Source organism: Grampus griseus (assembly GCF_964374135.1).
Source record: "Grampus griseus genome assembly, chromosome: 15".
In the NCBI taxonomy this organism is placed as follows: Eukaryota; Metazoa; Chordata; class Mammalia; order Artiodactyla; family Delphinidae; genus Grampus; species Grampus griseus.
In genome coordinates this window covers 13,314,746-13,386,834 of record NC_139009.1, presented here as the reverse complement: position 1 = coordinate 13,386,834, position 72,089 = coordinate 13,314,746, and the positions used below count along the sequence as shown (strand labels likewise).

Here is a 72,089-nt window from a genome sequence, read left to right as displayed (position 1 = left end):
CTACACTGTTGGTGGGAATGCAAATTGGTGTAGCCACTATGGAGAACAGTATGGAGGTTCCTTAAAAAACTAAAAATAGTTACCATATGATCCAGCAATCCCACTCTTGGGCACATATCTGGAGAAAACTATAATTTGAAAAGATGCATGACTCCCAGTGTTCACAGCAGCACTGTTTATAATAGCCAAGACATGGAAGCAACTTAAGTGTCCATCAACAGATGAATGCTTAAAAAAAATTGTGGTATATATATACAATGGAATACTACTCGGCCATAAAAAAGTATGAAATACCTTCTGCAGCAACATGGACAGACCTTGAGATGATCATGCTAAGTGAAGTAAGTCAGACAGAGAAAGACAAATATCATATAATATCACTTATATGTGGAATCTAAAAAAAAAAATGATACAAATGAACTTATTTACAATACAGAAACAGATTCATGGACATAGAAAATACACTTCTGGTTACCAAAGGGGAAAGCGGGTGGTCGGGGGGGATGGGGCAGGGAATAAATTAGAAGTTTGGGATTAGCAGATATACACTACTATATATAAAACAGATAAACAACAAGGTCCTACTGCGTGGCACAGGGAGCTATATTCAATATCTTATAATAAACTATAATGGAAAAGAATCTGAAAAAGAATATATATACATATAGATAGATAGATAACTGAATCACTTTGTTGTACACCAGAAACTAATACAACATTGTAAATCAACTGTTTCAAAAAAAAAGAAAAAACCCCAAAAACAGAAAATGTCTGTGAGAAAAAACCTACTTGATTCAAACAGTGTAATATTGGGTTGGCCAAAAAGTTCGTTTGGGTTTTTCCATAACATCTTACGGAAAAACTCAAACAAACTTTTTGGATAACCCAATACAATTTATATAATTAACAACATGCAAGAAAAATTCTACATCTTGTTTAGCAATACATATATTGCAAAAATATAAACACATTCATGGAAATGACATTCCTTAAATTGAAAATAGTGGTTATCTGTGAGGACAGAGGAGAAAGAAATAATAGCCAGGGGATTCAGGAGATTTCATTGTTTTTCGTTGTTTATTCCTAAAACTGTGTGATAGATACATATATCTTCATTACATTATTCTCCATAACTTTTGTATGTTCAAAATATTTCCTAATACTCTTCTTGCCATGTGGAGAATATGTGCGGATATAGGTGAAAGCAGGGAGCCCACGAGAGGCCTTAGCAGTGGTTCAGAAGAGATGCAATGGAGGTCCAGGATCCAGGAAGCAGTATGCAAGATGGAGAGAAAAGGAGATACTGGGTACAATTTGGTAGAGTGAAATTGGTAGGTAGAGTGAAAGGACCTCGTCATGAACTATATGGGGAAAGAGAATGGTGAGAAAAAGATAAAAGTCAAGAATGACTCCTGGTTTTCACCTTGAGTAGCTGTTGGGATAGTATTATTGACACAGGAAATATGGGGGGGAGAAGTATATTTGGAGGGAAAAATCAAAGGCTTCAGTTTTGGGTTTATTCAATTTGAATTGTCTAGTCAGCACCAAGTGGAGATATATAAGTTTGGAAGTCAGGACTGAAAAACATAGATTTGGAAGTCACAGGCGTGTCAACAAGACACTGCTCCTTACCATGCATCAGCATCCTGATGTACCACGTTCTTCTAGTCATCACAAGAAGACATTTCATGTGCTTTGCATATTTGTTTTTGCCTTGAGCCTTAAGATTAAGTATTGCTTTTTATCTTCAGTCTTTGATCTTGAAGCTTCCAAACATACTTTAAGAACTCATCTGCTCATAATCTTTCTCCTTCTCAAGGAGTTCAGCAGCCAGCAGCAGCACTATTCTAACACTACTGGGCCCCTATTGATTGCTGTAAACGCTTGCGGAGCAAGAGCACATTCTAAGTGAAAAGTGCTCCACAAGATGTCTTTGGGAATGGAGCTCTCTCCCATACTATCACCGCCTCAGGGCATGACATATAATGGGAAAGAGAAGATACACCTAACAATAATCCTACAACATTGGACTCTTGTTAAGTATTTTGGAGTGCCTAGTGTATATCAGGTACCCTCTTAGATCTGGGGATACAACAGTGAGCTCAAAGCTTATTCTGTTTAGAGCCAGAAAGCAACTGAAAATAAAGTTACAACTCTGACAGCAAATAGAAAATGACTGAAAATAAGGAGTCTAATCATTAAAATAGTAGAATATCCTCTAGATCAAGGTTAGCACACGTTTTCTAGGAATGTTCAGGTAGTGAACATTTTAGGCTTTACAGGCCATAAGATTTCTACTGCAATTACTCCATTATGGCATAGCACCACAAAAGCAGCCACAGACAACACAAACACAAAAAGCACCGCTGTACGGAAATAAAATATTTTTACAGATACTGAAATTTGTATTTCATGTAATTTTCATATTATGAAATACTGCTCTTCTTTTGATTTTTTTCAACCATTTAAAATGTAAAAAATATTCATAGCTCAAAGACCATACAAAAAATAGAATGTCAGCTGGATTGGGTCCATGGGATGTTGTTTGCATATCCCTGCTCTAGATCAACTTCACAATTCCATCTCACTATAAGGATAAGTTACATGATTTGCAAGAGCTATTGCAAAACGAAAATGTGGGATGTTCAAAAATTAAGAATTTCAAGACAGCTACAGCTGAGCATTAAACTAAGTGTAGGGCCCGCCTGGGCACAAGATCCTGTGGGACTGCACAGCTCACATGACCATGAAGCCAGCCAGTTGTGTATTTCTATCTTAATTGCATTTCTAGGTTCCTGGATCTAAATTGACAGATGTGGATAATATTTAATTATGTGCTTCTAACACCAAGGATTTATTTTAATTCTGCACTACTAGAACCTAACATAGTACCTGGCACCTAGCAGGTGTTCAAACCAAAATTAGTAGGATGAACATAAAATGAATAAATGACTGCATTTGAAAGTTTTGTATATTTTGTTTCCTGAATCACACAGAAAAAATGATAGGCTCCTGTCACCTAGTTATAGTTCCCTTGAAAACTCACCCAGAGGTATAGAGATATGCATTTCTGGAATTTGCTTTTTAAAATAAGCTTAGGGCTTCCCTGGTGGCGCAGTGGTTGGGAGTCCGCCTGCCGATGCAGGGGACGCGGGTTCATGCCCCGGTCCGGGAGGATCCCATGTGCCGCTGAGTGGCTGGGCCCGTGAGCCATGGCCGCTGAGCCTGCACGTCCGGAGCCTGTGCTCTGCGACGGGAGAGGCCAAAACAGTGAGAGACCCACGTACCACAGAAAAATAATTAATTAATTAATCAAATAAAATAAAACAAGCTTAACTTTTTTATACATCATTAAGCGCTCTTTCTCCAGCCTCACCTCTTTCTTCTCCCACCTGGTAGCTCACTCTCCAGGCAAAATAATCTGCTCAAGTTTCAGCTGTGCAAGTCCTCTCAGCTCCCGACCTTTTTGCATGCCGTCTCCCTTTTCCTGGAAAGACTTCCACCATCTCCACCTGGAAAAGCCTTAGTTTTCTTCAAAGCTCTGTTTATCTGCCTTCTTGTCTGAGAAGCCTGTTCTCTAAAACTGCTCCCTACATGCTCCATGTTTTGGACGCCCCTACTGCATCTCCACAACCTCTTGTCCCTGTGACAGATCTCTTATGAGGAAGGACTGTGACCTTTTCTTCCCTTGCCTCCTCCAATACCGCTGGGTCAGCTCCTTGGGAGCAGGGACCCTAGCACATTCATCTCTATCGCTTAAGCACTTGGCATACAATAAGTGCTCAGCGGATAAATCAACAAGTGAATGAGTGCGGATTGCAAAGCAGCCTGGTAAAAAATTTCTGACGGGGTCTTTTAAATGCTCACTTCCCTTAGACAATCAGAACCAAGACAAACAGCCTGCAGCCCTCGCCTCAGAAGAACGACAGCATACAAAGCTCTCTGGCATGGTATACTCAGCAAGGAGTGTGGCCCATGTGGATGGTGAAGGTAGCTGTGGCCACCCAGTGGTCATTGTTACCATTCTCAGTAAAGCCTGAGCAAGTACAGTGGAAATGTTCTGCATTTGTGTTCCTCTCCTTTCATCACTTATTCATTCATTCAACAAATATTTATTAAATCCCAGGCACTATTCTAGCATGGGAATATGTCAGTGAGTCAAAAATGTCCCCTTTTTCATCAAGCCCACTCTCTAGTGGTGGAAATACACAATAAGCGAGTAAGCACACAGTATATGTCAGATGAAAATAAGGACTATGAAGCACAAAAAAGCACAGTGAGGGTGAGTGGGGACAGTCCAAATGTGGGTGGTCAGAGAAGGCTGCTCTGATTGGTGACAACTGAGCAGAGACCTGAAGGAAGTGTGAGAATGAGTCAGCAGCACTATCCCTGGGCAAAGGGAAAGACACCAGAGCCCCGGGGTATCTGGAAGATACTAGTGATCAGTGTGGCTGGAGAACTGGAAGAAGGAGACTAGAGAGAGTGACAGAAAAGAGGTCAAAATCTAGTCAAGGCAGATCAGACCTAGGTGGTATTACGCTAAATGCAGTAAGTCAGACAGAGAAAGACAAAAAACGTGTGATTCTACTTATACGTGAAATCTATAAAACAAAACAAATGAACAGACGTAACAAAACAGAAACAGACTCATTGATACAGAAAAGAATCTGGTGGTCGCCAGAAGGGATAGGCGTGGTGAGATGAGTGAAATAGTTGAGGGGAATGAAGAGGCACAAACCTCCAGTCACAAAATAAATGAGTCACAGGGATGAAATGTACAGCACGGGGAGTACAGTCAATAACACTAATAACTTTGCACGGCGACAGACGGTAACTAGACTTATCATGGTAATCACTGTGTGATGTACAGAAATAGCCAATCAGTATTTTGTGCAGCAGGAACTAACACAGTGTTGAGGGTCAATTATATTTCAATAAAAACAAACAAACAAACAAAAACTTATTTCCATGAAGTATAATTCAGGTATCAATGGCTATTCTGTGACTGGCATTAAGGAAATCTCCTAGAAAAATCCTAGTATACATTGATTGTTATTGCCTAAAATAGACTATCATTAATATTGATAGTCTATTTATATTTAAGCAATTCTGCATTCAAATGTTAATCCTGCTGAGGGTCTGATCGCTGTCTCATTGTGTAGTCATAAGAACGGAAGGAGATAATAATTTTGTACATCATAGAGGAAATCTCACTCTGTAAGCAGAACACCTGAATTCAAATCCCACCTCTGTGACCTCCTTGCTTCATATTCTTAGGTAAGCTTCACATTCTTTCTTCTTTAGTTGTGTCATCTGTAGAAAGGGAATACTGCACTGGGTGACTTGGGAGGTTTAATAAGCCTGGATCATAGTAGGCATTACATACATGTCTGGTATTATTAATTTTTATAATAATATATGATTGTATATTGAATTCTAAAAGTAGTACTTTATAAAAATTAAAAATAATCTAGTCATTTATTTTCAAATTGAAACTAATTCCATTTTACCTACTTCTACCTTTCCTAACCCCAAAACTAAATACAATCATCATCTCTTCTAGGAGACTGTTTCTCTACCCATAAATGAATAGTTTGAATGAATAAAATCTAAGTACTCTTAAGTCAACAATTTTATAATTTCAGTGACCAATCAAGATATCCCTCTCCCCTTTATTCGTATGATTTGGGGGATTGAGGGAGTCTGTGGAGAGTTTAGGCTATTCCTATATGTCCACATGCCCCATGTATCTTTGAGGAGGAGAATTAAGGGAAGGGCTGAGTTTTGTGGTCTTAAAAGATCCAGCACAGTTTGAAAATGAGACAGTTTACAAAATTTGAGATCCCACGGTTACCCTTGTTCCTACAGATTTCAAACTCATAGAAAGCTCAATAGCAGATTATGCTGTAAAAATACAGTTTGAAAGTTAATTTTAATCCATTTTCTATTTCTTCCTTACATAGTGACCCCAGTAGCTGTTGGATCAAGGGCACAGACAATCCCTTGTGCCTTTCTGCTAAGACTTTTTGAACCTGTGCAGGAGACATTGAGGGCAACTCTCAAAAGTCTAGCACTGACAACCTTACTCTGTTCCCAGAGTCCCAGAACTGAGGCAGAGTCAGAATTCACCTTAAAGCTAATGAATACCACTGCCTACTTGAAATTTTGTAAAACAATAATATAAATGACCCTCAACAGATTAGCATTTAGTAGTATGTTTGGCCTCAGAATCTTGTTGAGACACAATTTATAAGTGAGAATTTATAAATTCACTCAGTGTCTTCTGTTGATTACCAACCATGTTTTCAACACTGAAGAAAACATAGTAACAGAAAACAGAGAACAAGTAGAAAATATTTCTGCGTATGTAACTCAACAAGCAGTCATCAAGCTCCTACTCATTAGCATGCACTGAAAGACACAGCACTCATTTCCACAGGTGATTAGAGAAAGGTTATCTGCATTATCTTGCTTTTTTTGTTTTCTTTTGATTTGCCTATATTGCCCACTAGAATAAAACCACCACAAGATCAAAGACCATGTTTAATCCATAACAGGCAGGAGTAGGAGTAATAAAGTTATGAAGGAATAAATTTGTATCATAACACAAGAAAATCTATTTGTTTATGAATTCTTTTTGGCTGTTTTCACTCTACAACAACTGAGTTTTGTAGTTGCAATGAACACCACATAGCCCACAGATAGTAAGTAAAATACTTACTATCTGGCCCTTTGCAAACAGTTTTTCAGTATTATGCCTAGCAAAAGATAGGTGCTTAAGAACTTTGTTGGATGGATGAATGAATGACTTTATTTAATCTTCATGACATCTCAATTCCATATAATTTTTAAGTTGTAGAGCTGAGATCTGAACTGAGTTTAACAACTCCAAATCCATGCCCATTCACTCTACCGTATTTCCTTTCTAAAATAACTCCCATAAGTTTAACACTTTACCATTTATAAGATGTTGTTATTCTATTCTTACTTGGACTTACTGACAACTTTCTGAGAGGTTTTGCTTGTTTGTTTGTTTGTTTATTTTTGGATGAGAGGAGTTTTTAAGTTTTGCCATTGTCATCCCCAATTTTTAGCTGAAGAAAAAAGGCTCTGAAAGGCATAGTACTTTTTGTCCAGCGTCACTCAGCTGGAGTCTGGACAGAGAAGAAGTAGTCTGGACTGGCCCCCCAGAGCTGCCCTTTGCCTTTACCATGTTTAGAACCCTGTTTATCTTCATTTATCATCTGTGCTCCTGAAGGGTGTGAATTTATCTTATTTGTATTTATATCCTCAATGCCTAACATAGTTTGTGACTCATGGTAGACATCCCATAAATGGTTGGTGAATGAATGTAATTCATCTTCCTCCTTCACAGAAGATATCTGAATCACGCAACATTAACTTGTGCAAGATTGATGTAAGGGCAATCAGTATAAGGCTCAAAACCTGGCTGTATTCTAGTTCAGATTCCAACCTACACAGACTCTTATCCTTAATTCCATGCTTATTATTTATGTAAGACAAGGCACATATCTAAGTAGATTATTTTCTGGTCCCAAAATACTCAAACCTTATATAGATCTCCCTACTAATGTCAAATGATTTCCCTTTGAGTTTCACATGCAACTTCTACTTCCTTTCTAAAAACTACCCACTAATAATAGATCTACATTGTTCTTAAATTATGCCACACCTTCCCTGAAGAATCATGAGACATTCTTCAAAAATTAAGATGATATTAATGGATAAAATGTTTGCACAATTTTCCTTTTTTGACACTTACCATAGAGCTTGCAGGAAACATATGATTAATAGCATAAAAATTACTTCTATCTTTGGCTAACTAGTATCCAGTAATGAATCAACTCATCATAACTGAAGATAACGTGTACTCTTAGCATGTTCACATTTCTTAAAGATGACATGATTGCAAGTGGCAATATTCCAAATCATGCAATATTTACACAGCAATGAAAACAGTTAAGACACAACAGGCAAGTAGGGACAGCATTGCTCTGGACAGAAAAACAGACATGAGAAATGTGTGCTCAAAGATGAACAGATATATGGGTCCTTCATAAGAGCCTAAGACATCAAGTCTTCTACAGGAGTGACTGATTTAGAGCCCTTTCCTATTTCTGCGATGCAGCTGTCAAATGATATTTCCTCTCAGTTTTGGATTATAGGATAAAAGCTAAAGTGAGAAATAGCTGCTCTGGACATTGGCCAAGTTTCACTTAATGCATTTCTCTTTCCCTCCCCCTCCCTCCTTTCCTGCATCCTCCTCTTACCCCCTCCTCCTCTTCTCCTCTACCTTCTTCTTCCTCTCTCTTTCATTATCTCTACCTCTATCTCTCTTCTACTTTCTGTCCATCTGTCTGCCTCTTTAGGTGTTTCATGAACTTGTAGCTTTCATGATTCAAGGATGAAACATTATATTATTAGTATATATTCAGGGATTCCTTTAAAATACTGTCAAGCATAGCAGTAATAAATAGTCAAATCCATGCCAATGTGTACATAACCATTATTATATTTGAACAATGCATTGTTGCAGTGTCTAATCAATTTAGACTCTAGGAACTGGTTCCAAGGTTCCACATCGAATTAATTTACAAAATTTGCACTGACTCAACTTCCTCTTCCTTCTAGATTCCATTATCACTGGACTTAACTACTATTTTGTAATAATAATCCTAATTTCTGACCAACACAGTTATTATAAGTAAACAGAAAGAGAACATTTGCAAACAGATGTCAGGAGACTGTTATTTGTATAAAATCTAGCCCAGAAGATACTGGATTTTCTTTGGTGTAAGATGAACTGTGGAATTTATTATTTTAAAAACGCTTCCAATTTGAAATAGCGTAGCCTACATTTCTAGGATGCCAGGTATCAATTGCCTTGAATTCAATAAAAATGGATTATTTAATATTTCTCCCACAGTTCTATGATTTAAGAAATTATTAATAAGAGAAAAAAATGTACTACTGCATTTTATTATTCAAGCAAAAGATAGAAAAATAAGAGAGCATTTCTCTTAATAGTGTTTATCATTCCACAAAACCAGCTCATTCAGACATACTCTTTCTTAAAAACAATGGACACTCTTGCATATATATTCTCCTATCTCCATCAGTCAGAGTTTCACAGTAGACCCCTTTAAATAGAAGAATTAACAAACAGGAATTGCATCTAGTTTTAGGTTTATTTAAACATTTAGAGTATTGCTCTTACTGACATCTATCTCTTCCTGGAAGTCTCCAGTGTCCATAACTAACTGTATAATGTATTTACTCATATTTACTTACCCAAAGGCAAGGGAAATATAAATGGCTTTTTCGTGACAGTAAGCAGCTCTTCTCAGTAAAAGCTCATGCACTAGAACTTTATGGACTGGTTCACTACTAAGCACCATGTCGGTGCTTCAGGAGAATTCCCTAAATCAGTCAGTGGTGTGAGCAGCCTGTAGTCAAGGGACATCTTGGCTAACTATTTGGTCCTGACATTTATTGATTTTCACTAGAAATCAGGCATATTTGGTTCCACTGGCAATTCACCTGTGGATGGTGTAGTTGTAGTGGTAACTGAAGTTGTGCCCACTAACTCTGTGGGCATATTGTTATCATTAAGTGCTACCATTTATGAAATGATGACTCCACTAAGCACCTCACATATACTATCTCACTTAATCCTTCCAACCACTAGAAAATTATAATCATTATCCCCATTTTACTGATAAGGAAACAGAGTTTTAAGCTTCAAGGTCAAATACCTAATAAGTAACAGAGCTGCATCTTAAATCCACGTCTATTGAATTCTACAGTCTAAATTTCCCCCTAGTTCTTTACTGTAAATAAGATTTACTACATAAACAATTATTAACATAGAAATAGAAATAAATTGGATATAACAGTTTCATTTTATAATATATTTAAAATAGTTTTCCCTCTAACCCCATCCTTCATCTTGAGTTTATTAGAATTCTGCAGCAAAAACACTGTGCCTGGAATCAGATGTAATAAGTTCTGGCTTTGAAATTACCACCAACTTAGTGTATGATTTGGGGAAACCCATTTAACCTCTGGGTTTCAGTGCCGAGATCTACAAAATAATGGAATTGGATTATATCATCTTTAGGGTCACTTACTATTTTGAGTTTCTATAGCTGTCCATTGGTTGTTAAAGCCTTGTCTTTGTGAAAAGATGCACTTTATCTCAACTGCAATGACCATGCTTTTTCTAATTAATGGGATCTTAAGAAGTGAGCTTCATCCTAAAAAATTGTTACTGCTGAGAAAATTAACCATCTGAACAGTCGAGCTATAAAGATGTGAAACTCTAGACGTTGGGCTCAATGCTTTCACAAATGCCGTATCAATTCTGAGATATGTCACTTTATTCTTATTTTACAGAAAAAGAAAACTGAGGCCCTGAGAAGTAATGCTTCTTGTCTCAGGTTATGTAGTTAGCAACAGTGACTCAGACCCAGATCCCTCTCTGGAATCACAGACTGACAGGAGTTAAAGGGGTTTTGGAGGTCACACAGCCTAATGTTCTGTCTAAAATTAAGTTAACATTGGGCCGCTGATTCCTGTGAAGTAATTTAGAATCTTTTTTACTCGACATAGGTTTGAAAGGTACACTAAGTCTCCCATGGTTTGGATGAAAAGAGAGAAGGGCGTAAAGCACACTAGAAGATAAAAAAAGAAAGAAAAGAAAAGAAAACAGGTAAGATCCACCACAATGAAGGAAAACCCAAGTTTAACAGTTTAACACAGTGATTAGGAGCTGAAGCCTTGAAAACTGACTGGCCTGGGTTCAATCCTGACTCTGACACTTAATGGATATATGACAAGGCAAGGTACTTGAAACTCAATAAGCCTCAGTCTCCACATCCATGAATTAGGAATACAGTATCTACTTCATCATGGTACTATAAAGATGAAATGGGATAATCCGTGTTAAACTGCTTAGCACAGTACCAGACACATATATTAAAGTGGGCTATTATTATTTCTCAATGAACTATAGGGAAGAACATAAAACTACAGCTATTACTTAACTCTGATCTTCAAAGCTCCCAGCCTTTCTTCCCCACCCCCACTGCCATTGTAAAGAACTTGCATTTCACTAAAGACAAATTGTGTGCCTGGTTCAAAATCAGCCATTCTTGGTCTGAGTATCATTTGCCTTAACAGCAAAATCTTTAAGAAAAGACCAGCAAATATACGAGTACCAAGCCCCTATTGCAGAGCTTCAGTATTCAATATAAATCTCAGCCTGACTAACGACATCATCACAGACCAGCCAGTAACCTATGCAACCTCTAATCAAAAATAAATATTTGGCAAGAACTGGAAATGTCAGAAAATCAGGAGGGAAGGAAGACCATGAGGTAAGAAAAGTGCTTCAGCCTCAAATATGATCAAGATGGATGGTTAGCGATAGGGTTGTGCCAGAAACTAGTAGCATGGATGATTTGTCTTGGAAGAGCTTGTCTAAAACAATAATTCTTGTTTATGTGCAAGTTTTACAGTACTTTCCTTGGGAAACAGGAAGGTTCTCAGCACAGTACCTCAAGTTCTTCCAAGGAACAATTATAATAAATATTTGTAATGCTCCCACAAGTTTGGCGAGAAGGGGAACAATCAGAGAACAACAAGGACAATGTGCGGCAAAGGGAGAATTGCATGGGAGCAACAAACGCAGAGGTGTGGAGGCAGAACAAGGAAGAGAAATCAGTCCAGTGGTACTGACTTTTCCTCTCATTCCAGAAAGGGCCTGGTTATTTCCACATTGTCCCTTCCAACCTTCTTCCTGTCACCTTTCCTTTTGTACCCCAAATTATAAGTGTCTGGAGGGTGGGGAACACCTGTCTAACCACAGAAACTCAGTAAACTCTTGTTCCATGAATGATTGAAATCTCAGTAATCTCTGAAGTGTAGAAGTACCTATATATCTACAACTCTATATTTTCTTCCTCCTTAAACTTCATAATTGTCATGTTCTACAAGTTAACATGGCTAAGCCTTATTGTCTTTTTTTTTTTTTCCCTAGGAGTGTAAATAACTAAACAATGTGGTCATGAATCTTTTCCACTTGTGCAGGGTGGGAGGCTGTAGAACCCAGTTCTGTGCTGCTAATGGTCTCAGTGCCCTTGGGCTCAATATTTAATCCTTATCATCACTACAAAGCAACCTGATTAAAGTTTGACAGGGAATACATGATCTTATGCCCTTTTCAGTCTAAAGATTCTGCTAAGCCCTTTGCATTATTTGGTTGACTATTTTTTATCTGTGAAGTTTGCATAAAACTATAGCTAAGACACTTTTTTAGAAAGTAATCCAGCCCAGAGTCTAAAATGAAAACAAATACTACAGGCAAGATGTTGCAAAAGGGTCACTAAACAAGGAGTTAAGACACCAGAGTTCTGGTTATGTCTCACCTTTAACTTGTCATGCGATATTGGACACACTATTCACCTTTTCTGGGCCTCTTTTTCCCCATTGGTAGGTTGAAAGGGTTAGTATAGGATAACCTCAAAAAGTTATTCACAGCCCTAGCAGTGAAAAAAGTCTGGTAATAATTTAATATGGGACCAAATTTATACAATGAACAAATACTATGTTCCTGAATATAAAAGCACAGAATGTGTGCTGTTTAAAATGAACCACTACAAAAAAGATTTAATTTTTATAAGCTAGGCAAAGAGATGCCTAATGAAGTAACTTTACCAGGGAAGAAAATGAAAATGAATTTGGAGCTGAAGAAATAAATGAGGAAGGAAAAGATTTTGGTGACTTTCCAAAACTAAACCTAAGCCAAGTTGTTCAATGAAAATTTAGCAATATTTATTCAAGAAAAAACTACAGGATTTGAACAAGTTGTTCTAATTTTAATATCAAATGGAGGCTTAAAATGGAAATTAATGTACTTACTCCCACAAGATGAAGAAATTTAAAAAATTATAATTTCAAGCAAAACAGTAGTAAGTAAATTACAGAAGTATTTTTGTCATTTATGACTAAGAAACTGGTAAGCATAATACATATATTAGAATTTCATATTACATATATTAGAATTAGAATTTTATATTTTCTTACAAAGCAATCTGAAAATATAACATATGTTTGATTTCCCAAAAAACGAACCATTTAAGCATTTCTATAACGTTCTTAGTAAAATGCACATTAAATAGTGTTCTTGGATTGTCTTGAAAATCTAATCAACCTTCATGTAACACTGAATTCATGGGAAAACATTTTAGTTTCTAAATAAAACAGAACTTAAAGCAAATTATCTGCTTATGGCCCATTTTTAAGTTGAACGCTCTAAATATCAGAGAATAGTGGTATCCTATAAGTCCACAGAAAGGATTCACCTAGGGCATAAAAAACTCCCTTATCCTGTGTAATTCCTTAGATTACCAGTCTCACACTTACCCCTTCACCTACCGGCACACCAGGTACAACATAAAACAGGAGAGCCTGCACTTCGGTTTTGTTCACTGTTTTAGTTCTAAATCACTCTCTCAGTCCTTTTCTTGCAGCTGATTTCATACTGCCTTCCGACATCTGTCCACTAAACTTGCTGCCCATTTTCATCATCCTTACCTTACCTGCTGAATCTGTCACTTACCACCACTTTCCTAGCTTCAACCTTGGTTTCTTTCAACACTGCTCTCTTTATATGATTCCTCTGGCCACCTTGAACAAGCATCCATAAGAAGTCCACTTGGCCCCAAGACCTCCTGCTCCAGTGTATGCCACAGACAGGGCCACCATTAGCTCTGCCCAGCCCATCAGAGGAAAACAAGACCAACATTTCTATAATATTCTAATAGGTGACTGAGCATATAGAAATAAGAGCTTATTCATTTGGAAGAATCAGAAATGATTGTTCACTTGATCAATAAATAATTATTAAGCACCTGTTATATATCAAGCACTGTGCCAGGCATTGGAACCCAATGGTAAACGAGATATATTCCATGACCATGGATACTTTAAAATCTAGTGGGGATAAACTTGTGACAAGTAATTTTAAGGGAGATGAAAGTAATAAAGTAGAGGTGCTACTTTATTTTATTTTATAAAATATATTTTTATACATTTTACTTTTTTTTTTTTTTTTTTTTTGCAGTATGTGGGACTCTCACTGTTGTGGCCTCTCCCGTTGCGGAACACAGGCTCCGGACGCGCAGGCTCAGCGGCCATGGCTCACGGGCCCAGCCGCTCCGCAGCATGTGGGATCTTCCCAGACCGGGGCATGAACCCGTGTCCCCTGCATCGGCAGGCGGACTCTCAACCACTGCGCTACCAGGGAAGCCCTTTTATACATTTTAAATGTATAAAAATAAGGAGGCCTAGCTTATTCTGAGATGTCAAAGAAATCTGGGAGGAAGTCAGGAAAAGGTCCTTATAAATTATTCCATCTAAACCCTCAACTTACAAATAAAAGCATTTTGAGCTGGAAAGAGGAAATGACCTGTTTGCCCCATGAATGAAAGACTAAAAGGGTAGTGGCTAACTATATACACTTATCTCTCTATCTTCCCACCTACTCTCCAAATGGAACTTTCCAAAACAAGTAACAGGTTAAAAAGACTACATTATACAGACCAGGTGCCCAGTAGGTAAACAATTAAAATTGTTAGGGTAAACGAATCTTTAGCAACGTTTAATTCAACTCATTGAAAATACTGTAAGTAAAAACAGACAGTATGAGGTAAAAAACAATGTTATTATACACTGACAACACAAGTATTCCTTCTGGCAATTTCAATTCAGCTCATCTTTAAGGCTCAACTGATATTTTATGTTCTCTAAGAAGCCTTTGTCAGGCCACAGGGAGCTCCTCGGAACTCCTGGGACACTGGACTATCTGCTCCACTCCTACTGCACTCATGCTTATTATGTGCATTTCCATCTTTTCATTTGTACATTCTTTCAAGCTTGAGTACAACAGAAACTACAAATCAAAGCATTGTGCATAACCTTTAGTACTAAACAGGAATCTAGGAATCATATGTATGGTAGGCAGAAATCTAAAATAGCCCTCTAAGCTTCTCACCCTCTCGTATACACACCATGGTGGACAGAACCTTTGCATGTGATGGGAGAAGAGAATTTTTACAGATAATTAAGAACCTTAATCAGTTGACTTTGAATCAATCAAAAGGAAGATTGTACTGGATAGCCCTGACCTAATCAGATTAGCTCTTTAAAAAAGACTAGAAATTTCAGAGATTCTCATGCTGAGTTTGAAGGGGCCACCACGAATTCTACACCTGCAAGGAAATGAATTCTGCCAAAAATCATGAGCTTGGAAGAGAACTCTTAACCTCAGATGAGACTGCTGTTTCAACCAGCACCCTAACTGCAGCTTGTGAGGCTCTGAGCAGGGGACCCAGCTAAACTATGCCCACACTATTGAGTCATAAAAACCAAGATAATAAACGGGTGTTGTTTCAAGCCACTAAGTTCGTGGTACTTTGGTATGCAGCAATAGAAAACTAATGTAATTATCTGTGCTGATTGTGCTACTTGTACAAGAGGGTCTGGAAAGAGGGAAGCTGGTTCCTCCAAGCACAAAGTGACAAACAGCGAGTGTATCAGTCAGCCTGGGCTGCCATAACAAAATACCACAAGCTGGGTGACTTAAACAATAGAAGTATATTTTCTCACTTTTCTGGAGGCTGGAAGTCCAAGATCAAGGTTCCAGCAGGGCTGGTTTCTGGAGAGGCCTCACTCAGCTTGCAAATTGTTACCTACTCTCTTATGTCCTCGCATGGTCTCTCCTCCACACACATGAGAGGAGAGAGAGAAATAGAGATTGCACGTGCTCTGGTGTTTCTTCCTCTTCTTAGAAGGAAACCAGTCCTATCGGATTAGGGTCCCATCTTTATGACTTCGTCTAATCTTAATTACCCTTTTAAAGGCTCCTTCTCCAAATACAGTAATGGCGGAGGGAGTTAGGGCTTCAACAGATGAATTTTGGGGGAACACAGTTCAATCCATAACAAATAGGTAAAGCAGATGGCAGAGGCATAAATGGGTGATAGTGGAAAAAGAGGAAAAAGGATGCAGGCTGGAAAATCTATGAAGGAATAATTGCAAGGGCCTGATGCTTACTTGGATATTGAAGATGACGGAGCAATACAAACTGAAGCACAGTTTTCAGTTTTGGGGAGATCCACCAAAAGGGATGCAACCACAAAAAAGAAACTGTCATTCCTTAGAGGACCACTGTCCTTTTGTTTTGGAGGGAAGTATCAGGAAAAGAGGGATGGAAATAAGGCAAGGAATTTTGTTGAAATTAAGGAATCAGCAAGTCATATAAACAGTTGTATCTACTAGAAAACAAGAAATACAGGCTAAAAAAGTAAATAATAGGTTCGCATTTTAGCAAAAAGAATTATTGAAATGTAAATGGTTATAGAATTGTTACAACTGAGGTTGAAGTTAGTGAAAAACTTATGGATTTTTTTCTATTTTTTAAAATATAACTATATTTTTGTTTCCTAATAATCAATCCATTTTATTTTGTTTGATACAGTTGAGTGTGGAAAAGTGATCAACTATAATTTTACTGAAACTTGAAGTATTTCATATAGCAGTTCTAAAGCATGTTTATAAGACATAAACCTCATGAGGCAATCTGTGATTACAGAGTTCTGTGGTAATCAAAAAGGGTATAAACTCGAAGTCTCTACCAGAGATCTGTAATGCCCACTACTTATGAATGATTCTGAAATCAGTAAGGATAGTCTAGAGCAGTGGCTCCCAAATTTGTTTGCACAGTAGCATCACCGAGGGGTATTTATAAAAATGCAGGTTATCAGGGCTCACCTAGGCTTACTGAGTTAGATCTTGGAGCTGGGCCTGGATCCTTCTAAATGTAAATCATCCTCAGACAATTCTGATGCATGACCAGAGTACTGGTCTAGAACAGCCTGGCAAGGTACTTCATGGTAACCTTGTGCTTTATCCTTCTGTCATCAGGATCGATTAAGTAATTTCTACCAGAGGCTGCTACTAGCCTCATTCAACAAAGGAGGAAACTAAAGTTTAAAAGAAGTGGCCCTTCCCAGGTACTGGTATAAATGGTGGAGCATAACCCAAGACTGTCCAACTACAGTATGTCCAATGTGCCCTTTCCCCTAGACTAAGCTTCCTTCTGGTGTCTAAGAAACCTCACATTTCATTCAGAAATGCCTGAATGCATTCAGTGAATATTTTCTTAGTATTTACATATTCAGCTGTACTACGTAAAAAGATGAGAAAGCACAGCAGCCCCAGCAAACTAATATAGTGGGATAGAAGCAGAAGGAGGGGCCCCTGTTTTCCAGCTGGATGGCATGCTACGCCGGACAGCTTTCAGGACCACAGCACGAGGGAAGAATGGGTTATCTTGAGTGTCAGGAGCCTGCAGAATGCTGTGTCCTGAGGAGTCCTCTCTGAAGAAGTGGGTCGGTTCCCTGTGAGCAGCTCCCAGTGACACCTCCTTGTCCTCTGTCTTGCACTTTTTTGACTTGCATTCCAATCTGTTGCAAAGGCATTGTAACCATCCCTCCTGCTGCCTTTTCAGATCTCATTCCTAGTAAGGGTAACCACTGACTACAGGAGGTGCCTGTTTTCTAACTATGTCACCTACTGATCTCTTCTCTGTAAATTCGTGCTTAATCACCTGCTACTCAGTGAAATGTTGAATTGTTCAAATAAACATTGCTGGGAGAACTAAGATCAACAGTTTAGGCCTGTGTGTTAGCAGTCACCTCTAAAAGGGAGTGGGGAAGCCCGGGCTTCTGGCCCAAGATCTATGATTACTATACCTGAAAATCCACTGCTTTCCCACATCTGATACCCGGATGGGTTAGGTACTTCCTCTTTGGAAATTCATTTTCTCACAGTTCTGGAAGCTGATTGCCCAAGATCAAGGGTTGGCAGTGTTGGTTCCTTCTGAGGCCTCTCTCCTTGGCTTTTGGATGGTCATCTTCTCCCTGTGTCTTCACATCGTCTTCCCTCTGCGTCTATGTTCCAATCTCTGCTTCTCATAAGGACACCAGTCATACTCAATTAGGGCCCACCAATATGACCTCATTTTACATTAATTACCTCTTTAAAGGCCCTATCTCACATGCTGAGGTACTGGAGGTTAGGAATTTAACATATGAATGGAGCACAGGACACAATTCAGCCTAGCACCCCGTGAAATGAGCACTTTTGTCCTGTTAGACCACATTTTTCTGTTCATGAGGAATCTCAGAATTCTAAGTGGGGAGAATCATCTCCCTGAAGTATGTAATCATCCCTTCGTAAGAGGTGAATGTCCTCTCAGATTACTAATGGGGCCTGGAAGGACAAGCTCCGAAGAAGGCAGAGACAGACTGATGAAGTTTAATAAAGGCTCACACATCAGGGCCTGCTATTGTAAGTTCCGGGAGCCACAGTGTTCTGGCAGGAAAGGAAAAGCAAGGCCACAACCAGGAAGGATTTCTAGATAAGCATTCCAGATAGGCAAAGAGATTTCAAAAAAAGACATCTGGATCTCCAAGCCACCAGTAATTTGTTGTGATTTTGTTTCACGTTCTTAATAAATGTTTACTTTCACACCTAATTTTATATTAAAATTTTTGTGTTTTTTTCTCTTAAGCTTCAGACTCCCCCAAAAACTAGAGCTGCCCCATGGAAGATGTGAAACATGAAATTCTTTCACACAGCTCAGACATTGAAATTTTCTCTGGAATTCCACAAGATTGAGACAGAGCTGACAGAACCCACACACTGCTACTGTCTACTCTTCATGAAACTTAGCTATCTTTGAAGGATTCAGTCCTGGACTGCTACCCATGCTAAAAAATTCCACAGTAGAGAGAGAGAAAAAGGCTTTCATTGGCAAATAGTTAGAAAGTCTGTATACTAATTCTAAGATCATCTTTAATAGAACTAAGAGGTTCCTTTTCCCAGCAACCTAATTCCCATCTCACCCAAAACCATGTCCCTGTAATCAGATCAAGGTGACACACTGAGGACCACACAATTCATGTTTACCAGAGTCTGTATGTGCCATACCAACTAATAATCCCAGCCACACAGCTACAACATGTCCCATGCCAGCTGCCAAGCTTAAAGGCCCAAAACTGCAAGACCTATGCAAAGAAAGGTGTAACGCCTTACACCAGTGCTAGTGGAACTCAAAACCTCATTCTCCTCATGTTATTTTCAGCTCTAAGTTCCAGTCCCTCTAACTATGGCTCAATTGTTTCTGGCCAATGAGCTTATATCTGGAGTTTTAATTTGTGATAGTAATACTTTTGTCCCCAGTTTGAGTTTGGGACTAGTTGAGAATTAGACATGGCTATCAGAGAGACCAAACATCAGATGTATTACTTAAAATAACTACATAAGAGTATATGAATTAAATGAAAACTCACAGGGAACTTTCTAATAGTTCCTCCAAACTTCAGTTTACCCAAAAGCAGAGTGGACGGCTGGAGACATGCCCGGCTGGCCAGAGTTCCCTGGTAATCTGACCTCATGGTGAAGAGAAGACCCAGAGGTACCCTCTATGCAGCAGCCACATCTGAAAGAAAGTGAATCTAGGAGAAGCTGAACCAAACCGCTCACTTCGAAACTCACCCATTAGATAAGTCATACCTATCCCTGTGGAAAGGAGTACATAGAGGTAGGAGGGCAAAAAACTCCAGGAGATGTCCCTCTGGCCAGAACACTGAAACATAAAGCTCAGGGAGTGTGTGGGTTTCCATCTAACAGCACTGGCAACAAATAGCTCAAGTCTTTAAAATGTTTTGATCTAAAGATACAGTAAAGGCATTTCCAGAAATACGTCCAAAGAAAATACTCAGTGATACAAATAAGTAGTTATGTATCAATATCCTCATTTTAACAGTAGAGCAGGAAAAGAAATCAAGGCAATAAGGAAAAAGAATAGTATGTCTCTACTAAATGTTTTCTAAATGTTTTTAATGAAATCAAAAGGTATTCATGTTATAACTGGGAATTTTAAAAAGGCAGCAAAATTTTATTACAACAAAATCCCAAAATGTTTTTTCTAAGTATTTCCACAAAAATCTAAAATAGATAAGAAACATTACAGGTATATTTTTTTCTTATTATGTATTTTCTAAATGTTCTACAAGAAGCATATATTATTAATAAAATCAGGATAAGATTATTTGTTTCAATCTTCCCAGCATATCCAATCCAAGATTTACTATGTATACTAATTTCATAAAAAAAGAATTTTATATTTAGGTATCACTCTTCTCATGAGTTAAACAAAAACAAACTTAAACCTGCATAGCATATTACCATATAGGGAACAAATGAAAATTCCTATCTGTGTGGATATCCCCATTATTTCCACAATATAAAATAGAAAATACATATTTTATCCTATTGCTGTAATTTACCTAAAATATGGGGACAAATATCTAATATACCTATTGATTTTAGTGAAACTAACCCATGATCAAATAAATTAGCTTCTGTGAATAAGAGCAATATCATCTTTTAATTATTCATGACTAGGGCTGCCAGATAAAATAACGTATGTTCAATCAAATTTGAATTTATGATAAACAATTTTTTTATACTAAGTATGTTTTTGCAATATTTGAAAGGGTCCATGCAATATTTGGAACATACTTATACTAAGAAATCATTAACTGTTTATCTGAAATACCAATTTAATTGGCCACCCTGAATTTTTATTTGCTCCATCTGGCAACCCTATTTATGATATCATTTCAGAAAGCCACATTCTCTGCTCTGAATATTCATTACTCTAGCTCCAGCAGTGGCTAAACAACTGAATTAACTGGAGAACAATTCATCAAGCTAAAACTAGAGCTTTCTAATTCAGAGGGAAACACTTCCAAGGAGGACACTTGAAGAGATTCCAAGCTTGTGAATCTTGCTGTGTATGCCACTCGATAATTGCCTTTGCACACCTCTCTCTCCCCCCATCCCTGTTGAATCGTCCCAGAAAAAACAAGAGCAGCAGGGAATCCAAGTGCCCTCGTTTCCAAACGAATTCTAAGTGAAATATGTGGGAGCCCAGCAATCCTTCCCTAACTCTCAGAGCCACCCAGCCACATGGCTGAAGGGCACGACAGCTGCGGGAGGGACGGTGGGGCTGCACCAGCGGTGGGTCCTCTCTGATGCCCCGAAAGCAGGAAGCCAGGGATCGCCACTGGAATACCTGTTACCACGGGAAGAAACGAGGAAGAAGTTGTCTGATTTCTTTCTTCTTATCCCAAAGATGCTTATCTCACATTGTGATCACAGAAAGATGAAGGTTGGGCAAGGACAAGAAGGATAACTGGTGTCTTATTATCCTGCGGCTATTATCCAATGGCTATTATTCCATTGTTGTATGAACAATAAAGATATAGACCAAAAGATGCAGGATTCAAACTCCCTGGTTCAGGGTTTCCCTAGTGCCGCAGTGGTTAAGAATCTGCCTGCCAATGCAGGGGACTCGGGCTCGAGCCCTGGTCCAGAAGGATCCCACATGCCGCGGAGCAGCTAAGCCCGTGCGTCACAACTACTGAGCCTGCACTGTAGACCCCACGAGCCACAACTACTGAGCCTGCATGCCACAACTACTGAAGCCCGCGAGCCTAGAGCCCGTGCTCTACAACGAGAAGCCACCGCAATGAGAAGCCCGCGCATCGCAACGAAGAGGAGCCCCCGCTCGCCGCAACTAGAGAAAGCCGGCGCGTGGCAACGAAGACCCAACGCAGCCAAAAATAAATAAATAAATAAAATTTTTGAAAAAAAAAAACAAAACCCTGGCTCACATTTAGGTGAGACCTCATGCTTCAGAAGATTTTGGTAGCCAGATGGCTCTCTGGATCCTTCATTAAGTACTGAGCTCAAGCCTCACTCTTCGGTGCAGTTGTTTAAAAGGAAGATCAGCAACAATACTGAAGTCTGAAAACCAGATCAGTGGGAATAAGAAGGAATCCAGCAGAGGCCCTCAAAAGAGGACATGTTCACTGTCTGACCTTTTAACCAGATGACTCACCATGCCAAAGGGGACTCGCAAGGGCAGGTCCAGGTTCCTCCCTGAATAACCTCCCCTCCCCCTGCAATTCATCAAGACACGCCCATCCCAGCAAAGAGGTTTTATAACCTAGTAGAGAAAGTGAAAAGTAGATAGCATCAGGGTTAACGCCTGTTGTTCAATCACAAAAATGGCCCTAAGACTCAAGCTGATGAATTATACATTTATCACCCTGCAATCATACATTTACTCACCCTGCAACTGTCCCATTCACCTGCCATGGTCCTACACACACAAAGTGAGGATAAGCACCACTGTCCAACAGTTTGAAATCTATACCATTAGCTCAACGCTGACTGGATACAAACCGAGAAACAGAAATGATGACTTTTGTATTCTAATTTTTGCAACTTAAATATCATTTGCTTTCAAAACTATTCCAGTATTTATTTTTTGTTTGCATTTTGCTGAAAAGCCAATGCTTTCCTGGTGTGCGGTTAGCATATTTTCTTTTAGCCCCACCCTTTGCAACACTAAATACTTTAGTTATATATCACTTGCCTTAAGAGCCTGTGGAACCCTGCTTCTAGTCCTCTTCATCCCGTCTAGCTTCTCAATTGAATTTTTCTTACCTATCTAGGCTGATTGTCTCCACATGTCCTGTGGCTGGAAGTTTCCATTCAGCCAGTCCTGTAGTATACACAAAGCACCAGAGACCTGAAAGAAATGACTCCTAGTCATTAGGAATAAGCTCTATTCCCATTTTTCCAATCTTTTTTTTAACTGATACTGGTAATGAAAGGCATCTGAAAATATTCCAAATATTGAAATGCACTGTCTTCATCAACAAAATACTTCTGATAACTGTTTGCAAAGCAAGTCTGCTGTTAGAGAACCTAAAAGTCTGGGCCCTCCATTGACATGGGCATCCAACAGTGTGCTCCTTCCTCGCTGAATCCATGGGAGTGCGAAGTGGGAAAGGATTTTTAATTCATCTTGGCTACCACTTTGTCTTATGGGAGGACGGCATCTAAACTAAGATGACTCTGTCAGGCTACTTTCCCCTCACAGAAATAAAAAACGGTACAAAAAAACTTACCTACAAAACAGAAATAGAGGTACAGATGTAGAAAATAAACTTCCGGTTACCGGGGTTAAGTGTGGGGGAGGGATAAATTGGAAGACTGGGATTGACATATACACACTACTATATATAAAATAGATAACTAATAACGACCTACCATATAGCACAGGGAACTCTATTCAATACTCTGTAATGGCCTATATGGGAAAAGAATCTTAAAAAGAGTGGATATACGTATACGTATAATTGATTCACTTTGTTGTACACCTGAAACTAACACAACATGGTAAATCAACTATACTCCAATAAAAATTTTTTAAAATTCTACAAATTGTAATGACCCTGACAAAAGTTAAGTTCATAGCATGTGAGTTGTAGCTACAGAGGAGAATGTCTCTAGAGGATTCCTCTCAAAGCACAGGCAGAAATCATGATTTGAAAATAATGCTTTTATTTTAATATATGTGTTTTTTTGTTTGTTTGCTTGTTTTTGCGGTACACGGGCCTCTCACTGCTGCGGCCCCCACCCTGTCTTGGAGCACAGCCTCCGGACGCGCAGGCCTAGTGGCCATGGCTCACGGGCCCAGCCGCTCCGTGGCATGTGGGATCTTCCCGGACCGGGGCACGAACCCGCGACCCCTGCCTCGGCAGGTGGACTCTCAACCACTGCGTCACCAGGGAAGCCCCAATATATGTGTTTTAAACAATGTATATCTGCACCAAACAGATATGTAACCCTGGGAAAAAAAATAGCATGCTGGTATTTTCAGTTTGTTTATTTTAGACCACTTACAGAATAGCACAGTTTTTCTCTCTCTCTAAAAGGCTTTCCTAATCAATAATGTGTTTAACCTCAACTTTAAGGAGGTATTTAAATTAGCACATGATTCTCAAGTTCTTTCTTCCCAGCGCAGTCCCACAGAGTAACTTTCTAAATATTGCTTTTGTCTGGGCCAAATCATCTTGCAACGCCAGAAACACATTACTGCAAAGTTGCATTATAAGACAGTGCCATCATAACAAAATGGTGAAAAACAGAGCAGTTTTTATCAATAACAGCAGAACCTAATTTCATGGGCTTTAATTTACCATTTTTATATTTTACAATGACATTATCCAGATATAAATTGTTATGATGAGAAGCTATTCACTAGGGACAGAAAAAAAAGTTAGAACTCTGCTTTTAAAATAAGACTTTGCATATATCAGTGAAGGACACACTAATAAAGATTGGTCTGGAACATTTCTCTTTATGACGATTGACTTATCAGCAATAGTTACTGCAGCAGAATTGGAAATTACATAATTGCCAGAAACTGTAGATATTTGACTTGGCAAGAACCCTAGGTTTATCTGATTTATTTTTGTAAGAATTGGGCCCCGTGGATATTTAGAAATGTTTAATGAAAGAACAGTAGAATATAAATGAAACAAGCAAAAATCCTCTTTTCAAAGGCTGAATTTAACTCCATCATCACTGTTGTGATAACACAAATAAACCAAAGACAAACCTTTGGTGATGGCGTTGGGGAAAATTAAAACATTATGAGCTACTAACATCTGGACATTTTCTCCCTCTTCAAAATCATTCTTGTCCACTCTCTGCCTACTATTTATCAGTGGGCACTGCATAATGTGACACCGAGCCTCAGAACATATGCACAGTAAAGAGAGAACAAAACCCGAAGGGCCATGTTCATGTACATTTTGACCTCTGTCTGCACTCAAGGAGGAGGCCATCCATTGTTGAGAAAAACAGAGAGACAGAGAGAGAGAGAGAGACAAGAGTTTTACTGACCCCAGATTCTGTTCTCCTGCCTTTGGACCTCCAATGACGGGTATAATGCTTGTTACAAAGCTGATTCTCAATAAGTGTTTTGTTGTTGAACTGAAGCAAATGAGAAAGATAGACTAAGAGAAAATAAAATAAAATAAAGCAGCTAGATATGGTAAGAAGAGACAGCCTGCAAAGACCTGGTTTCTATTCTTGGTTGCATCATCAACTGGCTTTATGATCTTAGGTTAAGTCCTTTCTTCTTTCTAGACCTTGGTTTCCTCATCTGTAAAATGAGTCCATTTTTCTTGATGGTATCTGAAATATCATCCACTCCATTAACCCCTAGTTCAGAAGGTTCCTATCAGAAGTGATGAGGGTGGGAACTAGACAATGATGGTGAGGATGTACAGATTCAAGAGATGTTATGATGTTGATGCTGAAGAACTCAGTGCCCAAATGAATGGCAGGATGGCAGAGCTAGGAGAGGTTTTGCATAACTCTCGTGTTCCTGCTTAGGTAACAAGGCTCACAGGAGTAAGAAACATAGGACAGGGAAAAGATTTTGGAAGGAGTGGATAAGTCCAATTTTGGACATGTCAAGTTTTAGATGTCTGTGGGTCATCAGGCAGCACCGATACCTATGTTTTCTTAGAATAGTCTCTGTTGAGCTATTGAGTAGACTAATTAATTACTGAGAACATTTTGGCTGAAAGTTGGAAAAACGCAAATGGGTACAATCTCATTCAAGCCCAGGATTAATGGAGATAGGATTGGGAGTCATTTTCAGGTCACAGAAATCACCTCTTCAAACCCTAGTCTGTCCTCTGATATAGAAAGTCTTTCCAATTGGGGACACAATGTCTTATATTCTTTTTTAATTAATCCAGGAAACATTTATTTCAACTACTGTATGAGGCACTGGAGATGCAGAGATGATTAGTTCATAGGCCCTGTCCCCCAAGGTTTCCACAGACTAATGGAAAGGAAAAATACGAGAACAAGAAAATGTAAATCAGTGTGCTTAGTGCTTAGGATAGACACTGCAGAGGGTGCTGTGGAAGGGACCGCCGTACAACAATGGACATGTGACGGGAGGACATGGCCGGTTTTGAAGGATACTAAGGAGGTCAAGCCAAAAGATGCTAATGAGTAACAGGATGTGACAAGGAGGAAGATGCAGGGTCTAGGATAAATCCAGGATTTTACCTGAGCTACCGGGAGGATAGTAGTGCCATCCACAGAAATGGGAACGTAAGAGTGGAAGCAAGCTTTGTTATTTTACTGGGGAGGAGAAAGTGGGCTGCCAGAGAGTCTAACCAGAAAAGGCTATCAATCTTGAAGTCAAACTTCAAAAGACTGAAAAATGTCATGAAAGCCAATTTGGCCCATATGCATCCCCGGAAATACAGAATCCAAGCTGGACTAGACTTGGAGTCTGAGCTGTGCCGCACTGAGGGACATTCATTGCTGAACTACATTTTACAACAATATTGTGGGGGCAGGAACCTCTAGAAACAAGCTGCTTGTTCCTCAAATAGCAAACACACATATTTTCTCACCACCAACGGGGCTGTTGCCAGGAAATCACACAGACCCCAAATAAAAAACAGGCCAAAGGAAAACAAAGAGAAAAGACTCCTGGTCTCCTGTTCATGGGGTACTGAAGTTCAGGGCAAGGCCCTCCTTAGGGGGTCACAGGGTCCAGATAGAATCCTCCCCAGAGTCCCTGAAATTTGTTTTTGCAGGTGAATCAGGAGGCAGGGGACCTGGGATGAGGATGGTTACTGAGTGCCTGCTCTGTGCCAGGCGTTGTGCTTCATCCTTCACATTTCTTGTTCCCTTCTCTCTATGAGGTCAGTATTATTATCATTCCTGTCTTACAAATGAGGAAACAGGCTGTGAGGTTAAGCAACTTGCAGAGACCCATAGGAAGTGGCAGCACTGATGCTCAAAGCCAAGCCTGCAGACCATGCTTTTCTCCACAATATACTGTCTGTCCAGAGAGAGCTGCCTGAGAGCTCCTGATGCATGGAAGTGAAGCTCCTATCACTGCCACCTCCACACAAGAAATAACTTAGTGACAATGCAGGGGCAGCATAATGAGCACGAATATAGGTAGATGCCTCAACCTTCTCTTTCTTTTTTGTATTTTGGTTTTTTTGTTTTTTTTTTAAAACAACCTAATAGAGAAAGCCCCCGAGTCCTCACAGCCCCTCTCAGATCCTTGTCCTCCGAGCAAGCTGATAACTGCCACCAGGTCCCAGGCTAGGAGGTATTTCCCTGCTTTGTTCTATTCAGGCTTGGCTTGGCTCTGGAAAGCAGAAGCATCACAGCATCATACAGAACTAGACAGCTTAAAGGCAGCCTCTGTGAAGTCCAGGACATGTCCTCCTTAACACACCGTAACTCCAGGTGCAGCCACTTATATGCCATGAACATGAGGGTACATACTGAAGTCCTACTTAGCACTTGCTCATCTGGCCGGCCTGCAACAGGAAACTGAATAATTTCTTTTTCTCTGGATGAGGCATAGCAAGCTGATTAATGATGTGAGGGAGAGTGGGCTAAGGAGGGGAGCTCTACAAATGTTTCTTTTAGGTGAGCCATAGCAGGCGTGGGGAAAGAAAGGTGTGCATTGTAAGGGGTGGCAGGCCGTGTTTGGCTAATTAGGGTTTGGTTAATGCTGGTGAGTGTCGAACATTCCTGCTAATGGCTGTTACTAATGGGAGAAATGGGATCATTTGTTAACTTTACTTACGAAAGTAAGTGTTGAAGGCAGGATGGAGAAAAAAAGGTGAACATGGACCATTTTGGCTAAGCCAAATAAGAAGTGGAAAAAACTCCTCATGATTTTCTTAAAAAGATCAAGATTCCGATTTCACACTGGCACCAAGTTCCCTTGCCTTTATGAGAAAGTGGTCACCAATTTCTACTTGGCCTGCCTGATTTTTAAGCCCTTTGGCGATCTTCCAATTGACCTTTTTTCCCTGTTCAAACATGCAGACTTTTTTTTAAACGGAAGTTGTCTTGGAGGTATGTGTTATTAAGAACTTACTGTGAACTGTGCTACGTGCTTTTACTTGCATGATTTCATTCAAGTTTTACAACAAAATTGTGAGACGTATATAAACATTTAATTCCTATTTTACAGATGAGAAGATTGAAGCTTAGAACGCTAACCTACACAGCAATTAAGTAACACTTTTATTTTTGAAGGACTTATAGTTTAAAGAGCATCTTTAACTTTACCACTCCCCTCAGGATAACTTTTTAAAAATATTTTCTAAAGTACAAGTGTTTTACATTTTTTTACTCTTTCCCAATCCATCAATCACATCCCATCACATTGTGCCACAGACAGAGTTCTCTGGCTCCCTAAATCCCTGGTGTCTCCTGAGTCATGTGGATAATCAAGATGCACAGATTCAAGAAACGTGAACTTCAAAAGCAACTTATTCTTCACTGGTGAATTCTGAATGGCATACTCTCCTCTCTGGAAAACCTTCCCAGAACTGGTACTTTGCAGCCTCGACCTATGTAAGCAGAACGCTGACATAACTGCCATCTGGGCAGGGCCTGGTATATGCACATTGGCCTCCAGTCAATATTTTGGACAAGGAATTTCCACTTACCAGCTTTTGGCAAGAGAACTGTGCATACACACCATAAACAGGATTGATATGAGAAGCTACTCCTTAATCGGGCTCTGAGACTTATAGAGACACAGTCTCGTTGGATAGGGCTCGTATTTAGAAACTATGAAGACTTGTCTGATCTAATTACTTAGACTATTCAATTAACTGCATAGGGTTTCAGACTGACATACTGTTAAGCTGGGGATAGAAGAATGGGCCACTGGAGAAGCTCCCTGAAGAGGAAGTGTGATTAAACAAACAAACAATCGTAAGCTTTAGAGGCAGGTAGGACTGAGTTAGAAACTTGATTCTACCAACTGCCAATTTTGTGACTTTGGACAAGTTGCCTCACTCAGTTTGGTAGTTAAAAAGTAGTAAATAGTCAGAAATATGAAAAGTGTCCTATGATTAAAAGCATGAGCTCTCATGGCCCATACTTTTTCATTCATAAAGATTTCAAACCATCCCTATGCATTTCAAAAGGGAAAAGGCAGTCACTGCAAGCCTTTGAGGGCCTAGGCTCTAGGACTCACACAATGTTACTTCCCAGCACCACATTAAATAAAGCAAGTCACAGGCAGGCCTGGATTCAAGGGGTGGGAAATTTCTACTTCCTGATGAGAGTGGCTGCAAAATACTGTGTATGACCCCGTCAGCCACAGAACCAGGAACTCTGGGCCAAGCACATTACAAGCATTACATATATATTCCTCCCTAAAAGACTCAAACTAGGTATCATAACACCCACCTTATAGAGATGAAAAACAAGGTGCAGAGATGTTAAGGGACTTACCAAGATTAACTACGTGTTAGTAGCAGGGCTGGCTTTTAAATGCAGGCTTATTTGACTCAAAAGCCAACACTGATACCTGATATATTTTGAAGGCCAATCATGAGAGATGCCATTTCTACAGAAAGGAGCTAAGAAGGATAAATCACTTTATCCCCACATTTATTTTCAGTACTATTCCAAAAGAAACACTGTGAGTACATAAACACTCTTTGCAGGGGTCAAGGTGCTCCCAGGTCTGTTCCACACCTGCCTCAACAGTCACAGACTCTCAGAGGGCTACAGGCATATGTCCACCACTCCTCCAAAAATATCCAAACACATGAATCTAACAGACTTAAGAATAAGCTCAGACACCTCTCCATCTATTAACTTTCCCAGCCGATACTCTCAAAAAATAGGAAATGTATTTAAATCAAGTGCCCAAAGAAACCCCAGTTAGCCTGTATTGCTTGAGGTAGATGGTGGTGGTCAATCATTTCCAAGCCTGGGTTTTACTCACTTAGCTCTGTGTTTTGAAAGCTCACTAAGGTAAAGTCAGTTAAATGAGTGTGGTAGGCAAAATTCTAAGATCATGTCCCCACAAAAGACTCTTATCCTTAAATGATTCCCTCCCTTGTGAATATTGCGGGACATCACCCCCATGAGTAGGTTTTGTACATGGCAAAAGGGATTCTGTAGCTACAATTTAGCTTACTCATCAGCTGACTCCAGGTTAATTTAAAAGGAGATTTTTCTAAGTGGACATAACCTAATCATGTGATTTCTTCCAGAACAAAGCATTGCCTCTGTCAACAAAAAAGAAAGGCAGAGATTCAAAGCAGGAGAGGAATTCAACACAAGGGAGGTTCTCCATTAATGAGAGGGAGGTCCTGGGGCAAGAATCTGAGAATGGCCTCTAGGAGCTGAGAGTAAACCTTGGCCAACATCCAGGAAGTTGGACCTCAGTCCTATAGTCACAAGAAACCAGATTGTGCCAACAGCACGAATGGACTTGGAAGCAGATTCCTCCCCAGAGCTTCCAAGTAAGAGCCCATCCTGATTTACACCTTGGTTTCAGCCTTAGGAGATCCTGAGCAGAGAACTCAGTTAAGCCCACCTAGACTTCTAGCCTGAGGAACTATGGTATAATAAATACACTTGTTTTAAACTGCTAAATGAATGGTGACCTGTTACAAAGAGGTAGAAAACGAACACAGCAAGCCAATTCAAGTGACAGATGGGGACAAAAGGAAATCCCGACTCTTTTTCCTTTCCACAACCCATTGTGTTGTCTCAGGAAAGGTGAAGCTGTGTTGACTAATATTAGGCCCAACATGCCCCAAACTATCCATTCTACGACATGGATGGTGTCCATTGTTAACTGTATTAAATTTTCCAAAATAGTCTTGATTGGAAATATCATTAGACCACATATTCTCATTTTCAATCTGACAGTCTAGTTATGCCACAATAGCATGTCTACTTGGTAAGGCATCGATGATAACATCAAAGCAATGCTTTTTGCAAAATTCTTTGCTCATAATTCACTAAGACAAAATGATAATGAACATATCTATTATTGCTATGCACGTTACTATATTACCTATAATCCTTACATCCTTCCTGACAGGTAGATGTTACTATTCCGATTTTGAGGGCAACAAAACTGAAATTTGAATGGAGTAAGTGGTCCAAATACATTGATTAGCAGAGGTAGAATTTGAGTGAATGAGGTATCATTTATTGAGGTGACAAACACTGAGCAGAAAGCAGGTTTTAGAATTGAAATCAAGAGTTCTGATTTGGATATGCCAATTTGGAGAGGCTACTGATCACCCAACTATATTTTTTAATGTACTAATCATTATGGACAGAAAAATTTTGTACCAAGGAACTTGTACTTTAGCTAACGAAAGGAGATACTCGAGAAAATATTATTTACAATAGCAAAAACTTGGAGATCCCCCAAGCATTCAATAGTAGGGAGATACATAAATTGTAGTGTACACACTCTAGAACATTTTGGAGTCATTAAATTTATGATTACTCAAACCAAGTGGACTGGGAGTTACACCATCAGCTCCCCTAGTTTTCAGGCCTTCAGACTCAGAGTAAATTACACCATTGTCTTTCCTGGTTCTCCAGCTTGCAGACAGTATACTGTGGGACTTCTCAGTCTCCACGATCACATAAGCCAGTTCCCATAATAAATCTCCTCGTATATATCTATATATATATCCTATTGGTTCTATTTCTCTGGAGCATGCTGACTAATACAGCTGCCTACATATAGGTGTAGTTTTCCATGCTCAGTAACAGAGCTAAGAATCAGAATATAATAAAGGAAAACAAATTAGAAAATCTGAAAGAAAAACAAATAATTTTTTTATCACCCTTAGCGCTCAGAACAAAACAATATATTTACATATTGATACATAAAATAATTTGAAACACTCATTATGCTCATATTCTATTCTGGGTGGTATGCTATGGGAAAAGAACAATAATCAAGGAACTTATTGAATACATGGATGCAGAGTTACACAGAAGAGACATGGAAGGGAGCAGAAGCAAAAGCAGATCTTAGGTATAGGCTAGAGGACTGGTCAAAAACCAGAGACTTTTCCAGTCCCTCCTCTCTGCGAAATCCTCCTCCTGTGTTTTGCAGAACACAAGCTGAGACTCACAGCTTTTGTTCCTAACTGCTATTCTAATGCCTGCCCCTTCTCAGCCTGCCCTCCCTGTTCTGTCTGTGCCACTAAGACTACAGAGTTTAGGAAATGGGAAGAATCACCACACTGACATTTGATTGGTTATACATGGACATGAATAAGAAATATTTCTAAACTTCTGTTCCTACAACTAGATTGCAGTGTAGATTAAATCAGTTAAAGATTTTTTTTCAATTTTAACTTTGTAGTATAGCTGTAGCAAAATTATCAGTAAAAGTAATAACTAATGTTTGTTAATCACTTATGAATGCCAATCACTGTCTTAAATACTTTTATTTCAACCATCACAACTACCATCTGATGGTGATACCATCGTTATTTCCATTTTCTAAATGAGGAAATTGAGATTTAGGACAATTAAACAACTTGTCTGGGATCACAGTGAGACATGGGGGGTGGGTGAAGGATTCAAGCCCAAGCAGTCTAACCTGGAGCATATGTATTTAACTATCTAGAAGATCCTTTGGAGAACTTTGATTAAAGCTGTCAAAAACTTCTGATATTCAAACTAAGTCGTCAACTCCCATGAAGAGAGGCCAGAAATCTGTCTCAGTCCATGATGGTTTGACAAAATCAGGCTGGCATGACACATGTCTCTTACCTAAAATCAGAACCATAAGTGAAGAGCATTATTGGACATTATAAACCAGAGTCAGGGACTGGATTTTACATATTCTTCTCTGTGTGTATACAAGAGGGACAGATTGTGTTTAAGAACGTTTAAAGATGGGGCAAGCACCAGGAAAAACAGTGCAAGTATCATTCTGCCACACTATGTTTAGCCACATTAAGTGCTTTGACTTAATAAATGGAAATGGCCTTCCTATTGTGAAAGAAACACCAAACACTAAAGCTAAACTCAAGTCTAAACTCTGTGTCTAGAACAAGATCTCAGCTGTTAAAAAGTCTCCAGATTTTCAGAAAGTTCTCCAAACTCTGTCAGGATAGACAATAATAAATGCTCGGGTCCACAAATGAGTTTGCCATTCATTTTGGCAGTACCAGAAAGTGTACAGCCGCAAATGGGATTGATACAATAAGTAACTTACTAACGTTAAAGAGATTTAAAAAGAAGGAAGCAGTAATACTGATATTGCTACATATTAAACATTTGAACACTGTTTAGACATTGATTCCTAAAAACCCAGACAATGGTTATGAGTGGATGCACACAAATAATACTATCTCTTTTTATTTTTTAAGTCACATATTCAGAGAGTCAGTTAGTTACTATGGAATCACATGTGATGTCATAAATTTGACATTCTAAATGCAGACCTAGACTGAACAACAGAAACAACAGGAAATGGAGCTGGGGGGAGGAAAATCTGCATAACAACAAAAGAATTTCAATAGTTAAAGAAATGAGTCAAACATCTCTGAAACAGAAAAAGGTCAGTGAATTGAATGTCCTAGAATCTTGTCAAAGAACTGAGGAAATGTAGATATCAGTCCCTCATTTGCCTCTGGAAATGTTCTGCAGCAATCGAATTTCAGATGATGATCACACACAGAGGCTTCTAAAGAACATGAAGAGTGGAGAAAAAGGAGATTAAATCATGTGGTATAAGTCCATCCAGTAAGTCAGCACTTATTGAGCAAATGCTCCTATGTTAGTGGTAAGAGGCGAAAACACAGTTGCTATCTTTGAAGAATGCACAACCTAGTAGGAAAGAGAATACATAAACAAAGTACAATTCAGTACTCAGAAAAAGTATGTACAAAAGACACAGGCAACACAGAGGGATGTTTAATACTGGGAACTTCTCCCAGGTCGTGCTGAGCTTGGTTCTGAAGAACACTGAAGGGAAAAGGAGGTTATAAGATATAAGGGTGGTATATAGACAAATACAAGTCATTTGGCAAAAACAGAACATAGAGATAGAGTGTAGCGTGGAGGGCACACAAGTTGGAGGTAGACAGGATACATCATGAGACTCCTGGGTCTCTCTAACCAAGCGAATGAAGAGTGTATCCAGAAATGAAGCATAAGCAGATTTACATTTTATAAATATCACCCTAAATAAATGGGGTAGATGGATCTAGAAGTTGAGAGGATTTAAGGCCATGAAATCTGGTCAAAAGCCACATTCTAAGAATGCAGACCCATAACGATCGGAGGCCTGGAACAGGAACGGAGAAGAGAGACTAGATTTAAAATGCAGACCCATAACGATCTGAGGCCTGGAACAGGAATGGAGAAGAGGGACTAGATTTAAAATATCTTTTGGAGTAAGCGACAGGACTTCATGGTGATAGTGTTGAGGGGGTTGATGGAAAGATTTTAGGACTAGTTCTAGGATTATACAGCTATGCCATTCTCTTCAGACATAGACTCAGTCACTCAACTAACATCAACTAGATTTTTCCTAGGTTCAAGGCACAGAGTATAAAGAGATTAACAGACTGCCCCTGAGCACTTTGGTCTATGCTAGAAGTTGAGCTCCTTAAACAGATAAATAACACTAATCTTGATTGCATTACAGCTACTGAATTGGCAGGAAACAATAGAAACACTGCTCTAATACAACAGTATTTCCTGCAGTTGAAAATGAAAACAAATATTTGAATAGATGTCCATGAAATAAGCCATTTTCTTCTGCTCCCCTACATGGTCTTCCCTATTAGTTCGTTAATAAGAGACCTCTTTTCACTGTTGATGCTATGAATAGTTAGAGAACATGAATAGAAGACATGCCTGTTGACTGATCTGTACAGGATTAAAGTGCTTGATTTAAAAAATCTATTATTGATGAGGCTCAGATCGACAGAAAATTGGTTTATGAATAAAACAAACAAGAGAAGTTTCAGTTCTATGGCAAATGAAAAAGTTCCATAAGTAGCAATCTTCAGAGTAACAGAGAAGTTGTTCTGCGTGAGCAGCTTCACATTTAACTCCAAGTCCTGCTGACCCCTGGGAAATTCTCCCACAGCATTTCCCATGTTACCATTTTGTAAATGATAAATGCTTTACGTCTCAAATCTATAAACCAACAAATTTCTATATTAAAAATCTGTTTGTATAGTTGTCTGATATATGTTCTTTTTACTCATGCTTGTTAGAACAGAGGAAAAATAATATCTATAATTTATATTTTTGATAGTGGCAAAGAGACAAATTTTAACTTTCATTTATCCTTTGATTCCCCAAACCCAAGGTTTCTAATGCCCCGAGATGAAAAATTAATAAACATTCTTTGTTTCCATATTAAGAATGAGACTGGACCGAGGTACTCAAAAGACAGCCTAGAAGCAGACAAATCTAGAAAGGATTCTGAGAAATCAGGAGTTCGTCTGAGCACTCAGGTGAGCTGACCTCTTCAGAGTTGGTGAGAGAATTAAAGAGCAGACAGCACAATAAAAAAATATTAGCGGGCAGGGGAGTTTGGGGAGAAAAGACTGAGATATCAAGATTTGTATTAAGGGATACCTAACGTCCTCGTGGCAAGGTTAAGAAAATACTAGAAGAAGCTGGCCCCTGCCTACCCATCCAGCACACATCCCAATGTTCATGCAGAATAAATGGTGTAGAAACCTCTGCTCAGCCTGTGGGAGGAGACTGGCCTTTGTTCAAATCAGGGAGGGAAGGGGAGTCTGGCCATCGCATTGACCATCTTCTGCACCATCTTTCAGATGAGGCGTGCAGTCATACCGCATCACTCGCTGAGATGCTGCCCCATGCGGGGTCACTCGTCGTGTAGACGCTGCCTTTGTGCAGCTGAGGGAAAAGTGCTTCTTGGCCGCTGCAGCACGATACGTATTTATATTCACATGTGCCTGTTGTGGGAGCAGGGCTAGCAGATCACCGTGATCAGGGTGAGCCGAGACCAAACTACTGACTTTGGAGGGGAGCTACAGGCAATCCGGGTGAGGGGAAGGATACGGGGATGGAAACTTCCACTTGCCTCTCCATGGTCTCCTCCATCCTGTTCCGCCCAAAGGCAGTGCTAGAGGGCGCTATTCCCTCTTCTGCAGCTGCCTGGGAGCCCCGCTACAGCCTTGTTGAGGTACCAGTGGCCTTCATCTTTGTAATCTGGTCAAAAATGTTGGGTATGTCTTTTCAGCATCTGCTAACAAGCTTATCCTTAAGGGCGGAAGTGGGGAAAAGGGAGGAAAAAGGCTCAACTCTACTAAGTTCCGCATAAGAGGAGTCACAGGTGAAAACCTATGAGACATCAGACTTGTTTCTTGGTTTTGGATGCTCTTCCAAGTAGATTCCCACTTTATTGCTCCTCACAGAAGTTAGGATTGGGCCAGAGCTAGAATAATACACAAGAGCCAGGACTGAATTACACGTCGTAGAGGGCAGGGGCCTTCTCACTGATCACTGCTATATTTGGCTTGCCATGGCTGTTTTGTAAGCATATGTGTGGGAGGACTCGGTGGTGGGGTATTACACTCCTGGGTCTCTTCTCTCCTTGAAAGGGATCACGAGAATTAACCTTGCTGAAGACAGACTCTCGAGGGTACCTAGTGAGAAATCAGTGGTCTCGGACTTCACGGAGCCCATCCACCAGAGCTCCATCAGGAGGTGAGTCCAGAAGCAAGAACACAAGTCTTAAGGAAGAGATGGGAATGAAAGGGAAGAGTACACGCCATAAGAATAATAATAATAACATAGATTGATGCTTTCCATGCGCCAGGCCCTGTTCCGTGTACTTTATATCTTTTAGCTAACTTAGCCCTCACAGACTCCCACCCCCATCAATCCCCAGAGTGAGAAAACCAAAACACAGAGTAACTTCCCTAAGATTTCACACTAGTAAGGCTCATAGAGCTAGATTAAAACCTAGGATCTCTAGGTCTATAAACTGCACATTGAATGATTAAACTCCATGGTTTCTCCTTCCTTCCTTCACACATTCAAAAACTATTCATTGAGTACCCAAGACTCAGAAGAGGGGGTGAAAATGTCAACAAAGGAGATAAACTGTTGAAGAGTATTAGGTTGTGTGATGCTTTGAGCCCTTAACTAGGCCTAGTCACATAAGAAGAAAAAGTTTGTTGTGAGAATTAGTTTTTGGATGCAGAGTGTGACACAGGCCCAGACACTGGGAGAACCAATCTATCTGTCTCTGTGAGGACTGGCTCAATAATCTAACCAAGAACATGCCCTTTGAAACGTGTGAAATAATCACAAAAACTGGAATAATATATGGATGCTTAATAATCTATCTCATACCTTAGTGCAGGAGTCCTTTCTCTAGAATGACTAGAGCCAGTTCCTATTGAGGAAGATGATTCTCTCCAACTGAGCTTCACTGGCACAAGAAGTTCTGAAGGTGATGGGGAGACACTTGATTCTCCAGCCTACTGACCTTCCCAGCACTCACTGCATTAATCACAGAGCAAATGTGGAGACGGATGCCCCTGAGGTGCTTTGCAGAGCCTTCTGGTGGGAACTTCTGGTCTAGCTGCTCATCAAGTTAACTGGAGGTCACAGATGGAGGCAGTGGCAAGCAAGGTCCCTTCCTCAAGCCTTCTGTCCTACCTGAAGGTCTCTGACTGAGCAGGTATATGTGAAGAAAGTGACAGAACTTTGCAAACTATGTGCCAGCTACCTAGGGGCAAGGAAGAGGACCTCTACCCTATCTACTCCAAAAGAAAAAAAAAAAGTGTGAGGTGCTGATGGAACAACTGGGGGGAAATGAAAGCAGTCTGTCTCTGGGTCCATGTAACAGAAATGTCTAATATATGGAGCCTTGAAACGTCTGAGCCCCTTTAAGCCCTACTTAAAGGAGCTGAGATGAACCAGGATTCACCTAAGAGCTGGGAATGGAACACAGAGAAGGGGACAGCTCCTTGACCCCGGCTGGGCAGAGGTGAGGACAGGGACCCTAGGCGGGCATCTAACTCAGAAGCCCACTTTCTTGCTCCAGTCCCCCAGTAGCTCCAAGACCTCCCGGACTTCATTCACCTCCCCTAGCCATCAAGAGTCACCAAAGCCGCTGTCAGCGCAGCGCTCGCCACCCACACCAACCATGCCGCTCGACTCACGTTCTTCCACGACCCCGGAGCTCCAGCTCCAGACGGGTCCCGGCGCAGCACCAAGATGGCTGAGAATTCCGACGCCTGGTCTCCCGGCCTGGGGCGGGAAATCCTAGCGGGCCAGAACACACGAGAGTTGCGGGACTCGCGAGATTCCAGGGACACGCACCAGCGGGAATATCCGCGCACGCCCCCCACTGAAAGGAAATCATATGCCCAGCGCAGGGCTCTCTACCCGTCACGGCTGGATCAAGACTGTATGCCTGACCCAGGCAACGAGAGGAAGAGGCGGACGAGGACGATGCCTACTGGGCATCCGTGAGAACACTGTACGAGAAGTCACCGAGCTGCTCGCGCCCCAGGCCGGTGAGCAGGGCCCGCCTCCGCTGGTACCCGGGTTGCCGCTCCACGCAGCCCCGCATCCGGACCTCTCTCAGCCTCCCTCCTGTCCATGGTATAGGGAAGTTCACCCAGCCCCCTGCTTCTCCTCCCTGAACCTACCCCTTGGCACAGTAGCCCCCAGAACCCAGCCCTTGGCTGTCTCCAGCATCCCAGTCCTCCAAGCCGGGACCCAAGTGTTTCCTTCCCACCCTGCCCTGGGATGAGGCCCATTCCTGATCCCTTTAGGTCTGTGTGACTCGTCCTCCTGTCGGTGCCCCTCTCTGCAGCCCAAACCCAAGCATGCCATCACCATCGCTGTGTCATCCCGTGCGCTCTTCAACATGGTGGACGGCAGGAAAATCTACAAGGAAGAGGGTCTGGAAAAGTACATGGAGTATCAGCTTTTCAATGAGAATGTCGTGCTGGCCCCAGGGCCGGCCTTCCACTTTGTCAAGGTATTCTGCAAAGCTGTCTTCGGCCTTCCAGGACTCTGGATGGCAGGGAAGGACTCATGCTAATCCCTGGGATCTCATCCAGGTTTCCTTATAATTCCTAATCCACCCTTGTCATTCTTGCCTTTTTTAAGTCTATCCCAGGTCAGTTTATATTTTCACAGAAGCTTCCACACGGTTGAGGGAGGGACTGCAGCCCTAGACTTGGAATGCTGAGCTTTCCCTAAGTGGAGTCCAAATTCTGAGACCTGTAACAGAAACTTTTGTCCTCTCCATAGAAGGAGCAGTAACGAGAAGCAATAATGAGTTTATGATTCCAAGCAGTAGAAATAAAACACCTCATTCAAATAAGATTAAATTCACTTTCGCTGCTCTTGCCCCAAACACAGCATATTAAGAAACTCAAGATGCTCTTGGCACTTAGGGGCATGACTTTAATAGAGAAAGTAAGGTTCTTGGAACTTACACTGAAATGTATAGCACTTATAGCTCTGATCCCCTATATAACTTATACAAATATTACACAATGACATCATAACCAGGCAGAAACAAATGACACCTCCACGTGTTGTAAGTAGAAAGTAGTTATGAGGCATAGTGGAAGCATGAGAGGAAACCACAAACCTATTCTAAAGACTCATGTTTTAAAAAATACACAAAATGCTCACTTTGGCAGCACATGTGCTAAAACTGGAACAACACAGAGACCATTAGCATGGCCTCTGCACAAGGATAACATGAAAATTCTTGAAGCAGCCTATACTTTTCACAATAAAAAATAATCATCAGATCAAGAAAGGCAGGTTTTATGAATCAAAAACAAAAATAGACAAACCATGAAAGGGTTAGCCTGATCCTATCTATGTACCTCACAGAAATAATTCTAGTAAACCAAATGTTGTAACAATTTTCAACAAACATTACCCATCTTTCAGTAAACATTAACTGAGGTCCTATGTATGCGAGGCTGAAAATACTGAAATGAATGGCATAACCCTGACTTAAAGGAGCCACAGTCTCTCAGTGAAGAGTCTTCAGGGCTTGAATTGGACACCTATGGGATCCTTTCTATCCAGACCCCCAACGCCCACTTTGCCTGGCCCTCTTTACGCACATTTGTGTTTGTAACCTTCAGGCACTGCAGCACGTCAATGCTAGACTCCGTGAGCTGTATCCTGATGAACAGGACTTATTTGATATTGTTCTGATGACTAATAACCATGCCCAAGTGGGAGTGCGGCTTATAAACAGCGTCAATCACTATGGTAAGTAAAATAAATACCGTGTGGAAGAACAGCTCGCTGCTCTGGAAGAAAGAAGCCATGTTATTTTGCTCACTGTGGCCTAACTAATGCAGTGTCTGATAGTGACACCCCCTTCTGCGTGAGGAATGTTTATTTGCCTATGTCAGAACAAGAGAGGCCATGTTCATTTTTAACTTCAGCACAGAGTTGGGCCCAAAGCTCTGGACTTAACTTGTCAAGTGTGAATTTCAAAGTCTTAATCCCAGGTCCTGCAATATATTTCTCTGTTTTATGTTTTTCACTTCTGAACTTGACTTCAAGGAGCCGTCAACCCAGGGCTTTCTCTGTGTGATCAGACTTCCTGCTCACCACAGACACATGTTAAAGGTTTAAAGGTTTTTACCTTTCCTTTCCACTCTTAACATCTGACTCGCCCCGGCTGCTCTCCCCACACATCAAATTCATACTCATGCCAGGAAACCTGTCTTTATTCCTTTACAGGGAAAATTGGTTTGACACTAGTCTCTTCATAGCATTTCCGTTAGTGTGTTGGTGACTTTAAGGGGAGGTCCCCATTTTTCCTCTTATGAATTTACCTGACTTCTTATGTAAGGACCTTTAGCCCATTTTCTAAGTGACATATCCAGTCTTAAGGGTATGTCAAGTCAAAATAAGGTTTAAATTTGGCATATTTAACTTCTAGGCTTAAATTAGGCATATTTATAAATAATCACTATCTATTACAAGTTATAAGTTTTATATTATATCATCCTAATTATAAGGCCAACGTCTTACTGATACACAGTTGAAAATATGTTTACCTTTCAAAAACGCAGTCTTCACAGTATTATGCTATGAAAAGAGAGAATATATATAAAAGCGTTGGCAGAGGTGAGTGGTGTAATCACTCAATAAAGGACAGCTATTATTTTTACAAGACAGCCTTATTTGATTTAGTAGGTGATGTAAGTCTACCTATCCCTCACCACACTAAGCCCATTGAGCTTAGTAGCATGAGAAATTCTACTTATTTACATACTAATACTGTTAATGAACAGATAAAGCCCAATCTTGCACAGCCTTGCTCATGGAATAACAACTTTTCACCTGAAGAGGTTAGTTACCTTCTCTCGGGGCTGAAGGCAGTTTGTATCTCCCTTCGCTGTGGTCTTTTTTATATTATAATTATCTGTCTACATGCCTGGCTCCTTAGTGAATTGTGATCTCCTTGAGAAGAGGGACGATGTTTTCACCATTTCTGAAGTCCCCAGTACCACCAAATAATTTCTGATCGTTAAATTAATATTATTTAAGGATTTGTAGAGTACACTTTTACGCCACTTATGCCCAATGTTGGTTTAAGTGAAAAAGTGAGAGTATTTCGTCCATACCACGGCAAACACTTCCACTTCAGCTGTGGATAGAGCCTATCCGCTCTCTTGGTCCATGCAGATGATAAACAACTGACTAGCTGGCTCAGCAACAACTGGCTCAAAATTCTGCTTTATGTCATCTGCAGCTGCCCAGTTTTATCATATATCCAAAAACACTTTGAATGGGTACATCGCTTATATACTTAATGTTATACCTTAGTTATTCTCACATCATTGGAACCATGGTTTGCTTTTATAAATAATCCTGTGCTGAGACCTTTCTACATAAATCTTTATCAGAGTTTCAGATTATTCCCTTAGGATAAACTCTTTAAAAAAGGAATCCTAGGGCTTCCCTGGTGGCGCAGTGGTTGAGAGTCCACCTGCCGATGCAGGGGACACGGGTTCGTGCCCCGGTCCGGGAAGATCCCACATGCCGCGGAGCGGCTGGGCCCGTGAACCATGGCCGCTGAGCCTGCGCGTCCGGAGCCTGTGCTCCGCAACGGGAGAGGCCACAACAGTGAGAGGCCTGCGTACCGCAAAAAAAAAAAAAAAAAAAAAGGAATCCTAGGTCAAAAGGTATAAGCTGCTTAAAAGCTATCAATACTTGTATCAATAAATATCAAATTACTTTCTAGACAGCTTGTACCAATTTACACTTGCATCCATAGTGTATGTAAGTGCCTATTTTACAAACCTCTCACCAACATCTAGTGGGTTTTTTTAACTGTTGTTGATTTGAAAGGCATTTAATGGTATATTAATGTCAGTCTGCTAATGATTGCATTTAAAATTTCAAGTCAAGAGAGACAATTTCAGACCTTCTGTTGTTGTTTTAGGGAAATAGTTTAAATGCTATCACTACTTGCTATTACTATTGTATTGTTACTAAAGAAATACTAAAATGGTACTTAAAAACAGAGCCACATCTTAACTGGCCCTCTCAACAAGTGAGGATGCTGTAGCTAAAGGAAAAGTGCGCTGTTCTAGTCTAGACAAGAGTCAATGTGAAGCACTGGGCTTAGACAGTCTCTATGTCTCCATTTCCTTTTCTGTAACGAGGATAGTAATGCCTGCCATAACCGCTGTGTGAGAGTAAACTAGCATGGCCTATCTGGATATACTTCATAAACCATCATGCACCGTTATATAAAATAGCCGAGACATTTTTCAATATTGGTACTACAAAGGTAGTTCTAAAACTGCAGTAGGCACTCATTTATTCCTAAGGTAACTTTCACTTGCATTTCCAGTAAGTATATTGTCTTTAGTCTCTGACATAACAAAGTCTTTCTTGCCCGATAATAGGATTACTAATTGACCGGTTCTGTCTGACTGGTGGAAAAAGCCCCATTGGCTATTTGAAGGCATATCTTACCAACTTGTATCTTTCTGCGGATTCTGAAAAAGTACAAGAAGCAATACAAGAAGGTATTACTTGGTTTCCTCTCTCTAGTTAATAAAGAGGTCTGCACTAGTGTTTCATTCCATTGGCCTTCACGTATGATTATGTGGTTTACGTCGTCGTTGGGTTTTCTGCTAAGGTGTTTCCACAAGTGGCAGCCCTTAAGTTTGTCTTTTAGAGCTTTCACCTTCATGGAGGTGGACATCTTCAGTGATTATCCTACACCCATTTTACACTTTCCCATCCCTTATAGAAACGGAGGCAGTACAAAGATGACTGTTTCGAGATGTGTGGTTGTGAAGAAGAGTTGTGTTGTCAGGTAATAGTGAGAGAGGAAATTCGAGGTCTGGGAAGACACTAAAACATATGGTCCTAAGAAGAGTATTAATTAATTCCAACGGTCTTCCAGGGATCGCCTCTGCAACAATGTTTGATGGAGCCAAAGACATGGCTTACTGTGACACACAGCTCCGTGTGGCCTTTGATGGGGATGCCGTCCTCTTTTCTGATGAGTCTGACCATATTACCAAGGAGCACGGGCTGGACAAATTCTTTCAACATGAAGCACTATTTGAGAATAAGCCTCTTGCTCAGGTAGGTTCAATGAGCTCTAATTAATTTTGATCTACTTATTTTCCAATATACCAATATATATATTTCTTCATTGTGATGACTTTTAAAATTTTTTAGGCAGGCCACTCCTCACTTCCAAACTTGTGGTTTTCTCCCCTTGTTTCATGAATTCCTCATTTTAAAGCATCTGCTGCCAACTTTTTTTAATTTTAGTGTTCTTTTATCTATCCTTTTGAAGTGTTTCTATGATCTTCTCATGAGAAAGAGTTCATCTCCTCCAAATTATGAGTAACAGAGGTAATACGGCTTACCAGTTAGCCATTTCTACATAATAGTTCTCAAAATAGTAAGGTTATTTCCAATAGGTCAGTAAACATTTGTTGAACCTCTCTGTCCATACCCTTAAACTCCATAAAGGTAGCACTTAATTGAGAAAAATCTGCAAAACTGAGAGTTTAAATTAAATCAAATAATGAGCTCCAAGCAAGTACAAAGTACAAACAATTAAAATTTTAGGTTTTTTGGAATCAATCCATGAACCGAAGTGTTAAAGTCATGGTCTAAAATGAACAAAACCTGCAATTTCTGAACCAAAGGAGATTTGAACATCAAAGTATTCTCCAAAATGAATATGAAATGATGGATCATTCAGTTTTAATCTATGAATCTTACCTAGGCCTTTCTTTTAAATTGGCCTTTTTTTTCTCAGCTCTTCTTGAACTTAAGATCTTAAATATCGTTAGTTTTATTACATTTATAAAAGTAGGAAGAGACTAATTGAAAGATGAAAGTTTTACTAACTCACCTCACATTACAGCAAGTGATATTTAAATTCTGTGTGTTTTTGTGTGTGTATGTTTAACTTCACAGTCCCTTCCTAAACAGCTTCTTTAGAAGTCTTGAGCTCATGTCAAAAAGTTGTTCAGTGTTAACAAAGTTTACTATTGAGAGGAAAACCCTTTGTTATATTTTGCATAAGTCTGCTTTGCTGAAATTTAGAGCCCATTGTACATTAGCCTTTAAGCATTATTAAAATGTTCAAGATCTCTAAAAAAGAGCACTTAAAAAGAAAAAAAAAACTTCAGAACAAGAATTATTTCAAGATAATCTTAAAATACCATTTTTTTCATCTCAGGGAAAGAATCCAAATTTCTTTTAGATTCTGTACTTATCAGTTCTTTTCTCCATATTTTAAAGCATTTTTCCCATTAAACAACTGAAATTGTGAAGTTCAACACTAGATATTGCAGGAATACCCAATGAATTCTTACTAAGCATACTTGTTTTCATAATGTGGTCCTTCTGACAGTGGAAAAATATGCTATTTTTCACATAGAAAGGGTAGCTTTCCTATAAAGACCAGGCTTCGCCAGATGTTTCCACTGATGAGAAGGAAGTTATGAGATATGATTCCTAACCAAGGCTTTCAACTATGTTGGTCATGGGGCTTATGGTTTCGTCATGACAATATCCCAATTGTCTCCAATGGAGGAGATCTGAGAGTCACCAGCAAATGGGACAGCTGGACAGGATTAATTTAGCCACTCTCATTGTAGCTTATAAAGCCTCCAGTGTGGTACCATGACAAGTAATGGATGTCTCCTGATTTGATCTCTATCTCATTTCACCATTCTGGGATAGTGATCTCTGTGTGTGTGTGTGTGTGTGTGTGTGTGTGTGTGTGTGTGTGTGTGTGTGTGAGAATCAGAATTGTTGAGGTATACTTTATATGTAGTATAATTCATCATTTTTAGTGCACGGTTCTGAGAGTTTTGACAAACATATGTGTACAGTCATGAAACCACCATCAAACTCAAAATACTCACAAAATTCCCTTGTGCTTCTTTGTAGTCATCCTAGCCCCCTATCCTCAGGATCTGTCAAACACTAATCTGATTTCTGTCCCTATAGTTTTGCCTTATCCAGGTGTCATATAAATAGAACCCCACAGGATGCAATCTTTCAAATCTGACTTATTTTACTTAGAATGATGCATTTGCGATTCACCTGTGTCATTCCCTGTATCAGTAGTGCATTCCTTTTTACTGCTGAGTAGTAGTCTGTTCTATGGATGTACCACATTTTTTCATACATTTACCTATTGGAGGATATTTAGGTCATTTCCAGTTTTTGGCATTTATAAATAAAACTACTTTAAGCATTTGCATACAGGGTTCTGTGTAAACACAAAAATCTCATTTCTCATGGGTAAATACCTCGGGGTAGGATTGCTATGTCACAGGGTAAGTATGCGTTTAACTTTATAGATAGTGCCAAACTATTTCCCAAAGTGGTCACACCACTTTGCATTTCCAATGAAAGATTTTTTGCTCTGCATCCTTGCCAGTATTTGGTAATGTCAGTTGTTTTTCATTTGTTTGTTTGTTTTAAGCTGTTCTGGTGGTTACATAATTGTATCTCATTGTGGCTTTAATTTGCATTACCCTAATGATAGATGATATTGAACATTTTATCAAGTGCTTATTTGCCATCATATTTATTCTTTGGCAAAAATATCTGTTCAGATCTCTTGCTCATGTGAATTGGGTTGTTTTTTTATTTCATTATTGAGATTTGAAAGTTCTTTGTATTACAATTCTAGATACAAGTCCTTTATCATATATTTGTTTTGCAAATATTTTCTCTCAGTCTGTCCTTGTCTTTTCACTCTTTTAATATTTTTCAGTGTCCTTCAATGAGCAGAAACTTATAATTTTAATGAAATTCAATTTATCTATTTGTTCTTTCATGAATTGTGCTTGTTATATCATATCTAAGAAATCTTTGCTAACCCAAGGCAAAAATTTCCTCCTATGTTTCTGAACAGAAGTTTTTACAATTTTATGGGGTTTTTTTCAGAATTATTACCTGTTTGAGTTGATGCATTTGTGCAAAGTATTAAGGTTCATTTTTACTACTTATGGATATATCTTGTTTCAGCACTATTTATGGAAAAGACTGGCTTTCTTTTCCTTTAATACAGGTATCTGTCCTTTTGCCAATATCACACTGTCTTGATTATCATAGTTTTATAGTCAGACTTGAGATCTGGTGGCAGGAGTCCTCCAAATTTGTTATTTTTCAAAATTCTTTTGACATTCTGATTCCTTTGCATTTGCATATAAATTTAAAAATTAGCTTGTCCATTTCTAGAAAAAAATCCTGCTGAAATTTTTATTGTGATTATGTTGAATTTATAGCTTAATCTTGGGAGAATAGATATTTTAACAATATCAAGTTTTTCAGCCTATGGACATAGTATATCTCTCCATTTATTTAGGTCATATTTAATTTCTTTCATCAGTGTTTTGTAGGTTTCAGCATATAGCTATCATATAAAGTTTATTAGATTCATACCTAAGTCTTTAATAACTTTTGATGCTATTATAAATGATGCTTTAAAATTTTTAATTTCTAATTTGTTTATTGCAAATACACAGAACCACAATTTATTTTTGTATTTTGACTTTGTATCCTGCAACTTTGTTAAAATCACTTGTTAGTCATAATAAAATTTGTGTAGATTATTTAAGATTTTCTACATAGACAGTGTGGACTGTGAATAAAAACATGTTTCCAGGGCTTCCCTGGTGGCGCAGTGGTTGAGAGTCCGACTGCCGATGCAGGGGACGTGGGTTCGTGCCCCGGTCCAGGAAGATCCCACGTGCCACGGAGCGGCTGGCCACATGAGCCATGGCCGCTGAGCCTGCGCGTCCGGAGCCTGTGCTCCGCAATGGGAGAGGCCACAACAGTGAGAGGCCCGTGTACCACAAAAAAAAAAAACAAACTTGTTTCCATTCTGTATGTCCTTTATCTTTCTTGCTTTATTACCCTTGCTAGTACATTCAGTACAATGTTCAATAAGCATTATGAGAGTGGACTTCCTTGCCTTATTCCCTGATCTTAGAGGGAGATCATTCAGTCTTTGACTCTTAAATATATTATCTACAGGTTTTCTGCAAGTTATCTACAGGTTTTTTGCAAGATGCCCTTTGTCAGGTTAAGGGAGTTACCTTCTATTCCTGTTTTGTTTTAGAGTTTTATAATAAATCCATGTTGAATTTTGTCATATGTCTTTCCTGTATCTATTGAGAAAAACATGTGGCTTCTCTAGTCTGTTGAAATATAAATTATATTGATGAATTGCATTGCTGGTATAAATTCAACTTGGTTATGTTGTATTATCCTTTTTATATATTGCTGGATCCAATCTGTTAAAATTCAGTTAAAAATTTTTTTTTGCCATTATGTTCTTGAGTGTTCTTTTCTTGTAATATCTTATAGAGTAATGCTGACCTTATAAAATGAGGTGGGTAGTATTTTCTCCCTGTCTATTTTCTGGAAGACTTTGTGTAGAGTTGGTATTATTTCTTCTGTAAATATATGGTAGAATTCTCCAGAGAAGCCATCTGGGCTTGGACTTTTCTATTTAGAATGCTTTTAACCAAGAGTTCAGTTATTTTTGATAGATACAGAACTACTGTGCAGATTATCGCTTTCTTCTTTTTCCTCTTCTGGCAGTTTATGAGTTTGTGTCTTTCAAGGAATCTGTCCATTTCAGTTAAGTCACTGAATTAACGAGCATAAATATTCTCTCATATTTTACTATTATGATTTTACTATTTTTAGGAACTTTAGTGATGTAGCCCTTTTCATTCCTGATATTAGTAATATTTGCCTTCTCTCTTTTCTTCCCCCCTTGTGGTCAATCATGCTAGGCTTTAACAATTTTATTTATCTTTTTAATAACCAGCTCTTCCTAAGTTTTTAAAGGTGATTTGAGGCTTCTTTTCTATAATAAACATTTAATACTGTAAAATTTCCTCTAAATGCTACTATAGTTGCATCCTACAAATATAGATAGGTGGTTTGTAATTTTTATTCAATTCAAAGTACTTTTTAATTCCCCGTAACTTTATCTTTGAGTTATTTATAAATGGGTTATTTGTGAAATTAAATTTGGAATTTTTCCAGATACCTTTCTGTTATTAATTCCAAGTAGAATTCTGTTGTAGTCAGATAATATGTTTTCTACGATTTCAACTCTTGAAATTTGTTGAGGATTATTTTATACCCAGAATAAATGGTCTATCTTGGTAAATGTTTCTTGTCTACTTGAAAAGAATGTTTATCCTGCTGTTTTGGGGTTGAATATTCAATAAGTATCAATTAGATTAGGTAAGTTAATAGTGTATTATTCAGGTTATATTGCCCAGGTGTTTAATATTGTCAGTGATTTTCTTTCTATTTCTTCTATCCACTATTGAGGAGGCAGCATTGAAGACTTCAAGTATAATTGAGGATTAATCTGTTACTCCTTTCAATTATATAATTTTTGCTTCATGTATTTCTAATTTCTGTTGTTTGGTACCCAAATGTTTAAGATTATTATATCTTCTTGGCAAATTAATCACCTTTCATTATGCAATGCCCCTCTCTCTGATATTCATACAGCCATTCTAGCTTTTTTTTCTTTTTTGGACTGATGTTTGTATGGTACAACTTTTCTATGTTTTTACTTTTAACCATTTATGTTTTTACATATAAAATATCTCCATATTTAAATTGGTTTTCTTGTAGATATTACATAGTTTCTGTTGTTTTTCTGTACAATCTGACAATCCCTGTGTTTTAATTGCTGTTTTTAGATCTTATTTATTTATTTATTTGCAAGTTGACTAAGTTTTATTACAATCAAATTCTTTCTTTACAATTGGTTTACTCTTTTAATTAATTTTTATTGGAGTATAGTTGCTTTACAATGTTGTGTTACCTTCTACTGCACAGCAAAATGGATCAGCCATACATACATATATCCCCTCCATTTAGGACACTACAGTGCATTAAGTGGAGTTCCCTGTGCTATCCAGTATGTTCCCATCAGTTGTCTATTTTATACATAGTATAGATCATTTATATTTAATGTGATTATTACTTTGTTTGGATCAAAATCTATCATCTTCTTTTTCTATTTGTTTCATCTTTAATTAACTTTAGTTTCTTTTTCCTTTTATTATTTTTGCTTTTGAATTTATTGTGTAGAGTGTATGCTTTTAGGATTCCATTTTATCACCACTATTGATTTATTACTCATTTTAGATTTTACAGTGGTTACCATAGGATTTACAATATACAACATCAATTAATCACAGTCTACTTTCAAACAGTATTATGCCACATCATGTACAGTGTAAGAACCTTACAACAGTATACTCTCAATTCCTCCCTCCCATGTTTTGTGATATTGGCATACGTTTTACTTTCACCTATACTATAAACTCATAATACCTTGCTACTATTGTTTATTTGGGTAGTCAGTTATCTTTAAAGTGAATAAGGAAAAGACAAAAATATGTCTTTTGCATTCATCTTCATTTTAACCATTTCCAAGAATCTTCATTTCTTTGTGTAGATCTAGGTTTCTCCCTGGTATCTTATTCCTTGTGCCAAAAGACCATCTTTTTACATTTCATATAGAAGTGATGTGCTGTTACCAAAGGCTCTTAGTTTTGTTTTTTTTTTCCTGAAAAACTCTTTACTCTCCTTCTTTTTTGAAAAATATTTTATTTTGACTGGGTATAGCTTTCTGCATTTACCCTATTTTTATTTCAGCACTTTACAGATACCCATTCATTGTCTTCTGACTTACATAAATTCTGAAAACAAATTGTTTGAGATTCTTATCTTTGGTCCTTTGTAAGTAATGTGTCTACTTTTCTCCGGCTGCCTTCAAGATTTTCTATATTTCTTTGTGTTTCAGCAGTTTGAATATGGTGTGTGTATATGTATTCCACAGTATTTTAATGCCCTGTTCTTTTTTTCCCCACTATTTTTTTCCCTTTATTTTCAGCTTGAGTAATTTCTACTGACCTATCTTCAAGTTCACTGATTCTTTTCTTAGCTATGTTGGCTCTATTAATGAACCCATTAGAAGCATTCTTCATTTCTGTACCACAATTTTTATTTCTAACATTTCCATTCAACCCTTATCTTTTCCGTCTCTTTGTTGAAATTACTAGTCTACTCATGTATGTCATCCACCTTTTAATACAGTTGTTAAGATATTAATCAGAGTTATTTTCAATTTCCTCTCTTACATTTATGACATTTAGGTCATCACTGCGTCTTCTGTTAATTACTTTCTCTTGAAAGTTAGTTGCTCTTTTAATTTATTTTTATTGTAGTCTCATAAATCTTTAATTAATTTCTAATCATAGTTTGTGGACAGTATAGGCTCTGGTAAATAGTATTTTTGCCTGCTAATAGGCATGGCTCCTCTTCTGCTAGCAATTAGTGTGATTGACTGAATCACCAAATCAGGCATTCAACTAGGTAAGCATTTTGTTGCTGCTGTTGTTACCTTCATTTCATCACAGGCTTCAAATTCCTCAGGTAGGGTACTGAAGAGTTTTTCATAACGTTCCTTTTCCATTTTCAGCTGTAGGCTTTCTCTTTGTGTCCATGCCTCATGGTGGCCTCCACATTGTTACCCTTCTCCCAACTGTTATTGTTTGTCTCTGCCAGCTCAGGTGGTGATGTGAGAGGAAGGGACATTCTCTGTTGTCCCAGGTTAGTCTAAATCTACGTGTGTACCCCCCTAGGTCTTAGGGATGAAGTTATATCATTGATCTCACCTTTCTTCCAGTGATAGGGGTGATATCTAATGGTCTGGGTCTCCTGCCCCTCTCCCAAGGGTGGAGGATTTTTCCTTCCCCTTCCCCCATAGCAGTAGATCTTTACCTGTTCCCTGGGGGTAACAGTGTTTGAAGCCATTCTTCCAACAGTTTAATACCTTTGTCCCCTAGGAAGTATGGGACAAGGTAGATCTTTAGTCTTTTCTCACAGTGGCAGCTGCTCCTCTCCTCCACGTCTGCATCACCAAGGACTCTATTCTTTCATTTTCCACCCTGTCTGCAGTCCTTCTCATGAGAAACTAGTGAAATCCATAGGAAAAAAAAAATCCTGTAAAACAGTGTGCATTTCTTGTGTCTGTGGCTTCCAGGGTTTCTATGTTCTCTCATTAGCCCATACTTGTCCTTTTCCAATTTGTTTTTTAAAATTACCTGAATTTTTCATACCTGCTTCTATGGCGTCTGGTATATCTTCCTTTAGTGCTCTGCAAAAGATGTGCCAGTTCTTGAATTCCATCTGTCCTTGAAGATTTTTCCATAATTTTTTCCCTTAGGTTTCATGTTAGTCAGTTGCCCTGCTACCTCAGCTCTTTCATGGGCTCAAGAAAAATTATGATGTTTCAGATTATCTGGCTTTTTCTTGTTGTTAGGATAGGAGTAACAGTCTTTCCAGCTTTCTACATCCAAGGTAATCCAAATGTTCTAAATCATAGAACTCCTCAAAAAGGTATTTTCAAGTAACTTTCCTTCATGTTTCTATATTTTTTCTTGATAAATTACATACATACACTACTGTACCAATATATAAACTGTTAAACATACCCCAAAATAGAAGAAAGAAAGAATGATATGGGTACCTGGTTTGAACATGGCGATATAAACTGACCAGGCCCTATTTATTCTCTTTGAAAATTACTCAAAACATCAGGGAGAGCCGTGTTCCTCTGTGTTTCAAAATCAAACTGTGAGCAGGGCGGCTTCTGCCAGCAGTCACTGCCCCCCACTTTGTTTCTGTGGCCAAAAAAGTAATAACAATAATATGTTATAGTTTTTTTACCTATGTGACTTTTTATTTGTTTTTTTCCTAATATGTGCAGCCTTAGACAAAGCAACATTAAACAAATGATCACATAGATAAGCCATGTTTGTGGAAAATGGTTTCCATGACAGCAGAGAAGAAGGGAGCTTCTGAATTGTGAAAACAAATCAATATTAAAATACTATCCATGACCTTTCCCCAGAATCCCTCTAATTTTTCCAAGGAAAACTAATCTACTTCAGAGATAAGTAATAAAAAGAGAACTAGCACAGAACATATGCAAAGATACTATGAGAAAAAGGCAGACACAGAAGAGCAAAATCTAATAACAGATGAAGAACTCTCACTAGAAACAGTTGCCAAAGTATAGGTAAAAACTGTGACTAAACATTTACTTAAAAGAAAGTTGGGTCATAAAGTGGAAATCCCCCAAATCAGGGAAGAGATAATAAAATGTTAAATGGTAGAACTCTGGAAATAAGCAAATAGAAAAATAATATTTTAGAGAGAAAAAAGACAAAAATAGGTCCTAGGTAAAGAAAATCCAACATATGCAAAATTAGAATACCTGAAGAAAACACTGAAATTATGTTATGGGGGTAGGAGGATAGGGTTGTGTGTGGTAAATATAAAGATGCAAACATATCAAAATATAAGTCAAGAAAACATCCTGAATTATCAGAATATTTTAATGGATACATTGAACTATTAAAGGTTAAAAACTAAAGGCCACATTATACTATAGGGAAATAAAAGAGAATGATCATCACTGAGACATGCCCTAGTAATATTATTTGACTTCAAAAATAAAGAAATAATTCTTTGGGCACCCTGCACACACAAGTGGGGAAAAGAAAATCAAGCTGTCCTGAGTCTTCTCCACAGCAGCACTCAGTAGCAAAACACGGTGGAGCCCTACTTATAAGATCATGTGGAGAGGAAATATAAATCACAGATTCTATATCCAGTCAAAAGCTCATTCAAGTAAAAAGGAAGCAGATCAACAGTTAAGAACATAGTATATTCTCAGGGATTATTATTTCCATAAGATATTCTTGAGAAAACTAATACAAGAGGACACATTTTGGCCAATATGTAGGTGACTACAAACACACAAAGGCACAAATGGGCATAGAATATATTTAACCATAGATCTAAAACTAAAACAACTGCAGGGATTAGAGTGACAGAAGAGAAAGCACATATTATATGCCCTAACAATGTAGAAATTATTTAACTATTAAAAACTGGAAAAATATGGAGGAAAAAGTTATAAGGAAGAGTAGGTGTACTGATATCTTCAGTTACAATAGCTGATCAAAGGATAAAATGTAAAGCTGAGAGACAGAAATATAAGAATCTTTAATAATTCAAATGCAAACACTGAGAAAAATGAAACAGTTAAAATCAAATGATTGAAGAAAAAATAGAGGATAAGAGAAAGGTGAAGAAGTACCCTAATTTCATTATTTTTCATTATAAAAAATAACAGATCCTGGATTTAAAGAAATAGAGGTCTGAGGGTACTATAAAAAGTTATAAAGGTAACCAATAGAAGGAAATAATACAAACCTTCCTAAATGTTAGAAGAAACACACATACACACAAGTTCAAATAAAAAAGACAGTGAACAATCTTTTGAAATCTTTAAACGTGAAAAATGAAATCCAAATTGTAATACAGAACCATTATCACATATATTTGTGATATCGATAAATAGAAATGGCCTAAAACTCAGCTTTTGTTTTAAAAATTAAGACTTTCAGATTGTATCACTTAGCAAAATCCAATTCTATGTTCTGTACTAGAGGTACAGCTAAAAGTAAGTGTTCAGAAAGGTTGAAGATAAAAGTGTGATGATATATAAAGTAACTGTACATATAGAGAAGACTGGATTCAAGCCAAGAAGGAATTGAACAAGATAAAAAAGTGCACTTTATAACGTTGAAATGTGCAGTTCACAAAAAGTAAATCAAAAGAGTAGTGCTTTTGCTGATTAACTGAGCTTTCAGAGTATCCCATTTTGCCATGGATAGTTTACGTCTGTTGCCCTGGTTCAACTTTTTATAGAAGCTTCTTTCACTCTTAAAATATCTGTGTTTAGATGATAAATTATATGGCCATCCTATGTTTTACTCTAGGAATGCAAGGATGGTTCCATACAAGGAAATATAATCACATAAATGCAAGGAGTTTCAGCATTGTATCACTGGTCTATACTGCATGTTTCATGCAGTATTATAAGTTCTTATAAACATCTGCTTTTTTAGCGTTCACTTCCTTTGGCTCACTGGATGACAGCTGTGACATATGTTCCTTTTACAGGGTCCCTTGAAAGGCTTTCTGGAAGAGTTAGGCAGACTGCAAAAGAAGTTTTATGCCAGAGATGAACGGTTATGTTGCCCTATCAGGACCTACCTGGTTACAGCTAGGAGTGCAGCCAGTTCAGGCGCCCGCTTGCTGAAAACCCTTCACCGCTGGGTCTAGAGATAGACGAAGCTCTTTTCCTTGCTGGAGCCCCCAAAGGTCCCATCTCGGTGAAGATAAGGCCCCACATCTTCTTTGATGACCACATGTTCCACATTGAAGGGGCACAGAAATTTGGCACCATCACAGCTCATGTACCTTATGGAATTAATCAAAAAGAGAACAATTAGGGATGGGAAGGGGAAATAAAGCAGTGAGTCTGGTATTACGGAAGCCACATCTTGTGGATCTCTAGGGCAATTAGGTATTTCAGTAGATTAGACCTCAGAACTTTGTTCATTTGGAAAGGTTTTCTCTTGAGTTTTTTAAAACATTTTGAACTCTCAAGTTACCTTCAAGCTACTTCTCTTGGAGCTGTCAATGCTGCTGATGACATTGCAACTACCTCTGTGTGTAAGTCATAATGATGACTCTTTAGAATAATTTTAGAACGTGAATCCTTGAATGCTTAAAGGACTATGTCAGAAGCCTACTTAGTTTTACAAAGCATTGCTCATTTATGGATGTTGGTAGCTAGAATGAATCATTACCCATCATCATTATAGAATAGTGGGTCTTCACAAGTGGAAAGAGAAGGGTTAAGTACACTCTTGAAAACTGGAGCTTTTTAGTCTGTTGCCTCTGTGAACAGCCTTTTAATCAATGCAAAAATGAAAATACCACTCTACCTGCCTGAGTATTCCAATTTTGACATTGCTTATTCAGAAATAAATCAGTTATTCATACAGGTTACTTTCATCTAAGATGAGCTCCAGACAGAACCTCCTGGAAGGGTTCTTTGAAGCTTATTTCCTGAGTTCATTGCCTCTGGACTACAAGGCTTCATATTTGAAGTCTCTGGCTTTGGGCCCCCCAGGTAGTCCAATGTTTATATGGGGAAAAAAAGCCTTGGCTACCACTTCAAAATGTGACATGAAGTAAGTGTAGTATCCTAGCCTTTATTGTTGTGATTTTTGTTTTGTTTTCAAAAAAAAACATTGATTGGTTATTAACCATAACCTACTACATTAGGAACAACAAGCTAGTTATTTTCAGATGTTACCTCATTTTCTCATCAAACCAAACTTTCGTGACATAATATCAATATTATTACCTTCCTTTTTTTTAATCAATGAAGAAGCTAAAATTCAAAAAGATTAAGTAGCTTGTCCAAGGATGTGCAGGTAATAAATGGTAGGACTAAGATTCAAATTTAGATCTCACTTCAAAAGCTATATGCTGAAAAAAAAAAGAAAAAGCTATATGCTGTCTATCTTCCCTTCCTCACACCCTGGCTTGCTCCTTCTCGTCCCATCTCCATCTCTACCCCACCCACATATACATATTCCACCCCGGTTCTAGTTAAAGCATCCCACTGCTGACACACATCTTTTGATCTGCTTCCTAATTTGATGTAAGGCAGTCCAAAATATATCCGTCATGACACTTACTGAGTACCTACTGTTTTCTACGCATTCCCCAAGATAAAGGCCACAAGAGAGACTCAGACATAATCCCATCCTTTAACAATCCCTTAGAAGTCAAATGTGCAAGCTCAAATAGCCAACATGAGAGGGCTGGTTGTCCTCAGTGTCAAGAGAGGGTCACACGCAAGGCTGAAGCAGAAATCTCTATGGGCTGGAAGTGGTCAGGAAATGTAGAGAACGGAGGTGGGCTTTGCAGGACAGGAAAGATGTGGACGGAGAGAAAAGAAGAGAGGAAACGTGCTCCCGGCTCAGTGAGTGTGAGAGGCAGCTTCAAGTTACAGATAGGATAGAATAAAGGCCCCCCCCCACCATGATTTCTGTTCCTGGTGCCTTGTCTAATCCTCAGTGAGAGTGCTCCTCCCACCTCTGAGCTCCATTCTCAGCACTCATAAGAATCCTTCTTCTGGCATTTGACCTCTTGGCTGTTTGTACTATGCCTTTTTGGTGCATGTTATATCCTTCCCAAATACAAGGGAGTGGAGGAGAGTTTATCAAAATCATCTAGGGAGTTTATTTCAAACTACAGAAGTTGTGTGTCTCTTCTCTTGTCCTGAAGATTCTAGAATGGGGGCTGGGGCAGGAGGGGTCTCTGGACCAGACAGTAAGCACCCTGAGGGCAGAAATGGTGCCCTATTTCTTCGTGACTCTCGCAGGGCATAGGGCCTGGCATGTATTGGATGGGTGAGTAGATGAACGTATGACGACTTAAGAGTAGTTTGGTCTGGGCTTCCCTGGTAGCGCAGTGGTTGAGAGTCCGCCTGCCGATGCAGGGGACATGGGTTCGTGCCCCGGTCCGGGAGGATCCCACGTGCCGCGGAGCGGCTGGGCCCGTGAGCCATGGCCGCTGAGCCTGCGCGTCCGGAGCCTGTGCTCCGCAATGGGAGAGGCCACAACAGTGAGAGGCCCGCGTACCGCAAAAAAAAAAAAAAAAAAAAAAAAAAAGAGTAGCTTGGTCTAAAGTTTGAAGTTTGCAGCTTGAAGATGGATCCCTGTGGCAATAACCCGATATTTCTGAAGCATTTTACAGTGTAAAAAGCACTTTCCCTTCCTTGTTACATTTAATATTCCCCGGGAGGGAATGGGGAAGACGCTTGTGAATGAGCCTGCTCAGAAGTCTATGTATACAATAAGTCCACGCTTTTCCCAGTGTATCTCTACCACTGTCAAATAAGACCATTTGAGAATGCCTTTTTATATATGGATCAAGGCCACAATGGTCTAACATTCTCAAACCGTGGTCCCCAGATCACCTGCCTCAGAATCACCTGGGAACTTGTTAGAAATGTACATTCTCAGGTTCCATTTTGGACTCTAATGAATTTGAAACTGGGCCCTGAAATTTCTGTTTTTACAGGTCCTGCAGTTGATTCCAATGCAACGCGAAAGTCTGAGAACCACTGGTCCATTCTATTTCTAACTGATTCATGTCGCTAAGTTCTTAGCATCAGCTGTGGGAAAAAAGAGCCTCTCTTCAGACTTTCGTTCGGCAGGGACCATTCTCCAGAGGATGAAGGTAAACTGAACTGAGGGTTAACAAGTCCCAGGCGCCCTTAACGGAAAACACACAAAGCCAGCCCCGAAGTGTGGGATTTGTAAAGCAGCCTATAAAGAGACTTGTAAATTCAAAGTACTCATTAGGCATTTCCACGGGGAAGGCCACCACCACTCTGGGATTTCCATGGGTAGGGACCTCAGGACCCTGAAAACCCGGGGCCGTGCTCACCCTTCTCTCAGGCTGGGAGCCGGCTCCACCGAGGAGCCACACAGAGCGCTGTCCTCTACTAACCAATCAGGTGCCCTCAGAAGGGGGACTACAAATCCCAGCATGCCCCACGCCGCCGTCAGGGGACGACAGGCCGCGCCCCAGCGTTCTTTACGTACAGGGCGCGAGCTCAGACCCCGGCGCGCGGCGACCCCGGAAGTCCCGCGCAGGCGCAGGTGGGCCCTGGGCCCGGGCGGCCATGGCAGTGGCTACGGTGGCGGCGTTACTGGCCGCACTGGGTGGGGCCCTGTGGCTGGCGGCCCGGAGGTTCGTGGGGCCCAGCGTCAAGCGGCTGCACCGAGGCGGGGACTCCGGCCTCATGCACGGGAAGACAGTGCTGATCACGGGTGCGAACAGCGGCCTGGGCCGCGCCACAGCCGCCGAGCTGCTGCGCTTGGGGGCGCGAGTGATCATGGGCTGCCGGGACCGCACACGCGCCGAGGAGGCGGCGGTTCAGCTCCGCCGCGAGATATGCCAGGCTGGGGGCCCCGAATTGGGGCCTGACTCCAGCGGGGCCGGCGAGCTCGTCGTCAAGGAGTTGGACCTCGCCTCGCTGCGCTCCGTGCGCTCCTTCTGTCAGGAGGTGCTCCAGGTGTGGGGCTCTGGGAACCTGCCGGAGATCGGGGACTGGCTAGGGGCTTCGGCGGGCGAGGCGGGGCCTGGAGGGCCGGGGGCTGAGCCGAGGAGGGGACCGCCCACAGTCGAGGGAGGGGGTGTGACCTTGGGAATGATTCGGGCGGCTTGGGAATTGAAGGCTGGAAAAATTGGTAGGACAGTCTTCTGTCTTCCAAGAATGTTGAGAAAGAAAATGGGCCCAAGAGAAAAATAAGCGAGTTTCTGAACATTTCCTCTTGCCATGTGAGGACAGCTCAGGAGGAGATCCGCCAGGTCCCTGGATTGTTTTTCCTGTGTCCAAAGTGAATGTGCACCAAGCCGTCTCTCAAAGAGCCTGAGAGCACATAGGGGACGCTGCTAGACAAGGACCTTGGAGCAATTTTTCCCCCCCTGCTAGGGTAGGAAGTTTAGCTTTCTGCCACCAGTGAACTCATGAGCAGTATTCTTAACCATACTCTGGCCTAACTTCCAAATAGACTGGAGCTTGGAATGCCAGTGGTCATGTGCTCTAAATGGGGACAGAAATAAAAGTAATATAATACCTAGCACTTGTTGAAAGTTTCCTGTGTGCCAGGAGCTGTTCCAAGCATTTCAGATATATTTTTTTTAACTTTTAATGAAATTAAACTGACTTTGACTGCTCTTGTCATCCAGTCTTCACAGTAACCCTGTGAGGTAGGCATTGTTACCCCATTTTACAACGTAAGGCCACTAAGGCATAGGTAGGCTAAGTAATTTGCCCACGATATTTCTCTAGAGCCCTTGCTTTTAACCCCTATATAGTACTTCTGCTGCCTGCCAGTGAGGTAGAGGATTTCTTTGTTTAGATAGCTCATCCACTGAAATGGATGTCCTCTGCTGAAATTGAGGTAGAAGGGTTCCCTGCAGAGGTGACTTGCAAGAGGGCATTCAGAAGAGTGATGTTTAAAATTAGCTGGCATAGAAAAGGAGCCTATATGAAAAGGAGTCTCCTGAGTCTAGAACAGAAGTTCCCAAACTTTCTAATTTTTTTCATGATGCCCTTAGGCCAAACAAATATCTAACAGCTTATTCATTAAGCAGTTAGATCCAAACAACTTAATAAGTATTTATGTAACAACTTAGTAGCTGTTTGAAACAAAAACACACATAGCATAAATAAAAGAAAAAAAGATTTTTATTTCATTTTTCAATAACCATAATTATTATAACCATAAGTATACTAATGGGAAATGTGCATCTGTTGTTCACTGTACCAGCTTGTCAAACTTTGGAATCAGACTGACCATTGCCACCCTCATTTCTGTTCTATGTTGACTTTTAACATTGTACTTGCATTTCATTGCAGCAACTACTAAACACTCAGCTTTGCAAAGGTAGGACATCATGAAAAGGAATATAGCACAATAAAATGTTGAAGGTGTGAACCACTTGGAGCTTGGTAGTTTTTGAGATGTTGAGCAGAGTATCATTTTGTTTCCCTCGAAAACTTAAAATACTCCAAATCACCCTGAGAGTTTCCTTGTGACTCTCTAGGGCAACTCGATACACAGTTGGGGAGCTGTTGCAGATCCAGAGTTTTGGTTTGTTTTGCTGTTATGACCAGTATTTCATTATCAGGTTTAGAAATAAGAAGTAATAGTGTACAAGAGATGTTGGGAGAATCCAAAGTGGATCTTCCTATTCAGTAAAAATGTAGATGGGACTGGGTATACTTATTCCTTGATACCTATGGTTTCTCACTACTTTGGCCACTTGACAGAACCAAGTAAAAGTTAAGGAGATAAAGAGAAAACTAAGTTGTCCTTGCTTCTAAGTATGTATTAAGTTCCTTCCTGGCTCTGAAGTTCAGTAGTTCAGTGACTATAACCAGAATTAAAAAAAAAAAAAAAAGGAAGTGTAAATTTCCCACAGGTTGGTATTCTTGGTATTTATGTCATTTATCTTCTAGAATTTAAAAAACAGTAAATGATACAGTCTTAAAATAACACAAGCCCAGCAAAGAATGATGGCTCAGAAATGATTAATACAGGAAACTCTTCCAAAGGATTACTGAAAAGAACACTCCTTTCTTTCCCCCACGGGTGAACTTTTGCCTTCTTTTTGAAGTTGACTATTGGAAAAGCAAAAGGTGCTGAGACACACAGAATGAGAAATAGTTAATCCACTGACAGGTAGGCTTTGATAACAGTTGTGAAATTTAACACATTCTTCTTTTCACTTAATTTGGCAAAAGGGCCAGTGATATTTGAAATTTGACCTCAAATTTATTTGTGGGTCATCACTGTGTCTTTACACCTGGAACACGTTGTACATTTCTTTTTCTCTGCCCATCAAAAGAGACAGAGCCAGGAAGGGACAAGGGAAAACCAACTAAATGAAGTAAAGAATGAAAAGACTTCCCTTTGAGGACAGTCTAAATTTTAGGACTTTAATCTGGGGAGATGCAGGAGGATATGGTCAAAGTGCAAAATTCTGACTGTATAGATCTCTTAAGTTGGGGGCTCCTCGAAGCTTGAAAGAGGTAGATTTCATATCGGGGAAAAAACAACTGTGAATTCTAGAGTCGTAATAGAGGTTAAAGGTATTTGTTGGGCAGACCTCCTCTGTTAAGTCTCCTTTGCTGTTATTGTGAGACTTAGTATGTATGATTCATGGTTTTGTTTCTGATATGTTTATACTACCTGTTTAATATTTTTCTTAATGTTCCATTGATTTATTCATGATGTTCTCTCCAGTCTTAATTTGCATCCCTCACCCTCTCTATTGCTTGTCCCATTTTTAAGGAAACAACCTGGAGTTGCTCCATTCCCATGGTGACATTTATTATTAGAAAATTACAGAATAAAACAATCCTAACTTGCCCCTGGCGTTGATACTAGTAGCTCTGGGAATAAACAATGCTGACCTGTCTTCTGCTGTAGTTCCACTCTCTAGCTCACATTGAATGTCTAGCTATGGTTTGAAATCCCAATTAGAAAAGCAGTCTAGCTTACTAATTAAGAATAGGGCCATTGGTGTCAGATTTCAACTTCAGGGTTTTGTTTGCCACTTAGGAGCCCTGTGATTCTGGACAAATCACCTAACTCTGGTGCTTCAGTTTGCTTATAGAGTTGTTGAGAGTAGATGGGATAACATGAAAAGCACCAGGTCAGGCACACAAGTCATTGTTGTCGTCGTCTTCTTTTCTCTCAATTGTTGAAAACTCATAGAGGCGTTTTTTAGAATTTTAGTAGTTTGCAGGAATTGTTTAAAATTTTATTTTAGGCACATTTAAGGCCTGCGTTCATAACTCTGCCATTCTCTTTTTGCCATTTGAAGGAAGAGCCTAGACTGGATGTTTTGATCAACAATGCAGGCATCTTCCAGTGCCCGTATATGAAAACTGAAGATGGGTTTGAGATGCAGTTTGGAGTGAACCATCTGGGGCACTTTCTACTCACCAATCTTCTCCTTGGACTCCTTAAAAGTTCAGCTCCCAGCAGGATTGTGGTAGTTACCTCCAAACTTTATAAATACGGAGACATCAACTTTGAAGACTTGAACAGTGAACAAAACTATAATAAAAGCTTCTGTTATAGTCGGAGCAAACTGGCTAACATCCTTTTTACCAGAGAACTAGCCCGCCGCTTAGAAGGCACAAATGTCACTGTCAATGTGTTACACCCTGGCATGGTGCGGACCAACCTGGGGAGGCACATACACATCCCACTGTTAGTCAAACCACTTTTCAATTTGGTGACATGGGCTTTTTTCAAAACTCCGCTAGAAGGTGCCCAGACTTCGATTTATTTAGCCTCTTCCCCTGAGGTAGAAGGTGTGTCAGGAAAGTACTTTGGGGACTGTAAAGAGGAAGAACTATTGCCCAAAGCTATGGATGAATCTGTTGCAGGAAAACTCTGGGATGTCAGTGAAGTAATGGTTGGCATATTAAAATAGGAACAAGGAGCGGAAGAGAGCTGTTTGTAAGACTGGATGTCAGCTCTGTCATTTTAGGTTTTTTTTTTTTTTTTTGACTACTCCACGTGGCTTGCGGGATCTTAATTCCCCAACCAGGGATCTAACCGGGGCTCCCAGCAGTGGAAGCGTGGAGTCCTAACCACTGGACTGCCAGGGAATTCCCTGGATGTCAGCTCTATCTTTGATCAGGAATGGTGTGGCTTGGGCACTTGCTACTGGAAGATGCAATTTTGGTTTTACCATAGTACTGCTAAGAGGTACATAGAGATATTTTGAAGTTACTAAAAAGTTATTTTTTGGAGAACATAAAATTTCAGAAAAGATGTTTTAAATATATATAATAAGCATATCAATGATTATAATGAGTGATATGGTTATAATATATTTTAAAATTTTAATTGAACAAGCATGGATTACAAATATTAAAGAATTCAGGGACTTGAAATAGATACGTTGAGAAGTTTTTCAAGTATCTTTGAGTTTTATGGTATGTTTAAAGTGTTAAGTGTTTTAATGATAATACTGGCTTTTGTGGGGAAATAATATGCATGGTGTGAATGCACAATTCTTACTTGGAATAAATTTACTGATGCAAATTCTTATTTGTGTATTCCTTTAGAAGTTTCTCTGAAATTAGTCCTTTATCATCTCATTAGCCTCTACTGATCTTGGTATGCCCAGTGCCTTTTCTTCCCACATATCTTGCGCACTGCTTTAAGAAGTAGTATTTCTAAAATCCAAATCTGTGTCACAGTGTCATGTCCCTGCTTAAAAACTTGTGGTGGTTTCCAGTTGCCCATAACTGGGTTTCCAGCCTTTTTTCTTTCTTTTTTAAGCTGCAGAATGTTTTTCTTCAAGAGAAGTCTTATTCAAATGTAGAAGCTGGATGGGTATAATAGATCATAGCAATGCTGTGAGGATGGAGTCTTCCAAGGCTATTTCTGAAGGGACTTTGTGCAATTCAGTAGTTTATAAACCATTTCTATTTAAACATTTTAGTATATTTTTGAGACTCCCCATGAACTGGCCACATGCTTACCTTGTACTCTTACACTCAGTGCTGTCCAGTAGAACTTTCTGCAATGATGGAAATAATTCTGTCTGCACTGTCCAATATGGTAGACTCTAGACACCTGTGTTTATTGAGTACTTGAAATGTGACTGAGAACTGATTTTCTAATATTACTTAAGGTCAATTTAAATTTAAATAGGCTTAGTTACTAACGTCTTAGACAGTATATCTCTACTCCTTTCATTGTATAACCCAGTCCTCAATATGGACCAATCACCCATCTGCCTCTGGGCCTTTCCTTATATTGTTCTTTCAATCTGGAATATCCTTCTCTTTTTTACTGGGAATATTCCTTAGCCTTTAACATTCCCTTCAAGTGTGTTCCTTTCCTTAATATCTGTAGGAGGATCCAATTCTCACTCTACTTATTTTTCATTGATCTTGGCAGATTTACTAGGAATTTAGTGCACTAATTATTTGTTCACAGCTCTAGCTAGACAATTGCAATAGGAATTATCCAAGGATAGATTATATTCTTACTAGTTTTCCTTCCTCAAGAGTCAGATACAGTACCTGACACAGTAAATACTAATGTGTGAATAAATAATAAGTCAATGGTGGTATACATAAAAATCATTGAGTAAGTAGGAATATTGTAGGCATCAATAGTAATTTTAAGTATTTGTTTTAACCATCTCATAATATTGACAAAAGGAATTATGACTGTAAAGGATAGACAACTACACAGAATTTAATGGCCATTTTGGTCAGGAGTAGTCCTTGGTTGGTTATTATTTTTAAGACTGTAATATCTGGTTACCAGTATCAGTTCTTTCTAAGAATGGCAGGATCTTGGCAAATGGTATAGAAGGTCTGTTTTCTATTAGAGCATTGGGTTGTGAATATGAGAAACACTTAGTGTTTGTATCATCACAGGTGTGTCTTTGCAGGTGTAGTCATTATAGCTGCATCATATTCTTTGAAACTTATTTTTAAAAAATAATCCTACAAAGAGACCTGCTGAATTTAGAAATATGGGCAGGAAATACATCAGAATGCAACCTGGAAAAATGGAAGCTAATAAATCTGTCCTACACCTTGACTTCATTAAAAAGGAGCCTTTTTTTTTTTTTTTCATTTAATACCATCTTTTCTGGCTGCATTTTGATACCTGATGCTTTTCAGGGGATTTGGGCCTTTTGTGAGAGTTGAGCCTTTCAGAGTTCTTGTTTGTGGCACCATAATAAAATAGGATATATTAATTTATCATGATGGAAAACTAGAAACTAGAAAACTAGAAACTCATCTGGAAACACTACCTATTAAGGTAAAACGAGCTGCCATTTGGAAGAGGTCCTTCCCACTCAGTGTTTGGTGGAATCGAGGGCTAATCGCTGTCGTATAACTAGTTAGATTTTGAGGATTATTTAAACCCTTTGCTTCTCTCTCCTTTCCCCTTTCTGCTGACTTCTATTTCACTGGGCAAGGAAATAAGAAAAAGGCAATTCTGTTACTTTGATACTCTTGCCTCTAGCAAAATATTGTTAAGAAAGAAGCATGTAATGTGCCAGATAATGGAACAATTGAGTTGGAAACCCATTTTCATGTTGGTTACTGACAATCTTTGGAAATACTGACTTCTATTTCAAGCAGGTTTTTCTGAAAATGAGTGAGATTTCTGGGTCCTCTGCCTCAACTTCACTCAGAGTAGCTATTTTATATAGTGGGGTTCTAAGTAGCATTTAATTGGGAAAGTGATCTCACTGCTTAAATATACCACCACATTGGGTTTGATGAACAACTCTACTATTTAATTCTCTCTGTGACCTTGGCAAGTTACTTAACCTCTCTGAGCTTCTGTTTTCTTGGCTCTATCATTGAGACATGAATGCTAGCTTTAATGGATTGTTCAGTGAAGAGGCCGACAAAGAGTTTAACAAAATACCTGCCACATGTTCATTTCCTCTTCCCTATGTACCTTATCATTATACTATTATTAGTAATAGTAATTAGGTGAGTACACATAATGGGGGAAAAACCTCTAAACCAAGAGTCAGCAACCTTTTTTTAAAAAGGCTACATTGTAAATACTTAAGGTTATTAAGCCATATGCAGATATTCTTCTTCTGTTACATATTCTTTTTTAACAATCTTAAAAATATGAAAAATTCTTGGATCACAAAGGCCATACTATTTACTTATGCAACACCCCAATGTATTCACTAATTTGTCTTTTGATATGGACCATTTTTAAAGTCTTGATTGAATTTGCTATAATATTGCTTGTTTTATGTTTTGGTTTTTTGGTCATGAGGCATATGGGATCTTAGTTCCCCAATCAGGGATCGAACCCACACCCCCTGCATTGGAAGGTAGAGTCTTAACCACTGGACCACCAGGGCAGTCCCCACTCATTTGTCTTTAAGACACCTTGTAAGGCACAGTTCTCATGTACACTGTTACTCCTATTAATAAGTCTCCTATTGTTTCTCCTAATCATTTCTAATCTCCTGTGACTATTTGCATGCGGACCCAGGAAGTGTAAAGAGTGTATTCTTCAAATCTCTCTCCAGCTATAGATTCTGGTGTGAGGAATAGCAGTTATCTGCCTCCAGCTTCCTCTCTCACAAACCTGCCGCGCCTGGCCAGAGATCTAAGAGAACCTATATTTGAATATTTAATTGATTCCAAATGTGCTAAGGAACACTGCAGAGAAGACACGTTACTAATCACTCTTCAGGAGCTTGGCCCCTACAGAAACAGCTTCAGATGTTTCCCAAACCTTCTCTGGACAATAGGGAGTTAAATTAGTTACAGGTTACCATGGAGGAAGGGAATCTACTCCTAGAGGAAAGTTAAATGGAGCCCTCAGTTTTGCACAGACACGAGGAAGAGTTTTTGCTACACTAGATGTTTAATCAAAGTACAGTAGAAGCCCTCTTACTAGCCATCATCTAACAGACTGGCTGCAATAACTGATTCTCCGTTCTGTTTGTAAAACATGGTGACTGATGCCCACAGCATGCGAATGCACTAGGCTGGCAGGCTCCCCGCTAGCGTCCCTCTGGCACTTCTGCCCCCACCTATTCTGTTACATACTTAGGAAGAGTGAGTTTCGTACCATTCATTTACTCATTTAATAAATATTTATTGAATGCCCAGTATGTGCCAGGCATTATTCCAGGCTCGCAGGACTTAGGAGGCAACAAAGGAAACCAAACCAAATCTGCATGTGTATGTTAGCTGTGCTCGTTATTAATCATACTAGAAGTTATTAATCATAATGCAAACCAATGAAATACGAATACAAAGAGAAAATGGATTTCTATGAAAAGCTGAGTGCTTTGTTAAAGCTAAATGAAGGTGAATCACTAGAAACTTACTGTTGAATAACGTTTCAAAACAACTGTCAAATACTAAAAATAAATATTATAAAAATCTAAAAGTTGTCTGTATTAAGTGCTTTGCAAGTGGCTTTAAATTTTGACCCCATTTTAAAGACTCAGAAAAACAAAAGACAAGTCCTTAGCTTTATATCAGAAGTTGGGAAATGAATGGACACGTTATATGTTTTAAGTTCAGATAATAATGTTGTGGTGCATATGATTCATCTTTACAATTTCTTTCTTTAATCAACTTTTCATGTGACCCACCAATTTCAAAGAAGAGGACTTCTATTGTATAAAGTAGAGCTATCACTGACATGTCAGAAAAGTTTCAGTTTGGAGGAACTGGAAATAAATGTATCTGTGTAGTGAATCACATTCACCCAAAGCCTTCTAATCTAAATTTGGGAATATGTTTTATTTTTTTTTAATGTCCCAATATATTTATTATTTGATGTATTTTGTCCTGAATGTCTTTTGCAGCCTAAGACTTATTTTCATCAACTGTTTGCTTCAGTCTCTCATTTAAAGCTCCTACTCATTGTGTTAAACAGATAAATTCTTGAACACTTAGCAGTTATTTTTCAGCATGTCATTTTATCATTAGAAGTTGCCATGTTACATATGATGTATTACAGCTTGATCTGTCCTAAGTTGCAGGTCTTAAAGTCTATTTTCAAACTTCCTTTATAAATTCTAACTTAAAATACTTGTACCTTTATTTATTTATTTTGTATACTCCGTAGATCTGGACAGTTATCCAGTTATTAGCAGAATGGCTCTAAATCCTAATGGCATCTTTTTTGCTACTATGTGAGCTGTAAGTTGAGTTAGTAAATAGAAGTTTCAATTGTAAATATACTCCACAGATTTTTATCTGTGCAGACCTACACACAGTGTTGGCATTTTAGGTATATCTGGAAGTTATACACATGGTTTGAGGAAACGCTGAGCAGGAAGAAATGTATAATCATTATTAGTTTGTGAAAAAAGCAAAGCAAGTTTCTGCCACCAACCCATGAAAGCACAGGAAATGGCTTCGTGTAGTAGGTGTTCGAGTCTAAGCATTCTGTTGACAGAAGTGGGTTCTACCCAGGGATTTTGTGTTAATGTAATCAAACACTTCAGCGCTGCAGCCTAGCAAGCTCAAGTCCACCCACCTCAGAGTTTATCTTTAGCTCATCTGGAAGAGTTTATTTTAAACATTGAACATTGTTTGCTGCTGTTGAAATGAAAGTGAGAGAGTTACAAGCTTTCTTCCACTGCCATCTGGCAGATTTACTGACGGATCAGGTTCTCTAATCCATGAAGCCCCGTGTGTGGGAGCTATTGTCTCTGTGTTGATCATGCAGCTGGCTTGGCTGAACTTTCAAAAGCTCACACAAAGCTATCAAGAGCCATCCTATAGATAAATGAAGCTGGGGGCGTTACAAAAGTCACTGTATACTTTTCATTTTTCTCTGAGCCCACATTTTTTACTCTATAGTTCCCTGTGAACTGGAAAAGAGGATAACTATATTTGAATACTTTGAAAAAATAATTGAAGTTGCAAAAAAGTGACTATACTTAAATTAGAAAATTATGGCAAAGTGGAAAGGAAAGGAGCAGCAGATTTTGGGGAGAGGTCTGTATCTCATTAAAGTAAATGTGGGATGCAAGAAGTCAAATAAGAGTGTTCTTTTCAATGGGGATTTACCTTTCTAGTTTTCCACACTATGATACGGGGACGTTCAATGATACACACCCACTACATAGTTAACCGTTAGTTGTAGCCTTCACGGGTATGAAACCCTACAGGATCTCACACAGGACATCACGCCAAGTATAGCTTGCAGCTAACTCCAGGGCACAATTTTGATCATACCCACAAGTGTATACACAAGCATCAAGAGATTAAATACGAGTAAGTGGGCTGTGTGCAAGATAAGATACCTTCAAATAAAACGTATTAAGTTTGTAGGAACATAAGACAAATAGAACCAATGATATTTTGGATGTGGTCAACTGCCATTCAGTTTTCTTTGCTACCTACATCTGGAGCACCCTTTTTATCTTGCATATGCTGGAGAGTTTTAAAACAATAAACAAAAATCTACATTGCCTATGTTCTGGATGAAAACCAGTTTCCAACATGTAGATGCCCCTAGAGTGAGATTTTGAAGAGGGAATCGAAAAGGAAGACTTCTTCCTAGTGTTTCTGACTATTTTCTGCTGGCAAGAAAGGTTGTGGGTACAGAGTGGTTTCTTTTTGTTTAGTTTGGTGGGTTTTTTTTTTTTTTTGGTTTTCTGTTTTTTGGTTTTTTGTTTTTTGATAACAAGAGGCAGTTGGGGTAGACCTGACAATTCTGTGTCCATCCACTTCTTAATGGGTATTGAGAGGAGGTTACAATGGTGGTGGCCTCCTAATCCCAGTTTCCTGATCCCTGGCTCATAGCTGTGGTGCTGTGTGTTGTAACTCAGTATTTCCATCGCACCGTCCAGATTCCCACCTTCCTGATCGTGGCAAAGGCAGTCACTTCCCCTTGCAGGTCAGTTCTGTTGTATTTCTGGAGTCATTCCTGTGAATATAATCTATCCCACTTTTCCAGCCCTTCCCATTATTTTGTAGACACCTAGTTTACTATAATCTATCTTGTTCTCCTTAAAATACTGTATCTGGGATGGATTTTGTTTCCTATAAAGAAAACAGACCACCAGGATTACTGACCAGAGAGAAGAAACGTAAATTTGTAAATAAAAATCACCTTGAAAATGAGCAAGTGAAGGCATATATAGAAGACATGAAGAAATTGAATATTACAGCTTGAAAGGGACGGAGCTGATGAAAGAGAGGCAGCCAACATGGCATGCCTTTGGTGAAATCAATAGTATGTTGTTTGGGCCTTAGCTTAGCAGCCTCAGATATTTGAATTTGTCAAAATGTCAGTTGATAATGAAAAACCACCAAAGGCACTGGAAATCTCTTTCCTTTGGGTAGCATTTTGTACCCAAGTGAGGAAATCCATTTGGGGAGCCAAATTATAATCAGAATCTTGATTTGTTATTATAGAATCAGAGGAGAGGAAGTTAATTCTGAGGCTGAATATTTGATGACATTAGCGGTGGTACCTGCATAAGCAGGAGATGTGTGCTCCGGATGGACGTGGATCTTAATGTGGGCCTTGTAAGCATGTGTTCTGTTGTTGCTGACTATGCTGCCTTCCGATTGACTTTTTTTTCCTTTTTTTAAATATCTGTTTATCATCTAAATATTGCTAGTCAGGCTCAGGAGACATTTTTGCCTCCAGTGTACCTCACAGAGAGGTAGAAAAGGGACCAAGTGAATTAGCCACATTCAAAGACACAGATAGGGGTAGAGGAATATATTATTCATAGTTGGAAAGACGGTCAGTTAAGAGACTATCTGAGAATCATTCCTAATATGAGATTTCAGGTGAATGGATGAATTTATCACAGCTGTTTTCCATTTAAGAAAAAAGTAATAAATACTGGGCTTCCTTTAGCAGGCAATTTGATTAAGATTGTAGAATGACTTATAATGGATAATCCTGCATAAGTGTTTGGGATAGTGTGAACTGATTAAAAAGACATTCATAACTGAAACCCTGGCTACCCTAGGAATATTTATTTCTATTTATCTGCTGCAAATCAAATCAGAGAAGTAAAGGTGAGAGGGGATTCAAAAGCTAGATGTGAGTTTTCAAGAAACAGACTGTACTGCCTTGAAGGCAGGGACATGTTTGAACATTCCCACTTCCTGCTAACATCTGGCACAGGGGCTATATTATATCTATTATTCACAAGATATTAGGTTGATTATTTAATTAGTTAATTAATGACCTAAAAACTAAGCAGTCTACCACGCTATCGATAGCCGGGGTAGATGGAGCTGACTTAACCAGCCTGGAAGATGGTCTCTTCCTACACCTTAGAGAATGACTTAAACCTTGACAGGGAAAAGAAGGCCCTTCTGGCTTGTGAAAGTAATGCTGGATTTTCCTACACACTCTTATGCAAAACATGGAATGATAAGCATGAAAGCCCTGAGTAAGTGTGTCATCATTTTTGACAACTGCAGTCAGTGGTAATTTGGAATTAATAGGAGAGAAGCTAGAATATCAACAAAGAAGGCTCACAGACGAAAAAGAATTAATCTTGCCACAACTTCCCCTGGAAGCTTCTATAGAGTTTAAATTATTGACTACTGCCTTCCAGTTTTTTCTGCAGTCCTGTGTATTCTAGTAAACAATCTGCCTTCAGTTGATTAGATATGATCTTCCAGAGACAACACAATTAATTCTGCCATAACCAGTATGTATTTACTCTGCCTCATAATCAATTTTCAAATAAGTATATATGTATAAAAAAATTAAAGGACTTATTTTCTTTTTAAAGAATGCCACATTTTTGCAAATTCCTAAGACCATGGGTCATAAATTAATAGGACAAATTAGGAGAAAGTTCTTTCTAGAATAATAATAGTTACTATTTATGTGAGATATTTTACGTGTATTATCTCTGATCCTTGTAACAACACTGCAGGGTATTTCTGTTCCTGAGCCTAGTGACTTGCCTGAAGCCTGATGAGCTCATCATTTGAACCAAAATTTTTCAGATTTTAGAGACTCTGACTCCTTCCATTGTGCCAGTGTACACTTCTTTTAGTGAACTAAAATAATGTACACAGAAAAAGTTAAAATCTTCTCTAAAATAAAAAAAAGTAGATATTTAACTCTCCTATTTATAATGATTATTATTCACAATTTTCCCTTTAGTATATTCATTTTCTAGAGGAGATAATATTTGAAATAAGATTTTTTTTCTGCCTGTTAGGTCAAGAATGTGTTGAAAAAAATTTTTTCATTGACTACTATATTTAGTTTCTCTGTCAACACCAGTTAATTGAAAAGGTTTCTGCATAATATCCCCAAGTGTAAATTATTTATCAGGGTGGTTAAATAACCCAGTGCCCAGTCCAGAGTGTTGGTTTTCTGCCAGAGGGAAATATATCATCTTTCATGGGTTTTGAGAAATTGCACAAACAATGAAGATGTCTGACTTAAATCATAGTACAATGATCAAAAGAACCATATTACTGTACTTTATAGTAAATGCATCCATTTCTTTTGAAATACAACAGTTTTAACTCTCCAACATCTGTCGAGAATTCAGAGAGATTAAACACATCCTATTAGTGAAAACCCACTAATTAAAGATTCCTAATACTTAGGATAGTTTTCCCACTGTGTAACTGATAACACACATGATACATCAATATTATTTCATGTAAAATTTTCTAA

The 72,089-nt window shown here is 39.1% G+C and overlaps 2 protein-coding genes across 3 annotated transcripts; both read left to right on the top strand.

Moving 5' to 3' along the window:
- Nucleotides 1-33,400: 33,400 nt before the first annotated feature.
- On the top strand, nt 33,401-54,779 carry LOC309833758 (cytosolic 5'-nucleotidase 1B-like; the record flags this gene model as incomplete). Its single annotated transcript, XM_082672191.1, is given in 14 exon segments — nt 33,401-33,430; nt 35,250-35,342; nt 35,670-35,831; nt 35,835-35,852; nt 36,462-36,599; nt 37,916-38,057; nt 38,060-38,290; nt 38,293-38,390; nt 38,693-38,860; nt 39,993-40,122; nt 42,783-42,905; nt 43,289-43,473; nt 54,448-54,601; nt 54,604-54,779. Coding segments are annotated over 14 exon segments (1,848 nt in total).
- A 3,216-nt stretch (nt 54,780-57,995) lies between these two features.
- LOC309833638 (retinol dehydrogenase 14) lies at nt 57,996-63,403 on the top strand. Of its 2 annotated transcripts, none has more exons than XM_082672072.1 (2): nt 57,996-58,420; nt 61,753-63,403. In XM_082672072.1, exons 1-2 carry the CDS (start codon nt 58,037-58,039, stop codon nt 62,368-62,370), a joined length of 1,002 nt encoding a protein of 333 aa, XP_082528198.1. In that variant the 5' UTR covers nt 57,996-58,036; the 3' UTR covers nt 62,371-63,403. The 2 variants fall into 2 exon arrangements, with proteins under 2 accessions (XP_082528198.1, XP_082528197.1); XM_082672071.1 differs by having other exon boundaries at nt 57,996-58,429; nt 61,753-63,402.
- Nucleotides 63,404-72,089: the final 8,686 nt, after the last annotated feature.

Bases quoted from the DNA above. Each gene is read 5' to 3' on its own strand.
- LOC309833638 (XM_082672071.1), top strand. From the start codon at position 58,037: ATGGCAGTGGCTACGGTGGCGGCGTTACTGGCCGCACTGGGTGGGGCC. The intron at 58,430-61,752 runs GTGTGGGGCTCT...TGCCATTTGAAG, and splicing joins TCTGTCAGGAGGTGCTCCAG to GAAGAGCCTAGACTGGATGT.